Source organism: Phoenix dactylifera, unplaced genomic scaffold (genome assembly GCF_009389715.1).
Source record: "Phoenix dactylifera cultivar Barhee BC4 unplaced genomic scaffold, palm_55x_up_171113_PBpolish2nd_filt_p 000112F, whole genome shotgun sequence".
Taxonomy (NCBI): Eukaryota; Viridiplantae; Streptophyta; class Magnoliopsida; order Arecales; family Arecaceae; genus Phoenix; species Phoenix dactylifera.
The window spans coordinates 1133450-1205117 of NW_024067684.1; the positions used below are offsets into that span (position 1 = coordinate 1133450).

Genomic DNA, 71668 nt, shown 5'->3' on the forward strand with positions numbered 1-71668 from the left:
GCGAGAAATCAAGATCTTCCTAGGGAATGGAGGTATGCACATGGTCATCCAAGGGATCTAATCCTTGGTGACCCTTCACAAGGGGTAAGGACAAGATCCTCTTTAAGAAACACTAGTAATTATCTTGCATTCGTTTCACAGATAGAGCCTAAATCACTAGAAGAAGCCGAAAAAGATGAAAATTGGATAAATGCTATGCAAGAGGAATTAAACCAATTTGAAAGAAATCAAGTTTGGACACTAATGAAAAAACCCCCTAATGTTTCAATTATAGGCACCAAGTGGGTATATAGAAATAAACTAGATGAAGATGGAATAGTAATAAGAAACAAAGCTAGGCTAGTAGCCAAAGGCTACAATCAGGAGGAAGGCATAGATTTTGATGAAACTTTTGCTCCTGTTGCCAGGTTAGAGGCTATTAGACTACTTTTGGCATATGCATGCTTCATGGATTTCAAACTCTATCAAATGGATGTAAAAAGTGCCTTTTTAAATGGTTATATAATGGAGGAAGTTTATGTAGAATAACCTCCAGGTTTTGAAAACCACTTACATCCAGATTATGTTTTTAAATTGCATAAAGCATTGTATGGACTTAAGCAAGCCCCTAGGGCGTGGTATGAAAGATTAAGTAATTTTCTAATTGAAAATAAGTTTAAAAGAGGAAATGTAGACAAAACACTCTTCATTAAAAGAAAAGGGAATGACTTATTGCTTGTGCAAATTTATGTGGATGATATAATTTTTGGTGCTACTAATGATAGTCTTTGTCAAGAGTTTGCTAAGCTTATGCAGGGAGAATTTGAAATGAGCATGATGGGTGAGCTCAACTTCTTCCTTGGGCTACAAATAAAACAATCAGAGGAAGGCATCTTCATCAGTCAGTCCAAATACATCAAGAAAATGTTGGAGAAGTTCAAGATGAAGGATGCAAAGGAAATCAGCACACCCATGGGCTCAAGTTGCAAGCTTGACAAAGATGAAAAAGGTAAAAGTGTAGACTGCAAATTGTACAGAGGTATGATAGGGTCTTTACTTTACCTTACTGCTAGTAGACCAGATATATTATTCAGTGTTTGCATGTGTGCTAGATACCAAGCATGTCCTAAGGAATCACACTTGCAAGCTGTTAAAAGAATATTCAAATACCTAGTAGGGACATCTAATGCAGATTTATGGTATTCTAAACAATCTGATTTAAATTTAATTGCTTATTCCGATGCTGATTTTGCCGGGTGCAAACTCGACAGAAAAAGCACAAGTGGCACCTGTCAATTCTTGGGTGCTAACTTGGTTTCTTGGTTTAGCAAGAAACAGTATTCAGTTGCCTTGTCCACAGCTGAGGCTGAGTACATTGCAGCCGGAAGCTGTTGTGCCCAAGTTCTTTGGATTAAGCAACAACTTGAAGATTTTGGTATCAAAATGGACAACATTCCAATTAGATGTGATAATACAAGTGCAATTAATTTAACAAAAAATCCTGTCCAACACTCTAAATCAAAACACATAGAGATTAGGCATCACTTTATAAGGGATCATGTGCTGAAAAATGATGTATTGATTGAGTATGTATGCACTGAAAATCAATTGGCCGATATCTTTACAAAGCCCCTTTGCAAAGATAGGTTCAACTTTTTAAGGAATGCCTTGTGTTTGTATGATCCTAGCAAGTAGATTGAATTTGTAATGTAAGTATGACTCGATTTCAACACTATAGTTTAAATGATTTAACTCCTCAAACATATGCCATGCTTTGAATGCTCTAGAGATAAACATGAATGCTACTCAAACTAATAATACACTTCAAGGTCACATATAGGAAACCAAGTGCCTAATGAGTAAAAATATGAATTTATCAAATTAGATGACGAATTGTTTGACTTTCCGGAGGATGGTCATCCCCCTTTGGACTCTTCATAGAGATATTTTCAGAGCCTATTCCATAGGCATTCGAAATTTGGTCAAACATTCCTCATTTCAATATTGATAATTCAAAAAATCATTGTCAAGCTTTTATAGGATGTATTATTAAAGGGAAGGATCACAAGCAAGGTCACTTCATATTCGCCAAGAGAAATCAAACTGATCATTAAGGTTGAATAAAACGAATTGGGAAAAGATTGGGAACCTTCTGAAATTTTTCAGTGCCGGAGACGTCTCTGGCAAATCACAGAGACGTCCCCCCGGCGAGACGTCTCGCATTAGTCGCAGAGACGTCTCGGGGACAGAATGAATGTTTTTTTAAATAGGCCAAAACAGCTCGAGCCGTCCCGAGCTGCTTTCCTTCGTCCCCAACGAAACCCTAAACCCTAGCATCCATCTTCTCTCCACCACAAATCGAACCAAAATCACTCCCCATTTTCCTAGATTTCCGATCAATGGCACCTAAGAAAGCTAGGCGTAGTGGTGGGAGGCGTCCTAGGGTGGCAAACGATGAGGAACGGAGGGAAGAGTCCTCCGCGCCGTCTCCTCCGGTTGCTCCGCCAACCGTGACTCCCTCCTGTGCGAATCGCACAGTGACAACAGGTAGGCACATAGATTTTCATTTCTTAGCGAGTGAGGGGTTCTCTATTGGAGAGAGACTCCGTGCCCAAGGTTGGGAACACCTATGTTCCCTAAACATGTCTACCTATCCCGGCCTAATAAGAGAAATCTTTAGTAATTTGGCCTTAGGGAGCTCGGGGTACACCGGATATGTCCGAGGCACATTGGTAGAAATCAATGAGGACATTTTATCTAGTTTGTTACAAATACCCAAGTACGATGAGGCTCCGACCTCACATCCCCAAAGGGAGATTGCTTTAAACCTAATTTTAGGTAGAGAGGACTGCGGTCCTCTTGACATAGTTAAGTCCCAAGACCTCAATGCTGAAATGAGATTGCTCTTGAGCATAATTAATAGGGTCTTGTTCCCAAAAATCGGTCGCTTCGACTTCGTTTCGGAGCGAGATTTAGCCATAATGCACCACATCTTGCTAGGGATTCCCCTAAACCTCCCTAGGCTCATGTTGAACTACATCTCAATATGTCATAGGTATTCCAGATTTAGCATACCGTATGGGATGGTCTTCACCCTACTTTTCAAGCACTTTAAGGTTCCTATCCCTGAGAATGAGCCAGAGAAACCCTTGAGAAACACTGATTTCTACAATGAGAGCACACTACATAGGATGGAGTTTCACAAGAAAGACGGGGCTTGGGTTAAGGTTTGTAAAAGAAAATCCCAAACTGTAGAGCCTCAGATTCATCATCAGGAGCCTGTCCACCTCTCTCCTCCACGTAGCCCTATACCCTTCACTGATCATATGGAGAGCTTTCCTGATGTACCTTCCAGCTCGGCTGGACCATCCACTTCCATGCCTCCTCCTCCAGCTTGTGGATCGACGCTCTTGTTAGATGAGCAGATGCACACTCTAGCATCTATGATGTGCCAGCAGATGAGGGAAGAAATGAGATCAGTGATTTCTGCTGAGTTAGCTCCCATCCGCACCTCACATGAAGCACTCTTGGAAGAATTGAAAGAAATCAAAACTCAAATGGAAGCTATAGGGTCAGAATTGGTTTGTGTAGCATCAAACCAAACAAGAAGATCATGTGAGATACAGGCTGAATTGAAGATCATATCGGATGGTCTTCAAGAGATGACGAGCCCTGAAGGCAATGTGGACAGTGTGGCTGCCCAACTTAGAGGGAGGATTGACAGGGCAACCCATGAATTTGAAGCATTAGTGACAGCCCTCAATCAATCTCAGGGAGATAACTTTAGAAGTCTAATGGATGCAATACATAGGTTTGTGGAGGCTGCTGCTGGGGCTATTGAGCGTGGTCGCCGGTGAGGCACATTTTGTGGACATCTAGGGTTCATCTTTTTGTAAAACCCTAGGCTTATATGAAACTCTTTCTTTTGTATTAGCAACCAATCCTTGTAATGGCTTTTTATCCTTGTAATGGCTTCAAATGATTGTAATGCTATATGAATGTCATAACCCTTCTTTTTGAATCTTGGAGTATGTTTCTAATACTGTGATGTGCCATGAAAATGCCATAACATACCTTGAATGTTCAAACTTGACAATGTGCAACCATTTCACTATTTTCCCAACTTGACAATGCATATGAAACAAGGGGAGCACAACTTGTAATAACTACATTTAAAAGGTCTGAAATGAATTCCAAAACAAAGGGGGAGTAAACTTCACCTTCCCAAGTCATTAAATATTTCATTGTAATATGAATGCTGAATTCTAATAGGCATCGCGTTTTAGGCACCTAAGGAAAATTTGTCCCCTTCATTGTTGATGACAAAAAGGGGGAGTAGAACCAATATGGAATGCTAAATGCAAAAATGCAAAATTTACACTCATACTTGAAAGTTTAATTAGAATCAACAAAATGAAAAGATAAAATTGAAGGATATTGGCTTTAATTGCCCTTCTGGAAAAGAAAGGGGGAGTCAAAAGTATCATCAATATTTCATTAATTTACACTTTAACTTGATTCAAATCTAAAAGTGATAGATGATATGCCAAAATTGCTCAAAGAGCTACTAAAATCAATACTTATGCATAAGGATAGAACTGACAGTTAACTATATTGAATTATGCATACTGTATCTAGCTTTAACCAAAGCACAATACTTGTACATCTGATCAAATACTGTGTATATGTTTAATTTTAAATTTTGCATATACTCAGTGTTTTGTCATCATCAAAAAGGGGGAGATTGTTGACCCCCTAATGGATTTTGATGAATACAAAATACTAGAGTATAATTCCCTTTATATTAACAATTTACTTGAGCATTTCAGGTGTTTAACTAAGAATATTGTTAAGAATTGTCAAGGCATGTTCCCATATTTTTCGGAGGATTTATTGAAGATTTTTGAGATGAAGAAAACAGATCAGGGGCAGCCGAGACGTCTCCGGTTTGTTCCAGAGACGTCTCTGGCACGTAGAGAAGAAACTGGCACGTCTGGAGACGTCCCCGGCACCTGCCGAGGCGTCTCGCAGGGTCGGAGTCGACTCCCGGCTTTCCAGAGTCGACTCTCTCAGAGACGGCAGAAAGGCCGATTTCAAGGGATGTGCGCGAGTCGTCTCCGAAGGACGCGGAGTCGACTCTCTCAGGAATTCCAGAGGACTTGGTTTTTCGTTGAGAAAACGTCGGAGTCGTCCCCGACGTCGCGGAGTCGTCCCCACGCATAAAGCACAAAAATCCCGAGACGTCCCCCGAGGCACGCGAGCCGACTCTCTCAGAAAAACAGAAAAACAAGAAATCGAGCTGTTCTTTTTCGGAGTCGTCCCCAGAAAGCGCCGAGTCGACTCCAACATCGTCAAAAGATTTTTTATACAGCCGAGACGTCTCTCGTTCAAGCGGAGACGTCTCCGGAACGCCTGGGACGCGACTGACACACTTTTGCAGGTTTGTTTGAAATTCAAACGGTTATATTTTTGTGTCTAACGGATCTATTGCTTGTAGGAGTATAAAAAGGAGCTTTTAAGTGCCTTTAAATAACTTCTCACCAACCAAACATAAGATCATTCAAGAGAGAAGAAAGAGAAAGGTTTTCAAGGGAGTTGGTGCTTTCAAGAGGAGAAATCAAGAGCATTCAAGTCTTCTTCATCTGATTTCGTGCTCATCTACTCACTCCCACTCGGCAATCAAAGCTCGCATTCAAGCCAACGTGATCCACATCGGAAGAACCACCATCACCCACGCTTTCAACGGCAAAGAGGGTTCTTCCGATTTTGTTGTTCTTCATTGTTTTATTTGCTTTCATAAGAGCTTTTAAATTCTTGTAAAACACTTGAATATTGTGCTTGTTCTAGTCAGGGGACTTGGAACAAGGGATAGGCGTCCCAAGCCTAGGTTAAATTGGGGGATTGTAGGGTTCGTTGTTAGCCCGGGGTAAAACAACGAGTTGGGTAGTTCACTCGAAAAACTACCAGACTGTAATCGCTGATTATAGTGGAAAATTCCCAAAGGTGTTTGGGGAGTGGATGTAGGAGCAGTGGAAGCTCCGAACCACTATAAACCCTTGCGTTTGCGATTGACTGTGGTTACAACTTTAATTTTACTTTTGCACATACTCTTGTGTGTTTAGTTTAATTAGACAAAAATTTTAAAACACCCAATTCACCCCCCTCTTGGGTGACCATCTCTGGGCAACAGTATCCAATATCTTCTCGGCAATATTGGAAGTATTAGTAACAATAGTATGCGCCACTAAAATGACAATAAGGTGTAAGATCTTTTAATTAAAACATGCTTCAATATTCATCAAATGTCCATTCTTGGAATCACTAGCAGTGAATTTTGTTGAAAAATGACAATGTAAGTAGTAATTTGGATCTTTAAGTCAAAAGCATAAGCATGAAATATTTTGCCTAATTAAGGATAAAAAATGTATTCTTACTTCTTAAAACTTCAAAGTGCAATGGAAATTGCAAATTTCTGAGCCACTAGGTGACAGTACCTGACAGAGAATGATCCAATCTTAAGTTAGAAGCCAACAATAATATTACCAAACTCCATTAAAATTCTAAATACAAATCTATCTGTCTCTCTGTAACAGAGAGAGGAAAAACTTGGTCCACCCGGACCAGAGAGAAGAAAAATTTGGTCCACCCGAACCACAGAGGGAAATCTCTCTCTTTGTAACAGAGATTTCTCTCTCTGTTCTCTCTCGGAGAGAGATTTCCCTCTTCTGTAACAGAGAGGGAGAGAGATTTCCCTCTCTGTTCTCTCTCTCTCTCTCTCCCTCTGTAACAGAGAGGGAGAGAGATTTCCCTCTTGGCTCTCTCTCTCTCTCCCTCTGTAACAGAGAGGGAGAAGATCTCGCCGTCCACCCGAATTCCCTCCCTGCAACAGAGAGAGGATCTCGCGGTCCACCGTGGACCGCGAGATCATTAAGCATATAGAGAGAGGATCTCTCTCTATAACATAGAGAGAGAGAGCCGAGACCGCGAGATCAGTAAGGGAAGGCACCGTGGACCGCGGTGGTGTGGTCCACGGTCTCGCGGCTAGAGCATGGACCGAGGATCTCTCTCAGTAACAGAGAGAGATCCTCTCTCTGTAACAAAGGATCGCGGTCACCCGTGGACCGCGAGAGGGGAGGCATCGTGGACCGCGGTGCTGCGGTCCACGGTGTCGCGGCTACAGCCTGGACCGCGATGCCGCGGTCCAGGGGCTCTTCTTCATTCATCGCGGTCTAGGGGTTCTTCTTCGTGGTCCACGCTCGAGGAGGACCTCAGCGTGGGCTGGAAGGTTGATGATAAAAAAAAAAAATAGATTGATTTTGGAAGGTACGGAAAAGAATTAAAATTTTTTTTCTTCTAAAATGTGGTTCACGAGATGGTATATAAAGGAACAAACTATGTAATTATTATATTTTAATATGAGCATTTTTGTCAAAAATACAGCTTTCCGAAAAAGCTGAAACAGCTTCCTTCCAAAAGCTCCAAATTGGAGCTTCCTTCCAAAAACTATTTTCAGCTTCCCGCAAAAGCTGAAACAGCTTTTTGAAAAATTTACCAAACATAATTTTTTATCTAAAAATATTTTTGGAGGCTAGAAAGTATTTTTTCCCAAAAGCTCCCCAAACAGGGCCTAAGTCGACTTACCTCTGAGTCCTTGCCGTTATCTTGCTTTCGCCACTTCAAACCGCTCGCTCTCTCAATCCCCTCTCTACCACCCGCCGGGAAAGGCCATGGCCGGAGTTCTCACCTCCCGTCCGCCTCTCGTTCCCCGGCCACTAAACTCGAGGTACAAATCCACTCGGTGGGTCAAGGTCTCCGCCGAGCTCCGAGAAACACCCTCCTCGCCTGCCTCTCTTTCCGTGAGCTCCGCCCAAGAAGAGGGGCAGAGCTCGGGGTCTTCGTCTCTGCCCCCGACGTTCTCATCGCCGCCAGGCTTCAAGCCTCCGCAGCCGAAGCGGTTCTCGGTCCGCCCGGACAAGTTTCTCGACATCCTTTCTGCTTCTCTCGCCCTGCCTTTTCGCCTTGGCACTGGAGCTTTTGTTCTAGGGTTTGGGATCTCTCTTTCTTGTTCTCTATCTTGTAATTGGATTAGATTATAGTTGAACTTAATAATTTACGGGGTTCCGCTGGTATCAAACCTGGGAAAGTCTTGTTATGTTTTGGCTTAAATTATATTTTCAAAGCACGAGGATTTAATTGAGTAAGACTGAGCGTGAAAGTCATCCGAATTATTTTTTCGGTAAACAACCATACAAATTATTTGGTCACTAGTAATATGATTGGTTTTGAGCCTTAGCCATAGGTTTAGTGATCTGAACTTTGGAGCAAATTTGGAGCACCATGATTGGTATTAGATAATAATAATTTATTTAGAGGGACTGGTGATTAATTACGGGTCGTTATTTTGGTGATGTTCTTGTGTATTGGGTGGTTAGTAAAGGTAGTTATTGTTGTAATTATATATGTTTTTGTGAGCAGCTACGAAGGAGAGGATATTCCAGACCAAAATATCCTCCTAACTATGGAGAACTAGGAGGATTGACCCCCCCTAAAGGGGGACCTTAGGAGGGTTGGTTTCCCATGAGGTGAACCTTTTCTTTATATTTTTAAAGATATTCTTTTGTTTGGCTTAGGGACATAACAATTGGTGTGATAGTCAATAATGTTATGTCATGGATATACTATTGGAGATCCATGATGATTTGGGTAAAATATCAAAGTACTATTTGAGAAAGCAATTGAAGAAAATTGTCTGATTAGAGAATGATTGAAGAATGTTGGGGGGGGGGGGGGGTGATAACAATTTGATCAAGGCTTAAGAAATGTAGTGAAGATGATTAAGGAGGCCAATTAATTTCAAAGAATGCTCGTATTTATGGCTTTTTTTAATCAATGTCATCAATATTTGTGGAAGCAAGATAATGGCATCAGGGTTTGAGATGATAGCTCATTTTACAGGAAGCATCATCCTTATGTGGTGATGAAGAGTTGTCCTATTGAAATTCCTCGAAGATGAGGAAGTTGGTTGGCTCCTCCACCAAAGCACGAAAGATCAACTTGAGGTCAAGTTGATTTGAGCAGGGTGGAAGATTGTATAAGCTTATTTATAAGATGTTAGATTAAAATATTATTAGATTTAGGATTAGTGGTTAGTTATGGACAGTTATTTTAGTGATGTTCTTGTGTCTCGGTGGTACATGTGGTTATTGAAAGGTAGTTATTGCTGTGATTATGAATGTCGTTATGAATGGCTTTGATGGAGAGGAAATTATATACCAAATTGTGTTCTACTTTGATGAACTAGGAAGATTGGTCCACATTGAAGAGGATCTTGGGAGGGTTGGTTCCTCTCAATGATTTGAATTAGGCATACAACGATCTATGGAAGGTCCAGGGAACGATTGGAAATGAAAATTAAAATGAAAGAAAACTAGAAGATATGCAATTATTTGCATATTTGTAAATAAAAGAATCAGACAGGCAAGGGACAATAAACAAAAGTAAAAATACCCCCAGCAAAAACATCAGATAGCATAATTAATTCATCATCCATGAATGTTTCTTGAATAAAATGTGAAGTACTTTTCACTAAATTGTGAAATTTGTATATCATTGCATGTTTCTTGTTTATTGCACTTTGAGAAAAAAAATTAAAGAATGATCATGTTAAGTAAAAGATCAAGAATAATCCAAGATTTTTTCAATAGTATAAATAATCGTGTTACCATATTTCAAAAAATAGATCCTTTGTTGCTTTACAAATATAATGAAAGTCTGGACTTCCATATGTGTTGCTTACAATTGTTCTATCTCAATGAGATCAAGTCTACGTCTTATGCTAGGCAAAACATGGTGTATGATTCATATGATTGGCAAGAGAAGATGTCCCCAATCTGTGAATTTATTTTCATGATGTGAAGATTTTATCGACAATATAGTTAGGGATACTGGTGGGTTGGTTTGGATTAGGGATTGACACACCTTAAATCTGATCTATAGTTAAATCATGTAATAAAATTGAATACAGGCCTACTCGCTTCCATTTGGGTTGGATGGGGATTGGTTATACGTCATTTTGTTTGATCCATTGAGTTTTCTTGGTCAAATCAGGTCAAAATTAATCCAAAAATGAACCATATGAAACATACATAGATAGGCTACTTTATTATATTATAAGCATGTTTACAAGAAAATTATACTCAAGCAATGTATAAATATTACCAATAACTGGGGCTAGTATTGAGCTAGGCCAGGTTGGGTTTTTTGTGGCCTGGGCAGAGTCTAGAAAATTCTTTTTACACATGGGTCGAGTAGGCTCATAAAACTTTTTCAGGCTTTGGCCTAACCTGACTGAAGCTTGAATTGGAGCCTAGCTTGAAGCAAAATTGAGCTAACTCTGATCTAAGCCTGATAGATTGAGAGCTGGTAGGAAATGATAGAGAGGTGGGAGATTGAGAGAGAAGATATATATAGAGAGAGGAGAGAGAGATTGAGAGAGAAGATAGAGTAGAGAGATCGAGATAGAGAAAAGGCGGCACTAGGAGGAAGAGAGGAGAGGGGAGAGCGGATACAGACGAGAGTGATAGAGAGAGAAAAGAGAGATTGGGAAGGAGAGAGAGAAGAGAGAGGAGCTCGAGAGAGAGAAAAGATAAATCATAAGAGAGGTCAAGATTGAGATCAGGATCAAGATCGAGAGAGAGGGGCATTAGGATGGGAGAGCAGAGAGAAGAGAGAGGGGAGAGATTGAGAGAGAGAAGAGAGATTGGAGGGAGAGAGAAGGGGGCTGCTAGGGAGTGGGGACAAAGAGAGAATAGGGGATTAGGTGGGGGTGTCACTCAAGTCAGACCTTGTGTTAGGCCCAGGTTTCAGTCTTGGTTTGGGCCTGGTCAAGTCTAGACCCAAACCTAGCTTGAAATTTTTTTGGCTCAAATTTTTGGCCCATGCTTGACTTAGTTCTCCTTGGGCCAAACACAAAGCTCAGCTTAAAGTGGCCCTACAGTGACAAGCCTCAGGCCAACCTCTACCCATATCTAGTCATATCAACAACACATCATAGATAATATTTGATTAACGACTGCATATAAGCTACAATCATCAATACAAGTTAATGACTATCTATATACCTGGACCAAGGTCTGCTGAATCAATACTGGGGTTTGTAATGACCGGCAAATCGGTTTGGTATAGTACAAAACTATACCATGCCAATCTGACGCATACTAAACCAGATAAAGGAAGCGTGATGTAGGACATCCTTGATGAGGAAAAACTTAGAGATGCTTCATGGGTTGTTTTGGGCTAAAAAGGTAGGAAAATTGTGTAAAAAACTATGGTTTGTGTTGGTGTATGGATGGGGAGTAGGGATCGCAACTGGTTGGATATGGGTATGGTAGGCCATTTCTCGTACCTGCCCCATACTTGCCTTGGGGTGGGGTAGGAGGGGTAGAGTTTTAGGGCGGGATGGGGTGGTGTTGGATGGATTGAGTCGGATAAAGCCACAAAAATCATTTTTTTTTTGCATGAACATTAATTTTTTTTGCCTTGAGAAGGGTATTCGTGAAGAGTTATGTATATTTGGGTTGTGTTTGTGGCGGATTTTACCGTTACTCGTACTCACCTTGGATTCACTGCGGGTTGGGTAAAATCTGACCCCCGCTAGTTTTTGGTCGAGTTAGGTACCCAGCTGGGTGGAGTAAATTGCAACCCGTAATAGGGAGCGATTTGGGCGTAAAAATAGAGGCAAAAAAGATGAAGTTTCGAGGGTTTATTATGAGCTGGAAGTAGAAAATTAAACAACTATCATTATTCCCTTTCCAAGCACATGGTTGTCTATATATATATATATTTCACTCATAGATGAATCCTATTCACTCTCAACCAGCGTTAAAACTCCTACTGAAAAAACAAAGTAGACTAGCTCTTAAATGACAAATAAGGATAAACCTTGACACTACTATGATAGATAAAATGTTAGAGAATTATGACTAAACTTGATACTACTATCCTAGCTCAATAGCTAGAGAATGAAATAGAATTTGTAATTAGGACTTGATTGGATTGCTGAATTTGTAACCTAATTAGGACTTGCAATTCTGTGTTTTCAATAGCTAGAGAATGAAATACAATTGTCTGATAAAGAGAATTAGAAGTATGAATTTTATTGTATAGGTAGGAATTTGAGATGGAGTTCTAAATTCATCGATCTTCCTAACTGGTTCTTTGCTCCTTCGATCTTGACTTTGTATGGAATGAACATCATCTGATAATGGTCAATCATTTCGAGAAACTTAAGTTGTGATTAGTTGAAATAGAATGGCTTGAAGTTTCTTAAGACAATTTTGGAAAATTTTTGCTTGCTTTTTTAACCAGTATGCTTCTTTTTTGAATCCTTCATACACCCTTTCATCTATCCTAGCCAAGCAATCTTCATTTGGATGAATTGACTCTTATGATGTTAAAGAAGTTCATCATCATTGTTGTCACTTCAAACCATGATTTTAGAAGTGAGATTGCTTCTTGAAAAGAGAATAGGATAAATATGAGAGATCAAACTAGTTATATGATACCAACTGATGCCATAACTATACATGTCTAAGCATTAAGGAAAGAGAAGATTGGATAGAGGAAAAGAAAGTAAGAAAGTGGATATATCAAGTCAAACCACCACTATATTCAGAGAGATAAACTGAAAAACACCATTTTTTCACTCATCAATTCATGATTACTACATGGCTTTATATAGACATATGACTCTACATATACCTTAATTAATACATGACTATTTTCTAAACGATGCATCCAATAGTTACCTTTATAAACTTGAAGAGACGCATGCATGAAGTATGTTTGATAAAGCCTAGAAACTTTTGTGGTCATATTTCATTATTTATGAATACATATTTAAATCTTAATTACAATCTATTAAGTACCTGATAATTATTATTTGACTAGACTTTGACTTCTTTACTAACACTAAAATACTCTCTAGAATGGACTGATATGATATGACTAGTTCATCACTACCACGTCAGACTTAATATTAATAGTAAATGGTATTTATTAGATTAAAGAAGCACTATGAAAATATAGTGTCTCAGTTTCAGGTCGTTTTTGGTTTAGTTCAGGATGCATAGCAATCGAAATACACTCCATTTATGAAACATGCCATATTTTTCAGTCCAAGACTAATCCACGACTTCAATCCTTGTTGGACTAGATTTTTTATGGGTCAATTCTAGATCAAAAGTAGGTGAATCCAATCATCTTGTAGCCCTAGATACAATAGGCTAGAAAGAGCATAGTTAGGAATGAATAATACAAAGAATTTTATGAGGAGCACCAATTGTAGATACAATGAAGGAATGCCATTTATAAAGGTCGGGCCATTTTCAACACATGTTAAAACTAATGAGAAGGTTGTCTTGGGCAGTGTTGCATGGACACCAATACGAGAATCACATTTGGATGCATATCTGACTCAGCAAGAGAAAAAAAAGAGATAATAGGACAAAATATAATTTTAACGAAATTATATAGTTATGCCATTCGATATTCTTTGGTTTAAATATTAAAAAGAAAATATTAAAAATATACTTTTGTTAGGATCTTTCAATATACATGTTCTCATTTGAATATCCTAATTAACCTAAGGATTTAAGAAAAATAATATTTTTGTAAAGTTTTTTCAATATTACAACCTTGATTAGTCTCCAAAAAGAACAAATACTAGACTTGGGCCAAATTAGGCTTGAGTTAGGCTTTGCCCGAAGCTCCACACAATATACTTAGGCCTAAGGCTGGCTTGGCCTGGCCCTTAGGCCTAATTTCGAGGCCCAAGCCTGGTCCTCAATCAGGCTCCAGGCTAGTCCTCGAGCTTCTTGACCTTTTTTTTCCTTAAAAATATCATAATAAACGCTAACTATGAATAATTGAATATTACCAATAACCTACAACATGTCCATTATCTCATTAAGTTCACATATCAACGGCATTGTCAATTAAATATACATAGACATCAAACATAAACAAACAACATAAGAAAGATAAAAAATTTCAAGCTAGGCTTTAATTTCGAAGCTCGAGCCTGTAGGGCCTATTTTCTTGACCCATTTATTAAATGGGCCTATGTTCCCGGCCTGGCCTATTGGGTCTAAAACCTTGACCCAAGCTGCCCAAAAGGCTTCGAACTTGAGCAGGTTAGATGGGCAACTCGGCCCATAAACAGGTCTATTCCTAACATCAAATAGAGTATTAAACTCCTTGTTGGAAGAGTTCAAGTCTCTTTCAATCTTTAAAAGTGGCTACCAAAAAACTTCATAAGTATCCAGAGGTCTGATACATACCTCTTTTGGATACATATCCAATGCGGATTTTTGGAGTTGGACATGAGTGTGCAGGTGGTGTTCATTTGTCCAAAATGAGGTAGTTGATGGGATTCAAAGACGCACGCCATATTGCAGGATGTGGCCTTGCATTAGAATGAAGTGTAAAGGAGAATTTATAAATTTGAGCTTTGAAGAATAAGAGAAGATTTGTTATGTTTGTCTATGTTTATGATGATATAATAGTGCATGTACGGATACTAATCCTCCTTGTTTCCTCCATGTTTTGTATTTTCGTTGTGGCAGATATTCGGCATCCTTTGTTTCTGAGGGTAAAATGTCATCAAACGAGTATGTTATGAGTATTGCAGGTAATACATGAAAATTTGTGCCATCTTTTGGTAACTCTCAATCAAGATCCCAATGGATCATTTAGTTTTGAAAATCAAGCATGCCAAGAAAACCAGGACAATTTTGATCAAGTAGGCAGTGGCTGTTAAAGAATTATTTATATCAACTATCAAGTATGTAAATCATTAACCCACATCATGATCTCTAAATCAGAATAACTTGAGACTTCTATGCTTACCAATTCGTCACATTCAATAACACTATTAGAAACTGATATTCAACTTCTAGTAAGATCTTGCACATCCCACCTAAAAGGTTTTCTAACTACAATTCTAGCTTTGTTGACTTCTGCTGCTCATGAATAGGTTTGAAGTTGAAAGAGTCCTCAAAATTAGGCCCCCGTCCAGAGAAAACTATTGAGATTTATGAATTTGAAAGGTATATTACCTTAGTGCACTATATCAAGTTCGTTAAATTCTAATGGAGTAATAGTTACTTTGTGATCTTTTGGTTAATTTTCCTATAGAATTGTATAATATTTCAAATCTTCGTGGTATTGTAAGACTAATCATCTATGCTTGCTGTTGCTCCATATGTGGACTACCATTGATCGCATGGAAAATTCAGTTGTCCATTTTGTCGGAAGGTAATACCATTTCTCTAATCTTTCAAATAACAAAAGTTTTTCATATGCATTCCCATATTTTATTTGGTTTGTAGCATGGTACGCCATACGATACTGAACCAGACGGTACGGAGCATACTGTACTGTACCTATTTGGTACCAATATATGGTACAGAAGGCTTACTGACACTTGGTACGCCATACCAACCCTATATCGTACTGTACTAGCACAATGATAGCGTGGCATTGGTTCAGAGTCCGGTACCGAGATAGCGTACCTTAGTTTGTGGTTTTGCAACTCTTTGTTTATGGTGGTGATGGATAGATATAGAAATGAATTGCCTTGCAATTCCTTTACTGAGGCACATTTTCTAGTTGTTTGCTGCTGCTGCTATTTTGTATCATTTTTTGTTAATTAATGTCTTGATAATTTTTCAGGTCAGGGAGATTGTAAGCATTTTAGATCTTGATGTTTTGTTTTATCCTTGCCCGAGAAATGGTCCAAACTTCCGTCCAAAAGTTTTACAGATGGGCGGAAAGCAGCAATTCCCTTACATGGTCTGGTAACATTCCTTAAATTTTGTGTTGCTACTTAAGATATTAAATATTGAAATGTTACCTAGCTTTTGTCCCTTTTCATGAAATAAATAATAATATCACCGAAATGGACATTGACCATTTCCTTCCATCCTTTCCTCAAAAAGCAAAAGGTTACAAATAACATAACATGATGTTATGGTTGTATAATTTCCTTCCGCAAAAAATGTCATTTTTTTAAATCTCAATGTCAGTTCTGGCTTGTTTCACTTTCTGTCCTTGTGAAACCAAACTGCTAGGTGGTATTTTTTCAGTATATTAAAACCTCTTAGCAAGAATATAATTGTGTTGAACCACAGTATGAGATGAATGGCATGCATTATGGTATATATGGCTTTATGTAAACTGAAGTTATGATTTTATTTAACGGTATTTTTATTCATTATCTTGTGATGCACTTCCATTGACCCCCTTCATATCCATTCCATTTTGTAAAATTATGGATTGATCACCAAAAACAGCAAATTTATAAAGGACATGGAACACACACACACACACACACATATGTATATTCAATCCTTAGATCTATATCTTTGTAAAACATTATACCTTTATAGTTATCAAGTTTTGTTATTTGTAGATGCTGCTAAGTGATCAAATTTTCATTGCAGGTGGATCCAAATACAGGCATTGCTATGTACGAGTCAGATGACATAATAAAGTATCTGGTTAATAAATATGGTGCACTTGCTTATTACTTTCTTAGGTTTCTTCAAGTTTTTGAGTTTACCATCATCTCTTTACATTTAATCCAATAAAATTTATTTGTCGATACAATTAATAACAATATGCTGATGCCATCCTTATTGATGAAATGCTGTAGTTTGAGAGGATATTGATTTTTCTTCCTTTGTTAGTGGTATCTAAGTATTTTCTTTCTTCCGAGTGGGACAAGGGAAATAGGTATACTTATTCCTATGGTGACCTTAGCTGGTTTTAAAGTTCTTTCATTCTTGGGTCACTTTTTTGGGAGAGGGGGGATGGACGAGGCAGGTGTTTTCTTTGCTCTTTTTTTTTTGTGTGTGTGGGGGGGTGGGGGTTGTGGGGGAGAATAGTAAAGCAACATGATCAATTGTTTTATGTGCCTCTACTCTGGATGCTTTATGCACCTATATTGCTGATTTTCTCTGTTCAGGTGATGGAACCACTCCTCTGATGCTGTCACTTGGCCTTCTTACTGTAAGCTCTGTGTAAAAATGTATCTGAATATTCACTTTACTGACATTTCTAAAAGTTGGTTTGTAATCAGGCTTGTCTTTCTTTCTTTTTGATCGGTACTTTCTACAGACTTTGACTGCTGGTTTTGCAATGATTGGTCGAATGGGGAAAGTAAGAAATATTTGACCTTCCATTCAGTATATATGTTTGTGGACTTTCCATGTCACTCATTGAAGAAAAACCTACGTAAAAAGGCATGATTCCATTATAATGGTTGTTATAACATTATAATGGATGCTATGTTAAACCATGATGTTATGTTAACATTCAGCTTGCTGGAAGTCTTCTAACCACCTATAGTTTTCTGCATATCTCTTCATACAGGGTTCTATGTATACTCCTTCAAAACTCCCACCTGTACCCCTTGAATTGTGGGCATATGAGGTCAGATATCAGATACAACATACCAACATCTCTAGATATTCAGTTGATTCATTGATTTAGATTATTAATTAAAATTGCATGTTTTTTTAGATATCTAATCAATATATTCTTGAAATTAATTGATATATGTTTTACTTTTGCAGGCTTCCCCCTTTTGCAAAATTGTGCGTGAAGTTCTAGTTGAGTTAGAATTGCCCCATATACTTCACAGGTGCATCATTTTTATACATTTGCCAATTTTTCTGTTTTCATACAGAACTTAATTGTTAATATGTTAGTCTTCATCCGGCGATGGAAGTAATGAAAAATTTTAAGAAATTCTCCACCTTTTGTCTAGTTTTAATCAAGAGATCTATTTTCCCTGATTTTATTTTGGCTCCATGCAGAACATGTTGTCCTTTTTTCCCCTTTATTTGGGCTGGGGGGAGGGGAGGGTGTTAAAATTGTGATTAATCCATTCAGTTTTCAAAAGCATTTCTAAGTTTTGGAAAAATCTGCCTTCCTACCAAGGAAGAAAACCATTATTCTATAGTATCCAATATTTTCCTGATTTTCTCCCTTTTTTGTTGAATTATGAGTTTTTACTCTTACTGAAGGAATTCTGTTTTCTGAATTCGTGGCTCTTGTTTATGTTTTGGTGCTGCTTTTGCCATGGTTATCATGTTATGCCTTATGTATTATGGTAATTAGATATATAACAAGACTTTGCTGGAATTCTAACTCTCATAATGGTCTTCCATATACAATGGTATTCCATACTGGCCATCCGACTTTCAGAAGTTAAATGGGGTTCTTCCATTAACAATTGGATGGTAATATCCTTTAAAGCGTACAGTATATACCTACATTGATGCAGAAAACATTATGGTAAATATAGCTAGGGTATAATTTAAGACATGTTTCATCTTATGGAAAAGTATTTAATCTTCATTCCATTTTTAAAATTTCTAGAAAAAATAATAAATCAAATGATGTATTCATATGTGAAGACTGTGAGATATGCTCATATATCCCTATCTACCAAGACGCAAAGTGGAACAGAAAATGTCAAATTAAAGCCATCAAATGCATTACTCCTAGTTTTCTTGATTGTGGAGCATGATAATCAGAGGCGTGTATGTAATATCAGGTTTATGATTGGTCAATATGATGTGAACACAGTAAACGTTGCAAGAATTGCACACATGGTAAAAACTAAGCTATAAAGGTCTAATCATAATTCATTTAGTGAACTTGCATGTTGCTACATATCTATGAAAACAGTATATGGTATTAGAGTCAACTGATAGAAAATTGGAATTGCAGCACTGCTCGTGGCAGCCCAAAGCGGCAAAAGTTATATGAAGAAGTTGGACATTTTCAGGTTTTCCAACTCTTAGATATGTTGATAGAAGTTTCTTTCATTTTTTGCATGGTGTAACTTAAGGCTGCTGTCTCAATAAATCAATATTTTACTGATTTCTTTCCTGGATGCCCCTTTCTTTTTGTAAATTATGCACAGGTGCCTTACCTAGACGATCCTAACACTGGAGTGAAAATGTTTGAAAGTGCAGAAATCATAGATTATCTGAGAGCAACTTATGCTCTTTAAGAAGCTCAAGGCCATGCCTATTATATCTGAGTGTATATTATTTCCTTTCTTCTTGATAAATTCAAATTATGGTTTAAACAAATTTACTCTTTCGTTCTCAACTATGATAGAAGACTAGGACCTTTTTTTTTCCTCTTACAACTAGCTCGACATATCTGTTATGTATATTCCTTATGCTTTACCACATTATAAATATTTGATGATACAAATTCTATAAACTGCATATTTGATCCTTCTGTTTTCTGCTTTGTTATTTACATATTTCAATGGTTTCATTTTTTGCTTAGGAACGAATCGGGTACTTATAAGACATCACTAGTTTTAAACTAGCTGATGGATATGTACATATCTATAAATCTAATATTCATCATAGAATGTGCTGCCACGTTGGTGGATGGCAGCACCATGCAGCCTGCTAATTTTATCATATTGTGTTTAGAGTTGAATGGGACCTTTCCTTGCTGAATTATAATTATCTTATTTCCTTTGTATTTTTTTAAAAAATTGTAGTATGTTTTGGACCATTAGAGGGCCATAGAGTCTGGGGTTCCTGTATTTGTTCTCTCCGAGGGAGACGATCGCTTCAAGGTGATGGAGGAGGAGGAGGAGGAGCTGGTAGTAAATCTGAGGCGATTGCTCTTTAGATCATGTATTATTTTTAATACAATTTTTCTTAGGAAATTAGATGATTCATGATTTTTTTCAATTTGGGTTGCAATTAAAAAATAGAGTGGAACATAGATCAATACGATATTAAAAGGCAGCATTTAAAAAAAAAAAAATCTATCGATATTTTTAATGTTATACTATGTGGACTCGTGGCTGAATGTTCAAGTCCAGAAAGTGTTCGGAGAGGCCATTGGTGACTGGGGGTCAAAGGACACTGAACGCAGACACATTCATGGTACATCATGTCATTGACACATGTACCATGATGGAACATTTGAGGGAACCATAAACACAAAAAAAAAAAAAAAAAAAAAAAAAAATTGAGAATGACTAATGATGCAAATGGGGCAGGTTAATCCATGACCTGGTCGAATCAGACTGATTCGTATTTGAAGTGGTTGGGTCGAAAATAGGATCTGATTTGAAAGCTTGATTTGGTCTAGGTTTTGTATTTTCTAACTTATTCAGCCGGTAGTATGTTATTTAGAGCTAGTTTGGATTAATAAAAAATCGGCCAACCCAATCGGGACCAATCTGACTCATCCAAGAAACCCAAATCATATAAAACCCTTTCTTTGTCACCCTAAATGTCTTTCCAATTTCATTGATTGAACCTCCATTTAAATTAATTCCTCTCTGTTTATCTCAACAACCTCATCTTCTCTCACCTACTTTCGCTTAATTATATCTAAACTTTTGTTGTTTAAATGTTGGGTTGTTATCTACCGTATTCTCAAATATATTAGTATAACTATAACCTTGTACATTATGAATGATGAGTTTTTTTATGAAATTAAAATGTTTTTTATAAAAAAAGGTTTAAGTTGACTTTTCAAATTTATTTCAAAATTTAGTGATTTTATATGTAATTATCAATTATTATATTTTTAGTAATTAAAAAAAACTAAATACTTGACATAAATTATAGACTCAGTGTGAATCCGTCTCGAACCAAATCTGAATATTGCGAGCTAGAAGTCCGGTCATACTTGACCTCGACTTGGCTTGAATGCCCTATTGGGTCTAAACAATTTTCTATGGAATTGACCCAACCCAAAATGATTAGCTAAGGAGTTGGATCTTGGTTTAAAATCAGGAATCAAACAAGAAAAGAATGGGTCATCCATACCGACTTTGACCAAACTATTCGCAGCCCTTAGGGTGATTTTGATCTATAGATGATCTATCCATCATGATATCATGGAGTAATAGAATGGCTTAATGGAACACAATGAAAGTATTTTCCCAAAACAATGGCCCGTTATTACAGTATACTATATCTGTTTCCTTCGATGTAATTATCAGTTACTGTCTTGTTATGGCTTTCTGATGGCTAATTATTAGAACAATGCATAAAAATGGTTTATATTGTTTTTATTATAAATCTATAGGACAGGTTTGGATGGACAACCAATCTATTTAGACTCTTTTGTGCGTATAGATTCCCAAAGTTCTCGCAAGTCCATGAATTTTCGGACAGAAAGTTACCACTATAATTGAATATGGTAATCCAAGCACTTGAGAATTTTGCTAATTCGTCCCACTTCTCTTCTTTATTCCTCTTCTTAGTAACTCTTGTTTTTTTTATTAAAAAAAAAATTCATAAGAAGATCTATATATAAGAAATGAGCTACAATCCTCTCCCAAGTACACATGAAAATAAGATTCAATTTCAACTTACTTGATCCAAGTATCATGAATTTTATCAACTTAATAAATTGATTCCTTTTTAGCAGCTCTTGATTACGCAATTAGACTTAACATCCGCTTCATCTCAGACGAGAGAAACACCGCATCTAAAACACGCAAACTAGTTTTAAAAATATTTTATTTAATTTGCTATGCTGCCTATAATTTTGATAATATCATAAGTACGAAGGATACATGTTGTTTGGTTCGCAAGAATTTTTTTATTAAAATATTCTTTTGTGAAAATAATTTTTTGAGTATATGATATCTGAAAGGTGGTTTGGTTGGTTATAGAAAAATATCATGGTTTACGTTTAGTTGAATATTTACTTTATATATATATATATATATATATATATATATATATATATATATATATATATAAAATATCTATTATACTTTTAATTAAAAAATCTTAGTCTGTTCTATCTAAAATCTTAAGAATATAAAAAATTCTCTCCATTCTTAGTAGGTGAAAATTAATTTTTTTTTCCAAATTTCATATGATTTTTTTCTCCATAAAATGTAAAAAAAATCATATTTTTATAAAAAAATTCTATTTTTTAATAAAACAACTAAATACAAAAAAATTACCTATTTTATCGGGAGGTTTTTTTTTGCTTTGGCGGGTTCATCATACAATGCGTGTACGAATACAACCAAAAAATCAAAATATACAAGCTCACAGAGTGCCCGAGGCAGCTTTCCCTCTCCCGACCACAAGGTATATCCTAAGTGGTGAGACACATAAGCAGCCACCCAATTAGCCTCCCCGTTGGCCTCTCTCAAAACATGTTGTTGAATTAAATTAAATATTTTAAACCTTTCCTTCAAACTCAAAATTGGAATTCAATTTTCACGTCAAATGAGCACAAGAAGATATGTCATCAATCCGCAGGAGGAGAGTCCGTTTCTTTTGACGTGTTTGTTACCTTTTTTGGGGGGCCCATAGGCTTATATAAAGGGCTCTAGAGATCATTTCAAAGGAATGAAAAATTCTTCTTCTCCCTCTTGTTCTTATTCTCTTCTTCACATAATTTCAATTATTTTTTTGAGTTTCTTTTGAGCTATTTGCAAACGTGAACATGCTCTTTTTTCTTCCCTAGAGGTGCACTGACGGGAAAGATGTATTTCTGTATTGGGTCGTCGTATTTCTAGGAATTTGTGTCAGCAGACCCGTGCGTAGGGGATATAAACTTTTCTGCAACAATGCGTCAGCGTGCTTCGATCCACAGATTATCTTCTTTTATTTCTTCATTTTATTATTCTATTTTCAAGTAAATAATTTGTTAGTTTATTTCTCTTATTTACTATTTATGAATATTAAAAACATCTAATTATTGATTTATTAATTTTATTTGTGCATCTAGGCTAATACATGCTTGGCTTGAAAGGCCACCCTATCCCTCGTCATCATCCCAATGTCCTGGAGCAAAGGATGGTCCGTGCTCATGCCCCTCGAATCCCCCTGAATCCAACTGATCACTGTGGCTGAATCGCTCTCCAAGATAACTGAACTGGCCTGCAGCACCTGCTTCGCATGTTGAAGATCTGTCAAGTAGCCTGCAACTCCACCCCGAAAACCGACATGTCGAACAACTAACAACTGCCCGCTGCCACCACTCTGGAGTACGAGTCCCTTATAACAGAACCCACACCTCCCCTCGTACCTCCCTCCAGAACAAACCCGTCAAAGTTGACTTTGAGGAAACTCGAGGTGGGGGCTCTCGGGTGAAGAACACCATCTGAGAGGCTGCATGAGTAGAGGGGGAACCCCAGATGTCCCGAGCTATCAAAGGTCCATCTGAAGAAGAGGTGGGACTGATCTCCGCTGCCTGCACTAGGGCGTACTCTGCCACAAACCTCGATGACATCCTGCGCTCATCAAAAGTATGGGCATTTCTTGCCAGCCAAATCTGATGCGCTGTGCAGATAGCTCTAACGGCTTCCTGATGTGCCAGCGGACTGCCCAACCACTGGCGAATCACCCGTAGGAACTGCACCCTCTGACTCCAGGCCTCCTGCTGAATTCTTGCCCACTGCCACGTCAACCTCGCCCATGTGCACTGAAATAATATGTGGTCCATCGTTTCATCAGCACCACACGTCCCGCAATCGGAGGGAATCTTCAAGCCATGTCCACTCAGCATTACTCTCGTCAGAAGGCGGTCTCTTATCACCTTCCATAAGAAGAGTGCTGTCCTCGGGTGAAGCCCGGACCTCCAGATCCAAATGCAGTTCGGCTCTGGCTCGTGCTCCTGCTGAATAACTTGGGAGAGGTCCCCCAATCTAATATTGGTCCTGTATGAGATACCCCAAATCCGAATATTTGGCCCAGCACATTTCGGTACCGAAAAGGATCAGACTCTCTCAACAAGATGCATCTAGGAGCTGTCGTAACTTAATCTTATCCCACTCTGCCCCGAACAGCTGTCGTTGCCTACATTTTTTTTTTTTTTTTCTCCTCCAATTCCGTGGAATAAAACCGGATCGTTTTTAATGAACGTTATACCCACCGGTCGCATTAACAGCGACGCCAAAACCTGGTCCAAATGGGTTGTCGGACAGCGTAAACTATTTTGCAAGAGGTATTAATGACAACGGCGATAGGGCTGACAAATTTGTATCCTCGCTAGTTGGTAGTTGAATTGGAGAAGTTTGGTTCTCCAAACACGTACGACCATCTCATCGTAGGCATCATGTATGGTGTAAAAGCTTGTGCCAACCACAAACTACCGAGATTGGACATTGGAGAACTGGCACGCTAATCATTCTTCAAAAGTTTTGAAGTATAGCTCAAACCATGTGTTTTCTATTCATTCTTATATATCTTAAATATCTTATGGACACATAAATTGTAGTATTTCTATTGCAAAACCTGAAAGAAATTTCAACATGTTTACAAGGTAAACCCGATAGTATGTGCGTGAAACAAAACAGCTTATAAATTTACAGTAAAAAGAGAAAATCTCATTCCATATATACAAGAATAAAGTTAAAGTAAACATAAGCAGTGTAAATTGTTTACTACAAAATTAAAATTTTTTGATTAGTCATCATATTTTAAAACGGGTGCAAAAGATCAACTGTATGAAGTTTACACTACTGTTTTGTATGTATGAACATTCTGGAGATCAATCAAAAATCGGTGGATGGTTAGGAACACCAAGGTACACAAAAAATTAGTATTCGAGATATGTAAGATATCAAAAAAAAGATATTTCTACATAAAACGAATCATAATTAAGAGCTTTAAGTTGGTATTCTTTTCCTCCCAGGAACACTTATTTTTTCATTCACCAGTTCACTTTGTATACTGCTCTTCCTCTATCTCATCCCTCTAAGATCAAACAAATTCATGCCCCCAACACTGCAAATGCTGCTTTCTCCTAAACCTACCATCATGCACATAATTTTTTTTTTAATTTGTTTTAACATAAAAAGCCCTCTTCTCATACAAATCTCTGAAAAAAGTACACCATGAGCATTTGATTACCATAAATATATAAAAAAAATTCATATAACTAATGATGTACCATGAATCTTGTCCCCGATTTTGTGCACCCTCCCACGTACCAAAAGCGATGGGAAGCATACAAGAACCAGGAAAATATTAACGAACTCAAAGCTTAGGAGCTGCTCAAACTCCATAGAAAATTCCCACCAAACCAAGGCGCGAGCTTCCTACTCCCGCCCTCGCTCCCCATGCTCCACCGAAACCACCGACCGCCGGCCCCACACCCCCACCCGATCGGTCTTTGCCCCCGGTCCCACCTCCGCCTCCGCTCCCCACGACGCCGACCTCCGCCCCGACACGAACCGCCTCATCTCTCCCAGAACCGGTGCATCCGCCTCCGCCGACGATTCTGGTACACTCCCGGCCAGCGCCGGAATATTCCTCGACAGCACGGAGATCTTTTTCTCCACCACCACCACCACCTCCTCCTCCTCCTCCGCCGTCTGACGTCCCCCGCCGCACCGGAAAATCGCCGCAAAGCCCGCCCAGCATGATCCCCTCCCCTCCCAATTCCGTTCCGCCGCAGTTTGCCCCTCCCGACGGCGCCGCTCCCGCTCCCTATTCGGCAACACCTTCCCGAAGCACGACACCTTGGGCGACCCCGGCTCCAACTCCGGCACCGCCGATTTCCGACCGCCGCCTCCTTCGGCCCTCCTGGCCTTCTTCGGGAAGATCCGGACGTGCGGCGGCCGGCGGGCGCCCCGGCCGTCGTAGCCAGAGTGCTGGAGCTTGCCGGGGAGGCCGATGATGGGGGGCTTCGCCTTGAGATTCGCGGAAAAGAGCTGGGAATTCGAGGCCGCCGCTCCCCTCCGGCTGGCGTTGCTGGACTTGGGATTAGTGCTGCCTGTGGTGGAGTCCTCCCGATCGTAGACCGCGCTCCGGCCCGCCCTCCCAATCTCGCGCCGGATCGGAACCTCGGAGGACTCCGCCGGGATACCCGGTTCCTCCACCGCCGCCGGAGGCCGATCCGGCCGGAGCTCTCCACCGCCGGTGGCGTCGACCAGGGTCTCGCAGGAGACCTTCCGGTCTCCAACGCAGACGAGTTTCTCGAGCTCCACCTGAGGCATCTAACGAGAGAGTGGGAAGAGGGAAGGGGCTGAGACGTCGAGCCGAGTGGTGGAGGTTCATTAAAAATGGAAGGTTGGCTAAAATTTTCTACGTTGTTCTACGCGATTTTTCTCTCTTTTTTTTTTTGTAGGAGGGTCAGTCCCAGGGGTCACGCCGAAGCGTCGGTAGTCTCGTCCGTTGACCAGCTGACTGACCCAGGGGGATGGACTTTGCCCCCACCTCGTGTTAAAGACGTCAGGAGATCAGGGCCGTCCACACATTAAATCCAGTCAGTCAGTTGCCTGTAGTTGGGCAGTTGCCCGGCGAATGAAAAACTCGTGAAAGATGTTTTTCTTTTTTTTTTTTTTGTCAAAAAATAAATTAAATAATCTTGAGAGGTAAAGAACCATTGGAGTTGCTACAAGATGACACCTAAAATGGTGGATTTTACAAAGATACAAAAGTGGATACAAGAACCGAGTTCAGTAGTCGATGTTGAAGTCGTGCAAGTACTGATCTCTGAACCAGAAGCAGCATACTTATCGACTGCTGTGACCAACACGCACCAGCAAAACTCGCTTTGATCCTTGCTCTATGTTTTTTTAAACCGGCCTCATTGGAAAGCGGAGATTTTGGAAAAATTATTATGTCGACCGGGTCTACCATAAATCTAGAATGAAACTATTTTAGATGAATTCATTTCATCTTAAAATAAAGGTATTAGATGGATTCATCACACCTTAGGTTTATGGTAGACCTGTTGGATATATAATTTTCCAAAATTCTATCACAGATTAGGATATGGTTGATGGTCATCTTCTTTTTTTTTTTTTTTTTTTTCTTTCTGTTGGATGGTCTGAAGGTACTATTTGCCTCCAAAATCATCATTGCTCTTTTAGTCAATTGTACCTTTGCTGGTGGAAGTGTTTGTTATGGTCTTGTGAAAAATAGTGCCTTTGATTGGTTTTTGCATGGAATCTATGCCTCAAGGGATGCTACAGCTTGACTATCAAGCTCGCAATCTCCCGGGTTCCCTTGCTTTGCTATCCTTTATTTATTATCGAAGATTTTAATGCCATACCCTTTGCTGAGGATAAGAAAGGTAGTGTGGATTTTTTTTTTCTTTCTTTCTCTTTTTTTTGGTTTTTGAATAGAAAGGGAGGGCAAAGTTCACCCACTTTATTGAAGAAAATGAATATTCACGAGAGATAAGAGAAAGAAGGATCAAAAACTAGGGAAGAGAGAGCAAATACCATTCCAAACAGCTTGTTTGGTCTAGGAGGATCATTAGATTTCATGTTGACTAATCTAGCCACTATATGTTGGTTTGTATAGGTTTGAGAGTGAGATCCATTATATTGAAAAGTTGAATGAGGTATCAAATTTTCAAAGGCGTTGACCGGCACCATGCTAGGTCCAACTGAGATGCTCTCTCTTTTGAAATCTAATAACCTTTTAAGCTCTATATATGATATGATGTTTTTAAAATAGAGGAACAAGACGATGAAGCCCTTCCTCCCTAGGATCTTGCCTGCTCCGGCCATCCCCCTTCATCTCTCTCTCCTCTCCTCTTTGCTTTCTCTCCCTCCTTCCCTCTCTCTCTCCTCTCCTCTTTGCTTTCTCTCCCGCCCGACTCGGCTGTGTCGGTATGGGCCCAATGCAGCATAGCATGGTACTGTATCGAATCATACTGTTAGGCAACCGGCATAGTAATCCTTGCTTATGGGGGCTTCAATAGTAATTACTTATGTCTTTTTTTTCTCAGCTACTATAACTTTTGATGTCCAACGACTTACAAGCCATCTCAAATATAGCCTGCTCACCTTCTATCCCTTGGAAACAATTGCATACTCTTCAAGCATTTATAATTCCAAGCATGCAGTCCTTTTTTTTGTGAATAAAGTACTCCTGTAAATCTTTTAGTTTTATGCAAAGTCTCATTTATAGAAGTTCCTAAGCATAAAGTACAACTATAATACCATTTTCCTCTTAGATAGACTACAATCTAGATATTAATCCTCTATTTAGTACCAAAGATGGATTGGAGGAAGGATGGCTAGAGGAGGAAGTATGGATGAGCGAGAGGATGGATGGATCCTCTTGTATGTTTGATGACATATGAAATGATGGATATGAATGATTCCTTTCTCTATTTGGTATAGAAGAAATGAAAGGACATATGTATGATATTTATATGATATTTTTACTAAACAATAATTTGATAAAAAATATTATTGCTATCAATTTATAATACTTATTTATACTAAAGAGTAGGTTATAGTATTTATAATTTATAATTATACAAAAATATATAAATATTTAATTTTTATTTAATTTAATTAAATAAATAATTTTATAAATCAATTATATATGAATTAACTTATTTATATATTAATTTTATGAATAATTAATTAATTTATAATTTAGTGAGGATAATTTATTTGGGTAAAAGAGTGAAGAAGTATTAGAGTTTTGTCAAAAATTTCTAAGAAGCATTTTTGTTAATATAGAAATCTACTCTTCACATGCTCCATCCATCCGGCCAACTCAATCCATCTTTCCTTGACCTCAACCAAACACAAAGTCAAAGTTACTTAGATGACTGTTCACTAACATATTACGCACCAATTAAAGTTCTAAATAGTTTGATCCATCTGCCTAAAAATTTAATGGTAAGAGATTTTGAGAGGCTCTCGTATTTCAGATCGTTTTAGCATTAATCTTAAAAATATTGTCTAGAAGAAAATACTTCTACCATATTATTCCTCACAATCTAATATTCAAGAACATATTATAAGAATTACAAATGTAATGTGGGCAGTGACTCAGGTGTCACACCCTTCCCTCATTTAAGGAAGGAAAAGAATTGAGTCCCGGTTGGTGCATATTGCTGCAAATGGGTCAGATTGACCTGTGACCCAAACCAATCCACTTAGGCCCGATCCGACTCATTTTAAAAGATCCGTAGGGTCGGGTCGGGTTCTAAAATTAGACCTATTCTATTTTTCGGATCGGATTTGAATTTATTGAATTTCAACCCGACCAGATCCAACGTGACCCATTGTTTTTTGGGTCAGTTTTAGATTGTTTACTCTACGACCCGACCCGACCCGAACCGGATATATCATTAGTATATATTTTTATGAGAAAACTACACAAAATACTTGCTAAATAAAGTTGACAAGAACAGTTCTCCTCTAAATTGATGTTCAATAAGCCTCACTATCGTATGCGAAATAACAAGTGCTAATAGCTTATATTTAAGAAAGTATGAATCACACCATAATATAATAATAGCATGAAGAATTGTTTTTAAAATGCTAGGCAAGGAAATTAAGGCTAAGAGCCCAACAAAGTCAATGGGTTGGGTCATGGTAGTGAGTGAGCTAGAATTTAAATATGGCCCAACAGGTGAATTTGTCCAAGACAACACAAAGTAAATCCTATAGTTAGTTCAGTTTATTGAGGCCAAGGCCTATTGTAGTAGAACTTGGATTGGATTAAATTCTCACAGTTCCTCATATAAGGGTCGACTCGGACATGACCCGGACCCAAATCAGATCCGAATGTTTTGGGTTAAGACTGAATTATACATAGACCCGACCCGAATGACCCATCGGGTCAGAAATTTTAGTCGTAGACCTGATCCAACCTGACTCAATCTTTTATTGGATTGGGTTTAGATCCAACATTAGGAACCAGGTCGGATCGGGATCATTCATGACCCGGTCCAATCTAACCGATTTGCACCCTTATTGGTGCATTTCTAAATTTATGAGGGACATATTGTGTCAAGAAATCATTACTCAGGGTTAAGCTTGGGATAATCCAATTACAGGCGTGCTAGATTCATTGGATAATTATTCGTATAATCACATGGTTGTGAAGATATTAGTCCACTGATGCAATTTATAACATCACAGGAAAAGTGCTTAAATGTTTCTAAGTCCTCTTACGATGTTCCTGGTTTCTAGAGTTGTCAGTAGGCATTGAGGCTTATGGCATGAAAAGATGCCTTAAAAATAAAACCCTAAGAAATGGGTATCCATTAGAGAAAATTTGACCAGAGAATCATAGCTCAGTTACTTGACCAGCACTTTTAACTTTGACACATTGGGAATGTATCAGGTTAAATACTAGCATAACAAAGTATCTTATGTCTCTTGGTTCTACCAATAATACTTCAACACAGATGGCATTAAGGATTCATTTGGTTTGCAGAAAGAATTTTTCTTTATCGGAATATTTTTCTTGGAAATCTGATTCCAAAGCATATGATGCCTAAGAAAATAATTTTGACATATTTGGTTGATCATAGAAAAGTAGCCATTTCAGAGTGGATTATGTTTGGTTGAGCATCGAAAGACCTTACCTATAAATTTTGATAGCTTAAGGGTAGTTTTGAAGAAAAAAAAGCATTCCGATTTCCATCGGATGGGAAAGTAGCTTTTCCATGTTCCTTATAGGGTTTTTCTTTTCAATGAAATTTGAGAATCTTATTCCCATAGAAATGCTACTTTTTCATCTCTCTCCTTTGAAAACTCCAACCAAACAAGAGATTTTTCTTCATTTTTTCGTTGACCATACTTTCTTCCCTTCTTTTTCTGCAAACCAAACAAGTCCAAAGGGGTGTCTGTTATCTATAGAAACAACAGGAGCAATGAGAACCTAAGTTGCAAAAAGCAAAGGACCATCCCATTGATATCTCTATTGTCTCTGCTTTTCTTAAACTAAACTTTTTCATCCACCTTGTGAATGATCCACATGGTAACTATGACTATAAATCATGTCTTCATATATTCAAATAAGTATTCTAAAATTGTAATGCAGATTTTGTACAAAACTGGAAAATTCTCACAATACAGAAAACTGAAATTAATTGCGAAAAAGTGCTTGGGCAAATCCTCTGGAAACTCTGATCCTTAGACTGCCGGTCATCCATCTTGGTAGTAATAGAAGTAACTACCTAGGATAGATAATTTATTACAAAATTCCCCAATGAGCAATATCATGCGATCTACAAACCCAGTATGAACATGTGAAAGATAAATTTTATAAGTTCAAAAGGGAAAACTTAAACAAAATCTTTATAGTGGAATTACCCAGCCCAATAACTTGGAAAGACACCTCCCAAGTTTTAACTTGGAACTTCCTCCAAATGCAAGTGTGCAACCAATAAGTTATTGCTCAATTCACCTCTTTTTTTGAAAGATGTAAACCAGAAATTTCCAATTTGCAATACATCAACAAGCAATGCACTTCTATGATTTGCCAATCAAAATAGAATATATAGATGTTCCACTTGCATTATCAACATATTTACAAACATATAATTTTTTGGCATAGCAATATAACAGATGTGTTGGCTTCAATCTGAATATACAAAGCAAAATATCATATATACTATAATCGGAACCAACTAACCACTCCTATCAAACTAAAGCATACATTGAGATTACAAAAGAAAATGAATGGTACCTATCAGATAAGCATGATAGTTGGAAGATAAACACTCCATACTTGTTAGTATAGCCGCACCTTCCAACTCTGTCTTGCAACATGAGGTTCTAATATTGTAGAGCCATAGTTTCGAAGCTTTTTCATAAGTCTGTTTACCGCTTGAACATCCATGTGAAGATTGAGCATTGAGCAGCCTTATTTTATTTCCCAACTTGAAGGTCAGCTTATTGACAAGAGAATCCTCAACTACATCCACTTTAGCATTGGGCAGCCTTATTTTAATTCTCAACTTCAAGGTCGGCTTATTGACAAGAGAATTCTCAACTACAAACACCTTGAAGAGCAATACTTCTATTCCTATTGTCTTCAGGGGTCTCTAGAACTTAAAATAAGAGGCACCCTAATAGTATAGGCATTCTACAATATGAGTGTTCACCTTACTTTGTCCAAATTTCATCTGTTTGCGTCTCAAGCAAGAGGAAATCATTCGTTTGAGCACATAGTATCCTATTTAGCATCAAGTATCAATGGAGTAACTAGAACACATGCATACATGTCATTAAACAAATTATCCTCAACGAAAATTAATCAAACTCAAAAAATTGGTTTACATAATGGAAGATGCAGTGAGTTTAACATCTAGTTCGCCATTACAACACACTGACTGACTTCTTAACTTAAAGCCTCATTGTCACTGGAACCATAATGGAAATACAAACTTTCGAACCCATCCTATGTATAACCAAAGAACCTATATTTACTTCACTTGCTTGACTGCATATTTCATTGAACCCAAAATATCATACACTTACCAGTTTACAGATGCAATTAGTAATTAATAAAAAAAACCTTATAAACCGAGAAGCAACAGTGCACATTTATGACAATTTTTGATTGATTGATTCAAGAAAAGTATGTGTTCACATCCTTACAGGATTACAATTTCGTCAAATACCTCAACATTTTGTTACTTGCATGGTGATAACACAAAAAGAATGCGGTCAGATAAACCAGATGATCCCAAGAGCTAAAACCCTGGACATTTCAAAAACCTCAAATAGACATCACAGTTCAAAATACGGAGAGGATTCGGTGGGGACCTGAATTTCTCCATCGGGAAGTATTGTTCATCATCGGTGGCCACTCGGCGGCTTCGGCGGCGGCCGCGGCGGCGTTGGAGTGGATGAGGAAGCGCCGCCGCTCGGTCCGGCGGGTCCGGCGGCGGAGTCCTCGGCGTCTACGAGCTTGCGAAGGCGCTCCTGCAGGGCGCGAACCCGGTCCTCCGTCCGCCGGAGCTTCCGCCACCGCCAGGTGAGGTACGCTCCGATGCCGCCGTACACCAAGATGTACGACGCCCACACGTACGGGTACGTTTCCGCGTGCTCCTTGATCCTCAACCATTGATCCTCCAATCTCCCCCTCCATCCGACCGTCGGTTCTCTCGGCTTCCCTTCCTCTTCCTCGCCCGCCATCGGCCCTGCTTTTTTTCGTCGACGGGTCGAGGGGGAGTGGTTTTAGGGCAGCGAGGAAATCAGAATTCCAGTTCTACTCTTAGGATTTATCTTAAATACTCGTATGCCCCCCGATCTTGATGGTAATTACAGGGAAAAGACAAGGGTAGGAAAAGACAAGGGTACTTCAGTAAAATAGACGGGGAAGCGGGAAGGCTTCGAGACCGCAAGATCAGAGCCCTTCTTTCGGTACAGTAGGTGGGGTTTTTGTTAGGGGAGAGAGAGAGAGAGGGAGAGAGCGAGAGATGGCGAAGAAGGGAGGAGGAGGGAGTGAGGGAGAGGTGGCGCCGGCGCCGGCGCTGGCGGAGGCGGTGGAGGAGCTTCCGAGGGCTATCGTGCGGAGGGTGGTGAGGGACAAGCTGGCCGAGTTGTCCTCCGGAGGCGGAGGACGAGGAGGGGAAGAGGAGGTTAACGTGCACAAAGACGCGCTCCTGGCTTTTGCGGTGAGCACCCGCATCTTTATCCACCACCTCTCTGCCACGTTAGCCTGTTCTTCGCCCCTCTCGATGCCCTCGATTCAGTTTTTCTTTGTGTCTATTGCCGTGTGAGATCTTCTAGGGTTTCTGAGACTCCAGTTAGATATATCGTTGAAGTGATATTTTTAATCGAAATATTTGATGAAAGCGAAAAACCACACTGCAAATTCATGTAGAGTAAGAGATAAGGAAAATTTTTTGATGTCAATTTAATTATTAATTGCTCTATTATCGTTTCTTTGTGTCTGTTTTCAATTTTGTTTTGAAAATATACCAATTTTGGGATCCAAAGTTTTCATTCATGTAGTTGGATTTCGTTGATTCAATAATTTCAATTGCGGTTTTATGAAAAAGTGTAGTGATGTATAGATTATTAGGTGTTGCAAGCTGACTTTAGATCATAATTTTGTGCAGGGCAAATGACATTTGTAAGGAATCAAAGAGGCAAACAATCAATATAGAGGATGTGCTCAAGGCACTGGAAGAAATTGAATTCCCTGAGTTTATTGAGCCTCTTAGAATTTATTTAGACGGTCAGTATGCTTTGCTTGCTCTTTTCTTTACATTGAAAGTGAAGAATATAAGATTCAAGCATCTTTATTATCGGCATTGTGACTCAACTTTTTCCATGGAACGAAATGGTTAGCAAACACTTGTCTTCAGACTATATGGCCTATCGATGGGGCACCTGTTTTCATTAAGGGCCCATTCTTTGGTGGATAAATATCATGAGAATGTTGGTCAAATGTCCCATTGATCAACTTAGCATATTCTTGTGCTTCTCTACATTACTAAGTTATTTACCCATGAGTATCATTTTCCCATGAAATGGGTGGAAAGACTTACCCACCTGTGAGGTGGGTAATTATTTTCCCATCAGCTGAAAAAATAACCATTTTATTTTGTTCCCAAAATACCCCTAACTCTAATCCTCTCATTTCCACCACCTCATTGCCCAATTCATCCTATTCTCAAGCCATCCCCTCCATGGTATGCCATACCGACTTGAACCTGACGGTACGGGGCACACCGTATCGCTCGATTTGGCATCGATACCCGGTATGAGTAGCATATCGAGTGTCGGTATGCCAAAAAAAAATTTCGTATCGTACCGTACCGATACTGTGCTAGTGTGGCATCGGTCCGAGGTCCGGTATCGAGACGGCGAACCTTGATCCCCACCCTAATCCCCTCTCACTTTACTCTGTTCGTCCAGCAGGAGGTTCTAGGACAGCTAGGATGTCTCCCGGAGCTCCTCCTTTGGATCCTCCTATGGCAGCAAGTCATCGTCATCATCAGCGGCGACGTCCAGCCAGAACCCGATCAAGATTGCTGCTCGGGTTATTGGTCGTGCTTCGGCTCGCCAGCTATGTGGTCAAAGAAGGGGGACTCCTTGGAGGCCTTTACGCCTTCTTCTTGTAAGCTTCTTTGCTCGTTTGAAGAAAATTTTGGATTGGGTTTGGACCGGGGTGAAAGTTGTTAAAGAAATTGGTGCTGTTGTTTTGCTTGCGTTCTTGTTTGTATTTGGAAATACGTGAGGATGTTGAGGAAAAGTTGTTGGCTTTATGTGGATAATTTTGGAAAATTGATTTTTTTTAAAAATAAATGGTTTTGGTTGTTGGTGTAGGCAAATAAGTGCTTGTTTAGCTGAAATTTTGTTGCCGTATAATTGAAATTTTTTATTTTATAGTTTGACGTTTTGATCATGCTATAATGGTAGCAGGTGCTCAAAAGAGTATTCTCATAGGTCTATTATAGGAAATAGCATTATTGGTTGGCTATTGTTCTCTATACTTGTTAATTTACCATCATTTTTATCATAAGGCTTTCTTCCTCTCATGCAATCATCAATTTGGACCATGCCTATAAGTATAATCAATTTGTATGTGCAGAGATGGCCATTTATCATTTAGGTAGGAATAGGAAGAGGAGAGTTGCTGTGGCTATCATAGGGATATATTATGACATGATGATGAAGTTTAATGGCATATTACATGGTCTCACTAGTCATAGTCATTAGGAGAAGGAGGAGATCAGTACCTAGGCTGATTTCTGAAGAAGATAAGGAAATTAGGGAGACTAATAAACAAAGATATGCAACCCAACTTGCAAACCATAGGTGTATGATAAAGGAGAGTGATCAGTTTTGTATAGATCCCCTAAGAATGGATAGGAGATGCTTCATGAAGTTGTGTCATGTAATTTTGCCCACCTGTTCCACTTCCATGCCGGAGGAAATGAGTGACATGTTGAAGACAATTGGAAAGTTGACGGCCGCTAGAGATGTAGGGGGTGGAAGAAATGGTGGCCATGTTCTTGAACACAATAGGTTACCATTCAAAGAATAAGTCTGTGCAATTATTATTTCGTCGATATGGCTCCATAGTTAGCAGGCATTTCAATGTTGTTCTTCATGCAATACTGCGCCTACAGATGACTGGTGGAGGTGGTTCAAAGGTTGGTCTCATGTTCATTAATTAGTTTAATTATATTTTTTTGCAATGCATATGTTCACTATTACCAAATACACAATTGTTGAAGGTAGGAAAGTTATCCACAGTTTCTAGGTAGGAAAGTTATCCTGGATAATCTTCTTTCATACTTTAGAAGCTGTCTGCAAAATCATATCTTAAATATTATATTATACTATTAATATAATATTATATTACAATTTATCATAATACATTAATATATTATATTATATAATATCAAATTATATTATATTATTATTCTATAATATACAATATAATATTAATTATATTAAAATAATAGTATATTATATTACAGTAATATTATACTATATTATATATTTATGTTTTAATATATATTATATTTTATTATGCTCTATTATATAATTTTATGCAATATTTTTATAGCCATTTTTTTCACGTACCAAAAATATTTTCTCACTGCAACAGCTCTACCAAATAGGCCCTACTCATTATTGCGTATTGATGCTGAAAGAAATAAAGATTGTTTTGTTAAATTGACGTTTGATTGTTTTGAGCTTTTTCTTTCTTTGATTATGCCAGGTTTTTGAGGCTTATACCTGCACTGAAAGCCATCTCAAACATGCAATCGAAGCTTCAGGATGACAATGCGCAGTGTGATCGAAGTGCTGCCATTTCAGGATGACAGTGCAATTGAAGCCACTTGAAACACTCATACGGAGAAGTGCTGCCAGAGAGATTCTTGAGAAAAGATGAGAATAGAAATGGCCACAGGCCTTCAAACCCCCTTCCCCTTCCCTTATGATCCTCCTCTGCACATTCCTCTCTCTCACCCTGTTTTCCATACTGCCAGCACAAACTACCACCCTGCTGTACTCTAATCCAGCAGATTTACTGTTGTTGTCAGACCTGAAATTTAGATCTGAAACAATTTTTACGTCTGTCAACCTCCAAGCAACAGATCAGCAATTAGCTTTGAAGCTGATTTGCAGGAAACGATGTTGTAAATTCATGCAGCCTTTAAATCTGAAAAGGAAAATGTTTGACTACCAAAGGCATCATAGTCAGAGTAGCTTAGAACAAAATTTAACTCAATAAAGAAGAATCTTTTTGCTCTTAACACAAGCATCACGAAATTAAATCACTCTGCACCAGGAAAAAGAAACCAGAGACCCACCCAAGGAAACCAGAAAGTACTCATCCTAGGTAACTAATCTAGGATAGAACCCTATTAGGTATTGGTTGCCCTTGTGTAGATCTGCTGACTGGCATGTGCTGATACCATCCTGATGGAACCCCTGGCCATTAAATCCTTGATAGCCCTTCTGGCTAGTGATCCATTGATCTGGAAAAGAATAAAAAGAATCTTAGAATAAATGCACAAACAGCATTACTGAATAAGAGTTTTCCAACAGGGAATCCCATTAGTAAAAGAATCAGTATAAAATTTCCTACTAGTAAAAATAGAAATTAATGATACAATAAGGTGAACTTTTTATTTCTGCAATGAATGCTATATGGTGTTGGTCATACAATAAACAACAGTGTTTATGAATACAAGCTGGGTGAATAATACCAGTAAAAGGTGCAACTCAATGACATCTAAGCATAAAATAGATTCACTTACCATGTTTGAGTTATTACTACAAGGAGAATTAGTAGGAACAACGATGATGGGATATGAAAAAAGGTTATAAATTGAAACCAACAGCAGCATACGACATGTAAAAGATGGCAATAAATTAATCTCCATAGTCGCAGCACAAGATTTATACAAAAATTGAATGAAAATTTAGCACAAACAACAGAAGCATGCCAGTTTCATGAGAAGCGTATGAAATCAGGCATTCAATCACCATACCAGCATGCTACATGATACATAAAAAATAACTGACCATATCACATATGAGAGGTTAGAAAGGAGATATGAAATACATATCCCATAATTGAGAACAGAAGAGAGAGAAAAGGAACACTAAGTACACAATTAGATAATGGAAGAGAAAGAGCTCATGTGAGATCAAGTTCTTCTGAAAAAAATGATGAAGGCAGAAATCCAATTATTCATAACAAGACCTCAGAAGAGAGAGGCCACATAATTAGAGAATGGAACATAGAAACCAAATATAGAGTACATAATAAAATAAAAAGAATGGACGAGAAAAGGTTCGGAGTAGGAGGGAGGAGAAGAGACAGTAAGAGGGAGGATTATAAGCCTAGTAGCCAAAATTGGGAGCAAGTGTGAGAATGGGAATAGCTGCAAGTACAGGGAAATGGGTATTCTTAAAACACTTCTTTATAACACTTCTGATAAAGAAGCACAAAGGAAGCAGGTGCATATTTGAGTTTTCAAGGAGTTTTGAAGTGGGGTACCTTACCCTATATGAAGGCTTCATGCTGCTAAGTGTTTTAAAAAAACTGAAGGTGACAGCCAAGAAAATCATAACAGCGCTCTTAATATGATCACAGGAACAGAAACAATAAAACCTACAATCCTCAACCAGACTGCAAAAAGGAGTATGCTACTTGCTTTCAAGTTTTTCTATCATTTGTTCCATTTCTATTTTAAAAATAAAATCAGAATCTAAGCTATGCAAGCATAGATTTACATGTAAAAATTCTCTGTTTTTCAAAACTTTCTATCAACTGCAGAAGTAAAATTATAACCCCAGAACTGACATTTCTTATATAGATTTATAGTGAGTCACTTTGTCTCATTTTTCTAAAACATTATTGCAATAATTTATCAAAAAACAATTTACTTGCACATCAACAAAACACTTGAGCCAGCAACTAACCATAACAACCATCATTAGACACCACTAGAAAACTACTTCTGCACTCTCATTTATTTATTACCCTCCCAAGAGCCCAACCACAATTCTTTGTCACTCTTGACCCTATCCATCTCATGCCAAACAAGAAATCCTCCAATTGACCAACTCCAATTACAAATCAGATAGAAAACAACGATGGTGGTGAAGCAAAGTAGGCACAAAGTAAATTCAAAGGTGGAGAACGAAGACAACTCCTTACAAGAAACAGATAGAAGATGCTCAGGACAGGAAGGAAGAAGAAATTCCTTGCAAATTTTTATATACCATGGGAAGTTTACCTAAATGTAATGTATACAACATTATATGTATACAACATTATATCAAGAATCACTGGTGGGTTTAATGGAACTTATAGACACCAATGAAAAATTTCAAGTAATTCAACCGCTTGTTCATATTAGTAAGGATCAAACAAATCTGATAAACTCATTCAGCGCTATCTAGAGAATCCATAAAGTGCAGCAATACATGATAGCATAGACCCAGTGACTGGGATCATTGGTACACTAGTTGGCAGGGTCAACATGATGAGTGCACATCAAACACTGCCACGCTCGGATGGGTCACACAAGCCTAAAATCAGAGGCCATGTCCACAAACAAAGATAATGTCTCATATACCGTTGGTCCTATCTTACCTGCACTAGTTTCTATATCAAACATATCTTCACCCTAGTAACAACTACTGTACAAATACTAATCTCCCCAAGACTTCAAAGTAATGAACACCAAATGGCACGCTGTATGAGCAATAAGGAGCTTCCTTTTACATGTAATAACAAAAGACAAGAAAAATGATACCTCCATGACTTGTCTCAAGCAAACCAGTAAAAAAGCCAAGCGACAGCCCTTGATGGTAATGCCCATCTTCAATATGAAAAATAGGCATTCCCAAATAATGCAGAAAATCCATGAATCATAAGCCATAAAATTAGAGAAAAGAATATCCAGCATATGTTTTAAGTAGTTATCCCTTGACTACAAGACAAAATGGGTAACAAAAATAAGCTTATAAAACAACAAAAACCTAACAAAATATAATAAACAAATTAGTCATTATAGTTTTTCCCCTATAAGCTAATAACTGAACGGAGTGACCGTTCCAATAATGCACAACAAGCAAATACGTATAGGCGATTCAACCTCACAAGAAATAAATTAATTAGTGAATACATAAAGAATCTAACAGAAATGGGAAGATGGACAAGGCAGTCGAATGGGATAGATACCCTTAATCTCTCGGACAACACCGAGGGAGTGATCTGCTTGTACTTGGGAACCTCGGAGAGCATCTTATCATAGCTTGCCTGATCGAAGAGAACCGCGTTGTTCACCTTCTCCTTCTGCTTTCCCTTGCTCCATTTCTGCGACAAAAACCCTAACAATTCTTCAGACCCAGATACAAAACTCGATCTTTAATAAAAGAAAGCATGAATCCAAAAAAAGTCATTATTTTCACGAACAAGATCCCAAAAACTGATCGACGAGAACAATAAATCATCAAAAATCGAAGGCCTAACTAGATGGAGATTACCTTCTTCTTCTGCTTTCCTCCACCGGACTTGGCGGGCTTTGAGGACGGCGGCGGGGCCTTGTCCTTCTTCGGCGCCTGCGAGCGACAGAACAGAAAAGAGATCAAACGAAAGGGAAATCAAAAGGAGAAGATCAAAAGAGACGCCGTTGGAGTAGTGATCGGCAGATTACCATATCTCGCAGTGAGTAGTTCTACTAGGGTTTCTGGATTGGAGGCCCCGCGAGGAAGAGAAGCCGCCGCGCCCGAGAGAGAAAATTTGAGCCAAGAGCTCTTTGGAAGGTCGATATAACTTCGGGGGCTAGCGTTAGGGTTTCGCCGGTGTGCCGTTGGATTGGGTTACAAGATGAATAAAAAATATCCGGGCCGTTAAATCGATGGACTTCAATAACCTGATCTGATATTCCTGACCTTAACATCCGGGTCTGACATTCCAAAAATCTACTTTAAATAAAAAAAAATAACATAACAACAATGTGTGTGCATTTGTTTTTAAAAAATTTTGTATTAGATTTGCTTAACACCCCCATAAAAAACAAAATAATCCGCCAAATGATTCGTATCTTAAATGTACATCAATTTGTAATTTTCATATACATTTTACGAGTATGAATATTATGCATGCAAACATCCAGCACAAGATATCTATTATTAGTATGCCACTCTCTCCATCTCTTAGTAGTAGCGAGTAGTATCCAAAACCTCCAACCTTTTAAACACATGACCTTCGTTTATCATGAATTAAATTCTGCAATAAAATATTTTATCAGATGACCATCTAGAGCCAAGTATCCTCAATTAGGTTATAGATGCTTTAGAAACTATGCTGAAATAAACCATTACTAAAATCATTACACCTATGTGTAGTTGCACAAATCTAGTATATATGATATATAATAAAATGAGTGAGAAATATATCAAATGGATTTCATTTATCAAATATTGTGACTTAAAAATGCCTTACTTATCTAGGATAATAGTGTCTTAAAATGTATGGTTAATCAGTATTTTGATAATTATGAAAAAAAATATCCCATTCTTTCTCTATCTATTTTCCAACTACTTAAATTATAAGCTTTTCAATCCTATTCACTGCCTAAATAATTTTAAATTTAAATGTTCAAGGATACTATCCATTCAATCATCCATGCTCATGTTATTTTTAACTTTCTTCTAAATTTTTTCTTCTTCTATTATTCATCCAATCCTAACAATGTTCCTACCAATTTTAGAGTGTTTGAAAATATTGTCTCTCTAATCTATCAAACCTACTTCACTCAATCATATTTTCACATTATTTATAATTGTCTTAACCATGCATCTTATACATCTCCATTCTTTTTTTCCCCCTAAGAAAAAAAAAATCTAGAAGTATCTAGAAAAAAAAATATCTATAGCACTTGGATGATATAGACATATCTAGAAAGAGGTATGGGCAATTTCGGTATATAATATCAATGAGCTCACCGCAGGTTTCTCCCAGTATCCTTCGAGTGACCCAGAGAGACAGGAGGGAGATCTCTCGTTAGGGTTTTGAGTGCTCTTATCTTGCTTTGACCCGAGGAACGCGAGGATCGAAGAAATCCTAGGCTCGGATCGCCATGGTTTCCAGGATCGCCGCAAGGTACATGACCCGGAGGCTCTCCTCCGGCGGGAAGGTCCTTAGCGAGGAGGAGAAGGCGGCGGAGAACGTTTACATCAAGGTCCTTTTCTTTCTTCTAACACCGTTTCTTCTCGATCCTCTTCGTTTCCTTCTTGCTTATAATTTGCCGATGGCTTTGTGTTCTTGAGCTCGGGATTGAATTGGGTTTTATTTGATGCTAGGGGTATGGATTTTTGGTGTTCGATCATCTTTCTTTTATGACTTGTATTTCTTTGAGCTCTTCTGGTGTCGATATATTCTATGTGAATGGGACTTCTCTCCGTATTTCTGAGAAATCAGCGTTAATTTGTTTTGGTGGATAGATCAGGATTTGTTATAGTTAGAATGAAAGATTCATGGAGAAAAAAAGGTGTTATCGACTTCCATCTGTCTTCTTGGCTTCAGATATGATCCTATAAAACACTCACCTAAGAAAAGGAAAAAAAGAAGGGAAACTTGGGGAAGAGACTTCGATAATACAAAATAACGTGAGGAACAAGAGCAACAAAGACCATAGCATTTCCTGTTCGGTAGGAAGAAGAAAGAGGAGGGGAATAGAGTATCAGAAACTTGCAGGCTACTAGTTAGAAGTATCTGATGGGTTTTATTTGATCGAGGAAGCAACACTTGGTAGGGTAAATGGCAACAGAATGTTGTCCTCAATGGTGGAGATAAGTTATAAATCCCGCACCCGACCAATGAGAATAAGGGTTTTTGGCTTCTCATTTGCAATTGATTCAATTCATGATGCACTATATAATGAATTAGTAAATACATGAGGGACATTTTTTAAAAAAAGATTAAAAAATGACAAGCTTTTCATTTTGAAGTTGGCGGTATGAAACCCTCTTTGTCATTCATTTCTACTAAGATTTACATCTTCTATCTATGCTAGCATTTCAAATCCCGTTGTAAAACTTATATAAAATGTATTCTGGGTCTTTCCTTCCTCTTTGACTTTGTAGCATAGGTTTGAGCCTCTCTTAAGATGCATTATTAAATCACTGTTGCACAAGTGCAGATACTTAAAGTGGCCTCACTCGCCTAATCTCTACGACACTTTGAACTTCTAGACAATCTGTAATATACATCATGTTGATATTTTCCTTTCCAGGTTTATAAGCTTGTTTGCCTAATCACCTCAAAATAATTTTTCTTGTTGATGTTTATCTTATGTGCCTGAACCATCTCTTTCTCCCAACATTTTACTCCATTAACTTTTTTGTTGCATTAATCATCTAATGCATATGAAGGTCAGAACATCATAGGAGCACACCCTAATCTTATTGTCAAATGAACAGGGTAGAATATAAAGTCTGATGGTCAGTTAGTCGATTAAATCATAACCATAATCAGCATTCCTGGATGATGCAGCCTGTTGCAGACTTGGGGTTTGCTATAAAGTTTTTGTGGCTATTTCAGATCTGATCTGAATTAATTTATTGATGAAATTGTGGGCATAACTCCAAGATTGTGAGAAAATCAAAGTGGAGAGGAGGAAGAAGAATAATGAGAGCATAAGGTCAAGAAGGAAACAGAAGCAAAATTGAGAACATCAGGCTCCAGAGAGAAAAAGAAAAATGGAACGGCACTTTATTCTTAAACTTTTTTTTCTTTAAACTCCATGCAAAGTTTTAGGCGTTATGTAAGAAATCCTATTGCCTACCAAAATAAATTGAAAAGTCCTTGAGGTAGGCCCCTTATGAGCCACCTATGAAAGAGTGGATAGAGAAAAACTGCAGCAATATTTGTTAATGGATGGTGAAAAATGTTACAGAACATACCCCATATAGAATAATAGTTGTTCGTCACTATTATTGTGAACCTTACGTTAATTCACATTTTTTACTTGAGTTTGGTTTGAATATGAATAAGTTGGTGAATAACACATGATACAATGTGTTAGTAGGATAAATGTGTACTAGAAGATGGAAGGAATAGGTCATGACATAAGACAACCTGAAAAGTTGTTTCATCTGCGAACTAGATAAGGTGTTCTATATCAACATTTAAACAAAATGAAGAATAAAATGAATAAAAACCAGCATTTATCCTGATTATGTGGGGCACCTATACATATATATATAATCACTTTTTCACTTTTTATTTTTTTTCAATTTTTTGGTTGTTAAGGTTATTTTAAGATTTATGAATCTTTGAAATATGATTTTAAATTTGTTTTATTGTTATTTTACTTTATATTGGCCCCTAGATTGTATGATTGCTTGATGGATGCAGTTGTAATTAATAAGAATAGACAATGCTTGAAACACATATCTAATGGATTTTCACAAAATATATATCGAGATCTAGTCCTTCATGGATTGGCTGTGCTACTCATGGATGTCAGGAGCTTGTTCATATTTGGGCAAGATTTTGTACCCATCCTTGCATAGAATAATTTGGGCCTTCTGGATATCCACGTCGATATTAAGGCTGCAAATGGGTCGGGTTGGCCCGTGACCTGCCTAGCCTAGACCCGACCCGACCCATTTTGGAGGATCTGTGGGGCTGGGTCAGATTGTAAAATTAGACCTATTCCATTTTTTTGGTCGTGTCTGGGTTTACTGAATTTAGACCCTATCCGACCCATTTGAATTTTAGGCAATTTTGAGTTTCCAACCTTGGGGGTTAGCACTAAGTTGATTGACCGTATGCATTCAAATTTGAACTACCCAAGTTAAAGTGTGAATTAGTTAAATGGGTTGGTTAAGACTGTTGGATGATGTATACTCTTTTGTGGTGAGCTTTTAGGTCTATTTCATCAACAGGGAACTGGTACTTGAAATGCCTTAGTGGTACCAATGCACTACAAGTACTGGTATCACTGGTGTCGTACAATCACTCGAAACCCTTGAAATGAGGTGTCTGGTTATCAGATAGATAAAGACCTAGAATGAAAATTAACAAGAGGATAAGACACAAGAAAGGTCTACAATACTCTAATTCTATTATATTAGAAAACTTTTGGATCTGACTGCAAAACCAAATATATAAATTTGTGAAATCATCATTTGTTGTTTCAAAATTAAAAGCACATTGCAACCCACCTATCTTGTTCACCTATACAAGATGCTAACTAGCATAAGTTTTATTAATTAACTTGCTAGCTTTGAACATTATCAGCAAATCAGCAACCGAAGTATAAAAGTTTCTTGAAAGCTTCTATTTGTATCTCTAAGATAGAAAAAAGAGCTTTCTAATGCTAACAAGCATGAAATTCCATATCTACTTGGATTTTTATATAGTAGTTGTTGTTCTTGTTGTTGCTTGCTCTCACAGAAGTATGAGTTGAAACATTTCGTTATATTCCTGCTGTCACTTTTTTAGTAGTCTGCAGCCCTATAAAGGAGGCGAACAGGAGCTTGGTATGTTAACATAAATCTCAGCATTGAAGTTTTGGGATATGATATTCTAACCATTGTACCTTTGGTTCTAGGAGGAGATTGAAGACACCTCTTAGGAGGAAAAGTAACTAGAGAAAACAAAGAGATGAAATAGGAGATGAAGAGAGAATGACCGAAATTGGACCCGACCCGTACTCGAATTTTTTGGGTTGGGACCGGATTATACATGGATCCGACCCGACCTGAATGACCCGTTGGATCAGAAATTTTAGCAATGGATCTGACTCGACTCGACCCGATCTTCTATTGGATTGGGTCTGGGTTCAACATTAGGATCCGAACAAGGAACCGGGTTGGGTCGGGGTCACTCATGACCCGGTCCGACCCGACCCATTTGCACCCCTATATTAATTTTTTATCTAATACTAGGCTGGCTATCTCACCTGAGGGAAGATCATAGCAGCGAAATCTGACTTGTAATTTAGCTGCAGTTGAGGAGAAGGTAGTAGCTACTCAAATACGACACTTCAAACAAAGAATTACAGATCATCGCTGGCTATGCATGATGGGATCCGATGTATGATGAGGATCCATCTCAAGTTGCAATGGGGCTTAAAATCACAAAAATTCCCTTCTCTTATGATTTTCGCCACCTTCCCACCCATCCCTTTACATTCTCAATAGAAAAGAGAGATGAAAAGCATCGAGATGCCTTCTTTCTTTTTACTGATTGAAGGGCCCAGAACCGACTTGAACTGAGTAATGCTGAGCGGAACCGTGTAGTTTTGCTCGGTTTGGACTGCTTCAGCTGTAGTCTCGAACCAAACTAGAAAACCGATCCGATTCTACACTAGTTTGGTTTGGTATGCCTCGGTTTTGCAAACCTTATTTGAAATTACAAATTTTATTAACTTATCATAATTTGGATAACATAGATAATAAATTTAATTTTCCTTTGAAGTTGATGTGAAATGTATGCATGGAGCTTATTTCTCTGTAAAAAAAAATTAAAAGTAATATTGGAAGCTGAATAATTAGAATTAATAATATTGGAATGGTGCTTGCCTCTGTCACTCTTTTCTTGAGAGAGAGAGAGAGAGAGGGAGGGAGAGAATAACCTGCTACCTTTCCATGTTTTTTAGGCATGTTTGAGCAACATTACTGATCTTTAATCTACTTCTAGAATAATGTTCTCTTGGGACTTCAATCATTACCTTGCTTGCAAACCATCCTACATTACTTTCAAGATCTTTTTTGCTTTGCTCGACATTTTTATTTGTATGGCTTTCCACCATAGCCTTGCTGGCATGGAAAAATATTTGTACAAACATCAAATATCATTAATATACGACATGTTCTATGCAAGTTAGAATTGTGGACTACCAAGATTAGCAGAAGGAACAACTTATCAGAAAATATTCAGTCTCTTCTTCTTGCCATTGCATTAAGTTGTTCTATTATTGTTGCAGAAAACGGAGCAGGAGAAGTTGGAGAAGCTTGCGCGTAAGGTATGGATACGGCTTGGGTCCTTGATTCTTTATTTTTGGTCTATTTCTGCTATTATTTTGAAAGGAAAGATATTTCATTTTTTTCAATATATGTGATAATGTAGGAATTTACTGGACATACTTTTATTTTTTCAAGACACTCGTAAGATATCAGTTGTCTTCTATAAACTATTCTTAGCAAGAAACATGCTACTTGTACGGGGTTTTTGTTTAGAAAAAAGTAATTTCCATGGTTGTTCAAGGCTATCAAAAATCAATAGTTAATGTGACACACTTCTTAAAAAATTAATGGTAAAGGTATTCTTAACCTGCTAGTTTATTGTGAAATTATCACTGATCTTCTTTCCTAACAACATTGTAGCTAGCATTTTGTTTCCTGGTTTTATGTGCTGCAAGGCTTAATGAAATTTCTATTCAGGGTCCTAAACCAGGAGAGCAACCCCCAGCAAATCCAGATGCTCCAGCAACTGATTCAAAGCCAACCACAACAGCAGGCTCATCAACCTCTGGTGTTTCAACTGACCAGAACCGGAACTATGCTGTACTTGCTGGCACAGTTGCTGCTGTTTGTGGCCTGGGCTGGTATCTCTTATCCAAACCCAAGAAATCTGAAGAACCTGTGGACTGAGGCTCCATGGAAGTAGCCGAGATTGGAAGCACCTGCTATTTTCTTCTGTTGTTTCCCTAGCTTTGTACAAGCTTGTTGCCTGTGAAACTCAGTTTTCTCCTCCATATCCAACTGAGCTTATGCTGCCCATTTTGATTAAACCCAGCTATATGACTTCAATAATCAAAATTACTCTGCTTTTCCTGTTATGGAGATGGGTTATTCGCTACTTAGTATCTGGTAAGTTCTTGTAATACTTGCATTGATTTCGACTCCAGGAACTCCATTGTAGCTGGAGGCTTGGTCATGTTGATGGCAGCATTAGACGTAAAATTTGATGAGGGGGCTCCACTTGTTAGGTGGCCTCTTTTGGTACGAGGCGCACAATAGAATAACTTTCTTTCAATACATTGATTCTCAGGCAAACTACTCTGTAAGACTGGAACCATGCATGACTTAAATAATGTTGTGCTTGTGATGGTGGACTCAAACACAGCTTCTAGTGCTGTCTGATGTAACTTTTACCTGTGTGGTATTGACTCTTAATCTTTGGGTGAACAAAATAGATATTAATATGCATCGAAATCATGGTATATTTGAATTGGCATTGATGGTGGATGAAGCAACATGGTTAAAAATTTCATTTTTAAGGAAATTTGTGATAAACAGGATGAGGCAAATGATACTTTAAGGAACTAGTTGTATGTACATGTGCAAGTATATGCAACTGCTAGAGATTCAGGACTAATTGACAATTGATTTTTATAAAAAATAATTATTTGCTGATGAAAAACATTCCCACTTGTTAAGCATGGGTAATGCCAGTGTCATAAATAAAAGGAAGAAAAAAACAATGAAATAGATGTTTGCGGAATACGATTACCAATTGATCATTGCTTTTGCAACATTGACCAAAGAAACAACTATAATGTATATTGTCTTTGTTATAGTTGAATATGCATTACAGAAGAGCAGACCTGAGAAATTTTGAATTTTCAAAATAAAGAACAAGATCTGCAGCCGATCTTCTCCGTCGGACCCAACTCCTCTCCCTCACCTTCTCTCCTGTTCTGTCTCCTTCTACGTCCCCGATGACAATGATATCATCTACCTACTTTGCAGCCATCCAAGTGGCCTTGGCTGTTACTGCCTCCAACCTCACCAAACCTGCTGTATTCTCAAGAGTTTTAGAGGGCCCCCCGATCATAAGACCATTAATGGCGCCTGAGCTCCCTGCCGGCTTCTCTCATATGTATGTATCTCTCGATCTTGATATCGTCGTCCAACTCGTCCAGTTAAAAAAAAATAATCTAAATATATTTTTAATCAAAAATTTAAAAAATATTTTTTAATTTTCTTTTAAATGATTACGGTGCCAAACGTAATTCTCAGTACCTTGTCTGAACCAATCCAATAAGACCGACCTGACACTTCCAGACAGGAGCGGCCCAATGCATTTGGGGGCTTAAGGCGAACTCACTGGAAAAAATATTTTTTTCTTTTTGTTTTGTCTTTAAGATCTTTCCTGCAGTGAACCAGCCTAAGGCAAACTCACTAAGAGCCCAAAAAACAAATGAGGTAAGGTTGCAAGTTGGTGATCCTGTGAAAACCAACTGGGTTCGTTGTGATTTTAGAAAAACAATGAGTTGGGTTGTGAACTCGAAAAACAACCACACTATAATCAAGGAGGTTATAGTAAAATTCTCAAGAGTCTTGGAGAGTGGATGTAGGTGCAGGATTAGCACCGAACCACTATAAAATTTCTCTGTATTTGTGATTGCTTGCATTACATCGTTGCAATTATTTTTACTAATTACATTGCTTATGAATTGATTTGCAACTGGCCATAATTCAAGCATTAAGTTTTTCGTTGCGTACTTCTTTAATTTGCTTAGTTCATTTGCTTATTCTTTTGACTTAGCTTAACTATCTTAAAAGTTTTAATTAGATTAGAAAGCACAATTAAGATCTTGAAAAACTCAATTCACCTCTCTCTTGAATTGTCTTCTGGGCAACATTTATTAGGATTTCTTATGCTCGAGGCAATAATTATAAGGTAGGTAAATAATTTTTCGTAGAGATATGAAAAGACCGTGTTTTCCTACCTTATATAAAAATAAAGTATCTATTATTTTTGCATTGTTCCTTCTGGAATTGTAGCCAAGTGGCACTATTTGCATTAAATTTTGGTAGGCCTTTCTCGCTAAATGAAGCAAAAGGTGTGATGACATCAGTTTCATATGGTCATGGGCAAACACCACGGGTACAAGAATTCAACAATCAAGTGGTTTATTATTTAAGTTTGTAAGTGGTCCAATAAACTCAGCTATTAAATTGGACTCTGTAACAACTTTGCAACAGAGCTAGCAGTATGACCAGCTTTTCTTCTACTGGTTGACTTAGCTTCTTGTCCTCAACATGTTACGTATCTAGTGTCATGTTATGGATAAAAGAACTTGGTTTTAGTGGTTATTCCTCTGGAGAAGGCCCCTACTATTGTCTCCCTTCCTCTCTCTATCTCTTTCTTTTTCTGCTTTTCCCCTATCATATTATTTGACTTTGTTATTTGCAAAAGCTATCTTATTGAACTTTATGGATGCCAGTAAACTAACGGTAGCAAGAAATATCTCCTTGGATTCCTCTTTGTTCCACCAAAAATGATCCTTTTTAGTTAGTTGATGTCTCCTCAACCAAGTACCAACATATGGAAGAAGAAAGTGGCCAAGATGAGAAAGTGACTAAAGGAATGCTTGGTTCACTAAAAATAAAAAACACTAGGGGCCAATAAAAAGATATTGGCCCGATGATAAATCCTTTAGAACTATGTGTAGTATTTTCTCATATCATTGGCGCAGCAATGTTGGCAGAAATTGTAAACCATCTTTCAGATAGAACTACAAATTGTGATTTACTTAGCAACTAGCGGAAGTGTGCGTACTTATATGGAACTAGAAATCTAAGGGTAATAGTAATTAATATCACTAGTAGAAACTAGTAGAAAAATACATGGCAACAAGTTAGAGTGCATATAATTTGGCGAAATGATTCTGTTACATGGCTGTATGTTGAATCTAATTGAATTGCAAAAGTTATTAGGGTTTCTTATGCTTGAGGCAATATTTATAAGGTAGGTAAATAATTTTTTGTAGAAATATGAAAAGACTGTGTTTTCCTACCTTATATAAAAACAAAGTATCTATTATTTTTGCATTGGTCCATCTTGAATTGTAACCTAGTGGCACTATTTGCACCAAATTTTGGTAGGCTTTTCACCCTAAATCAACCAAAAAGTTTCATGACATCAGATTTATATGGTCTTGGGCAAACACCACCTCTAGAAGAATTCAACAATCATTTGGTTTGTTATTCAAGTTTGTAAGTGGCCGACATCTAAAAGGATGTACACCAGTGGGAAGATGCGACAGATTTATAGTCAAAATAGATGCTGGGCATATCTACTGACCCAACGAAGCTGACGTAATTCTATCTATCCATAGCTGTCTGTACCGCTACCTCTATCCAGCAGAATCAGCGCCAACCGAGTGAAGAAGAGTTTCAAGTTCTATATCCATTTACGAATAATCCCTAGCCAAGGGGCATTTATCAATAACCTCTAGTTGAAGAGTTCGGTCTGTAAAATAAACAATCAACCATGAATCATGGAGTAAATATTTATGCCAGCGACCCTATTAATCAATCTTCTAACCAAAGGACAAAAGTCCTCCGACCAAAGTTGTTATATGCACAACCAACCTATATTACTAGCAGACACTCTCAAGCTCCAACTAGAACTTGTATCCATGTTGGAAACTTCAATGTCGTCCGATAAACCCTCTATTAAATTGGACTTGATGTAAGACTCTGTAACAACTTTGCAACGTAGCAATCAATATGACAAACTTGGCATCAATCTCAATAACTGACTTTGACATCAATAACTTAATATTGTTCGTCGTTGACTAAATTGTTATCTCTTTCCATTCATATTGATTTCCATAGTTGACCTTTCCACTCCCAACTTCTCCCTTCAACCTTATAAATTCCAATGCCATCAACCCTTCTCATCACTACCGTCAAACAAAACTCTTCCCATCACCGGAGAGTGTACGGAAACCGAGGAGTGCTTGAGAGACATGGCGCGAGTGGAGATGCAATGGAGGATGGTAGGACTTGCAGTGATTTGGCTTTTGCTGCTCAACAACTATTATTTCGTGGAAGCAGCGCAGGAGGAGATCGTGAAAGGCGGGTCCAATGAGGCTTTTGTCGAACCACGGCGCATGCTTGGTGTATTCCAATCCAAGAGAACTCTATCGACACTATCAAACTCTTATCACCGTGGCTGCAATCCGATTACCCGTTGTCGTGTTGACCCACCGGTAGCAAAAAATTGAAGAGAATAAAGTTGAAAAAGTCAATCTAAATTCTATCTCTATTGGGACTTTTTCAATTATTTTCTTTCATGCTTTTCTTCAAAAGGCTGGTTTAGCTTCTTGTTCTGAACATGCTGGTTATCGAGTGTCGTGTTATGAATAAAAGAACTTGGTTTTAGTGGTTATTCCTTTGGAAAAGGCCCCTACTATTTTCCCCCTCTCTCAATCCCTCTCTCTCTTTTTCTACTTTTCCCTTTATCATATTTTTTGATGTTGTTATTTGCAAAAGCTATTTTATTTATCTTTGTGGATGTCCGTATGACTTAAGGTAGTAAGAAATATATCTCCTTGGATTCCTCTTTGTTCCAACAAAAAGGATCCTTTTAAGTTAGCTGAAATCTCCTCAACCATGTACCAACACATGGAAGAAAAAAGTGGCCAAGATGAGTAGTGATTAAGGGAATGCTTGGTTCACCAAAAATAAAAAACACTAAACGTATGTTAGCTGTCTATATAGATTGTTATTGTATATTCCTTTATGTATTAGCTAAAAGATGTTGGCCTGATGATAAATCCTATTGTATATATATTATAATTATTTTTTAATATTTAGAAATTAATATTTATAAGTAGTTAATAAGTAATTAATAAGTGCAAGGAATGTGGAACTAAATAAAATAAGCGTACCTATTCATCTTTCTACACGAATATGTATATTCTGAATCAGAGGGAGAAATACACTGGAGTACCGATGTCCACCATGCATCTGAATATATACATGGTAATGTTCATTTATTACCAAAAACAAGTCATTTATGGATATTAGCAGGAGGTCCGCGCAGATCCAGTATAGAGATTTTTTTTTTATTTTCCCTAATTCTAATTCTTCGGAGGGAAAAATTCACTTTTTTATCCTGACAGCTCCGGTCTTGAAAACCAGTATAGCTCTGGACAACGAACTATCGAGGGTTTGAATCCCTCTCTCTCCTTTTGTTTGTTGAATAAATTTGTTTCTTTATTCGTTTGGCCTGGCCCCTTTAGAAATATGTGTAGTATTTTCTCAAATTATTGGTGCAGTGATGTTGGCAGAAATTGTAAACCATCATTCAGATAGAACTAGTAAATGTGATTTATCTAGCGACTAGTGATAGAGTGCATACTTATATCAAACTAGTAATCTAAAGGTAACAGTAATTAATATCACTAGAAGAAACTAGTAGAAAAATATATGGCAACGAGCTACAATGCATGTAGTTTCGGAAAATGGTTCTGTTACATGGCTGTATGTTGAATCTAATTGAATTGCAAATGTTATTAGGGTTTCTTATGCTTGAGGCAATATTTATAAGGTAGGTAAATAATTTTTTGTGTAAATATGAAAAGACAGTATTTTCCTACCTTACAAGAAAACAAAGTATCTATTATTTTTGCATTGGTCCATCTTGAATTGTAACCAAGTGACACTATTTGTACCAAATTTTGGTAGGCTTTTCTCCCTAAATTAACCAAAACGTGTCATGAAATCTGATTTATGTGGTCTTGGGCAAACACCACCTCTAGTAGAATTCAACAATCATTTGGTTTATTGTTCAAGTTCGTAAGTGTCTGGCATCTAGTGGGATGTAAACCAGTGGAAAGATGCGACAGTGAACAAGAGTTTTAGTTTCTATATCCATTTACAAATAATCCCTAGCCAAGGGGCATTTATCCATAACCTCTAGCTGAAGGGTTCGGTCTGTAAAATAAACAGCCATGAATCATGGGGTAAATATTTATGCCAATGACCCTATTAATCAATCTTCTAACCATAGGACAAAATTCCTTCGACCAATGTTGTTAAGCACACTAGCAACCAACATTACTAGCAGACCCTTGCAAGCTCCAACTAGGACTTGTATCTATTGGGGGGAAAATGGACCACCCCACAAATATAATAAGAGCATATGAATCCGATGACAGGCATGACCCCGGCAAGCATGATCTCGACATGCGCGATCTCAGTATCAATGAGCTTAGAAGGCTGCCGAGCTTAGAAGGCCGAGCACAGAAGGTTGCCGAGCTCAGAAGGCTCCCGAGCTCAGAAGGTCGAGCACAGAAGGCTGTCGAGCTCAGAAGGCCAACCTTGTCGTCCACATGCTGCGGCTATACCCTGCAGCAACCTCACCGCACCATACTTTGCTTGCCGGCCACGCCACGATATATTAACCAGGGACCATACCCCACTACGACTGTCAACGCCTCACTGTTCCCAAGAATAGACTGCATTGCGCGCCACAAGCAAGCTCTAGCTGTGCGCCATCTCCTTTCATGATGGAAACGGGCCATACCTCCGCCACCTGGACTCAATCTCACTCAATCAAGTCTAATCATCCACGGCAACTCATTAATTCATACGATCACGCCCAATCATGACGGTAACCCATTAATTCGTCCAGTCACATCATAGGTAACCCTGGCACCCCTCCTATAAAAAGAAGATCTTCTTCCTCTCAAGGGGGATTTTCTAGATTTCTGACTTTGACTTCTACATACAAACTCTCTCTCTTTCTCCACGAAAGCCCCCTCTGATTTAAGCATCGGAGAGTCGGGGCTGAAAACCCTGTCCACCGGCTTCTTGCAGGTCCTCCGGAGGACGCAACTCGCCAACGCACCACCTCCCGGAGTCCTCCTTCTCAGCCAGTGGTCGCCCCCGGGTTCAGTTTCCAGCAACAGTATCTATGTTGGAAACATCAATGTGGTCCAATAAACTCTGCTATTAAATTGGACTTGATGTAAGAATCTGCAACAACTTTGCAATGGAGCTTGCAATATGACAAACTTGACATCAATCTCAGTAACCGACTTTGATTTGGTAGTCAACATAGACTTGGAGTTGGCCCCACCTACAAGGAAATCAATAACTTATTATTGTTTGCTAATGATTAAGTTGCTGTCTCTTTCCATTCATATTGATTTCCATAGTTGAAATCCAGCATTTCATTCCATTCCCAACAGCTCCCTTCAACCTTATTCCAATTCCATCAACCCTTCTCATCCCTACTGTCAAACAAAATTCTTCCCATCACCGGAGAGTGTACGAAGATTGAGGAGTGCTTGAGAGACATGGCACGGGTGGAGATGCAGTGGAGTTTGGTAGGGCTTGCAGTGATATGGCTTTTGCTGCTCAGCAACTATTATTTCGTGAAAGCAGCGCATGAGGAGATCGTAAAAGGGGTGTCCAATGAGGGTTTTGTCGAATCGTGGCGCATGCCTGGTGTATTCCAGTCCAAGAGAACTCTACCGACACCATCAAACCCTTATCACCGTGGCTGCAATCCGATTACCCGATGTCGTGTTGACCTGCCGGTAGAAAAAAATTGAAGAGAATAAAGTTGAAAGAGTCTACCTAAATTCTATCTCTATTGGGACCTTTTCAATTATTTTCTTTCATGTTTTTCTTCTACTGTGTTGACTCTAGTGTGATTTTGATGTTTATAAAGCCATTGAGGTCATATTGTTATACTAATGCTTTTAAATTAAGTATTTCAAATGATCCAGTACATAAGTGTTTGAGGAAGAAAGAATTGAAATATTCTTAATACCTTTGCTGATACAATTAAAAGAACTTTCAAGAATTCATTTAAAAATTAAATTTATTGGAAAAACTTGAGGGAAGACCTAAATTTTAGTTTGATAGATTTGAGAGTCAAGTTTCCTTGGTTGAAGTGCAATTATGTCTTTTCCAAGTTTAAAGAGATGAAACTTTCATGTGCCAAGCATCCTAAGTGAAAAGAAACGACTTACAATGTTTTTATTTCAAGAAGTTTAGTTTTATGTGCAAATCTAACTTAAAAATGCAGAGAATCAATGTTAGAGTCGACCCCAGAAAGTTTGGAGCCGACCCTGGCATGCTTTGGCACATTGGCACAGGTTTCAGGCCGACCTCGGCACGCCCTGAACATTTGGCACAGAGTTCAGGTTGACCCCACCAGACTTTACAAAAACTTGCTCTTCTGCACCCAGAACTCGAGTCGACCCCACCAGACCTGACATAAACTTGCTCTTTTAGAACCTCTGCTCGAGCCAACTCCACCAGAATTTGAGTCTACCCCAACTGAGTTCGAGCTGACCCCAGATCTACTCGAGTCGACCCCAACTCGACTGACAACCTAACGACTAGTCTGCAGAAGTCCTTTTGAAAGCTCCAATGGCTATAAACGGCTAATTTCTTCAATCCAACGGCTAGTAACTACTATTTGGAGGTTGGAGAAGTATTTAAGAGCACTGTTCATCAGGAAAAGTATCTCCGTGAGAAATTTGTTAGGGATTCTATGATGTAGGGGCGCAGCGGAAGCAAGAATTTCATAAATATTTTATAATGAAATCTCGTAACATCAGACCCTAAAACCAAGACCACCTTAATGGTAACAATCAAACTTATAAAATAAATGTAGAAATAGAAGAATATGTGTAATGCTAATTCCAATATTCACAATTTTTACTAGGCGCCCAAGTATTCACCCTCCAATATTGATCCACACGAAAACTTACTTCAAGATTTTAACTCTGAAAGAACTTGATTCTTGATGCTGAATTCTTCTAAAGAATTCAATTGGCTTCTAGGCAAAATAACACTTCTCAAGTGCTTTGCCTTTCTCCCTTTTTTTCTTGGCTTTCTTCTCCCTTTTTAATTCTCCTTGTCTTTCTTAATTCCCCTCCTAAGCCTTTTGTCTTAAAGAAGACATTTTGTCTTAGCCTTGGAGAGAGATGTAAGAAAGAAGAGATTGGATTGTGTGTTTAGAACCCCGGAAATGCCAACTATTTATAGTTGGCGATGGGGTGCTTTTTCTTTTGGCGTGAGGAAGCATCACCGAAGGATGCATCCTCATCCACACGCCTTATGGAGAGGGAAGAGGTGTGTGATCAAGGGGTGGCGCAAACCAGAAATTCCTCATGCCCCTGATCCCTAAAAATAGGGAAGAGGTGCCTCATCAAGAGGTGCCATCCTTATCCAAAACCCCTTCACGTTCCTCATCCCTAAAAAATAGGGAAGAGGCGTGTGATCAATTCCTATGGGGCACCAACCTCATCCAATGGCTGATGGTGATCCAACAGCCATAAAAGATGGCACCTCATTCATCTTGGGCATGAGGATAAGAGGGAGAAGATAAATGGATGAGAGTCCTTAACCAAACAGACTCTTCATCCTAATCCAATCATGGCGCCATCAAATCCAATTCAATTGGGTTCAAACCAAGCCAATTAGGTGTCAAATCTTGGCTAACCCAAACTAGGATATGATTTAACCAGAAAGCCAATTTAATTAGATCAATCCAAATCAAGAATCAAATTCGAATTCAATTCGAATTAAGAGCTAGAGTTTGCAACATGTGCTAGCATGTTCATCCTGCAAACATGATCTAATCTAGTTAGATCCTTGATCAGTTTTTTATGTGTGACCCATTGGGTTCCACATCTAGCCAGCAGTAGGTCCAAGTGCAAGTTGAACTAATTCGATGAGAACTCTTCTAATCGATTTAGGTTCAAACTATGCAAACCCAAGCTTAATAATTAGAACCCTTTCTAATTAGAGATTGAATTAAATTCTTTAATTCAATGAAACCTACAAGACAAGATTAACGTCTAGCAACGTATCATATCTATCCGAAAGATATGAAATTTGATGGAAATACCAATATACCCTTTACTGGTAAGTTTCCATGCAATTCAATCCTTCAATCAAGCTGCATCCAAAATATGTATATGAATATAGATTTTTGTTAAACTCAATTACATATTCATGTCTCTCTGAATCTTCTAATGATAATTCGAATAATGAAATATTAGAAACTCCTTCTAATTTTTTTTCTGCTTTGATCAAAGACTTCCTGAATTATCATACAATTAGAGTAAGTAGGACGTGATCTTCTCTTACTAGAAGTGATTAATTTCTTGTTGACGTACTCACAACCTTCGTACACAATCCACTATATCCAGAAGACCCCGTACACGACTTTAATCATGAATAAGTATGAACCAAAATATGGATTCATATGCATAAGATACCATGGTGGTCTCAGGTCAAAGGATCAATATCCCACTAAGAGAATCATCTTTTAACATGTAAGTAAGACTCCATAAGATATTCTCTTGGTAGGTCAATTCAATGAACTCATTCTCTAATGAGCACCCACATCCTTGTATTAGTATCTCCATACAAGTGATTGTGAGATCAATCACCCTCTCCATCGAGCATACAAAAGATGTATCAGTCTTTTCGGTAACATTGATCCCCGACTCAATGTACCAACAACTGAAAATATTTTGTTAAGATTTCTATGATGTAGGGGTGCAGTGGAAGCGCGGGATTTCAAAAATTTTTCATAATAAAATCCCGAAACATCAAATCCTAAACCCAAGACCACCTTAATGGTAACAATCAAACTTAAAATGAATATAGGAATAGAGGAATACCTAAAACGCTAATTCCAATATTCAAAATTTCCACCAGGCACCCAAGTGTTCACCCTCCAATATTGATCCACACAAAAACTTATTTTAAGATTCTAACTCCGAAAGTACTTGATTCTTGATGCTGAATTCTTTCAAGGTAAAATAACACTTCTCAGGTGCTTTGCCTTTCTTCCTTTTTTCTTAGCTTCCTTCTTCCTCTTTATAATTTTCTTTTTCTTTCTAATTCTCCTTCTAAGGCCCCATGTGGGAGAGCTTTTAGAGGACCAAAAAGTACTTTCTGGCTCTCTAAAAGTACTTTTGGATGAAAAAGAGTGTTTGGTAAAAATTTTGAAAAGCTGTTTTAGTTTTTTCAGAAAGCTGAAAACAATTTTTTGGGAGAAGCTGCCCCCTCTCCTCCATCGCCGCCCCCTCTCCCTCGCCACCGCCCCCGACGCCCTCCACCTTTTTCTCCCTCCTCCTCTGCCATTCCCTCTTCCTACTGCTGCCCTCGACGCCCTCCTCCTCTGCCGCTCCCTCTCCCCCACCGCCGCCTTCGACGTCCTCTCCCTCTTCTCCATCCTCCTCTACTGCTCCCACTTCCCCGCTGCCGCCCCTGACGCCCTTCGCCTCTTCTCCCTGCCCCGACCACCTCTCCCTCTCCCCCGACCGCCTCTCCCTCTCTCTCGAAGCTTCTCCCTCCAGTTTCGCTGCCCATCCTCCCATCGTCGCACCATTGGGAGCTTGATCGCCCCTTCCATGACCGCGTGGAGAAGTGAGGCAAGGGAGGAAGAAGGGAGAGGGGAGAAGCTTCGGGAAGGAGGAAGAAGAAAGAAGAGAAGGAAAAGAAAAGAAAGGAGAAAAGAAAAATAAAAGAAAAGAAAAGAAGAAAAGGAAATGAAAAAATAGGGAGATAAAATAAATAAATAATTAAAAATAAATATTAGATGTTGTTTAACCAATTTTATTACCTAGCTAGAAAATTTGTTAGAGAGATAAATGATCAACAGAAGAGTAAAAATTAATTTACGCTAATAATTAAAATATTTTATATCTTTATTATTATATTATACTATAAATATAATATAATACTATATTATTGTTGGGAATTATGTCCTAAATTCAATCAATTGTTGATTGTAAATGTATTTGAATCAATTATAAATAACATGGTATTTATTCATCACCAGAACATCTTCACAAACTCCGATGTGATGAAGTCCTTAGGACTGCTTTGTGTAATGAAATATGATTTTGTCACACAGGTCCTTAAAAGTTCATGATCGTATGATATACTATTAATAGGACGATAGTATTATCGGGCGTAGGTCATTGTGTATCATATTTGTTGGTTGTCTTCCAAACCAAAGAGTATAGAGATACTAGTATGGTATACAGGTGAATGGTAGTGTACGTTCACTGAACGTGACCAATTGACGGACTCTCTCTTGTCAAGAGTTGTTCCGAGTGGATATGGGTATTTGTATCCTTTAGACCTAAGATTGCAACCGGTGGCTTGCAAGCAACTCACTGTACTTTGGTGCCGGACTACCTGAATTTCTAATCCAGCGACGGAAGGTTTCTGGATCCAGTCAAGTACTTGTGGTAGTCAGTTGCAAATCAAGATGGGATTGACCTTCCTTAGGAATAAGGGTGAATGCCTTGTGTTTTCAATTAAGTAGTACCCTGGCCAGAAAAAGTCAAATCTCTATCACTTGACTTATTGAATTGAAACATATTTCCGGATGGATCGTTTCAGGGTAGACAGACTCTGAACCCACCCTGGGCATTTTCTGGTCAAGAGGATGAATTATGCGGTAACCATGGTCCATAGGTTCTAGAATGTTGCTTTGCATCTATTCGGCCTATCTGGTCGTCGGGTCCCATTGCTAGATGGTTACTTCGATTAGTGCAGGAAGTGTTCTTGTACTACCGGCTTAGGCTCGAACCTGTGAGGTCACACGCTTAGAAGTTTCTGGATTGATCAAATAGTTGATTGACGATTGAGAATCGTCTAGAGGTAAAATAGTCAATGTGATTGATTGATTGTCCTAAGCAATTGTTGCTTGAAAAAGTTAATTGGTGATTGGATCACTGATTAGACTCAATTTGCCCCCAACCAAATTAGATTTAGCTTGAGTCAAATTGGACTTGAACTTCTTGCCCATGTGGGACCCACATACTGTATGTGGGACCCACGTCCTGCCTATGTGGGACCCACGTCCTGTATGTGGGACCCACGTCCTGCCTATGTGGGACCCACATACTGTATGTGGGACCCACGTCCTGCCTATGTGGGACCCACATCCCGATCGCCCTCCAGGCCACGTCATCCTTTTGCATGAGTGACACGTGGCGGAGCAAGACACCTCTTTTGCTTGCATGCGTGACATGTGGCGGACCAGGACACCTCTTTTGCTTGCATGTGTGACATGTGGCGGGCCTGGACACCTCACACTCCTCCAGATGTCATCCATGACCTCATCTGCCTCATGAGGTCATGCATGACATCGCTGTTGACCTCCTAATGGATTTTGATGAATACAAAACACTAGAGTATAATTCCCCTTATATTAACAATTTACTTGAGCATTTCAGGTGTTTATCTAAGAATATTGTTAAGAATTGTCAAGGCATGTTTCCATATTTTTCGGAGGATTTATTGAAGATTTTTGAGATGAAGAAAACAGATCAGGGGCAGCCGAGACGTCTCCGACTTGTTCCAGAGACGTCTCTGAAACGTAGAGGAGAAACTGGCACGTCTGGAGACGTCCCCAGCACCTGCCGAGGCGTCTCGCAGGGTCGGAGTCGACTCCCGGCTTTCCAGAGTCGACTCTCTCAGAGACGGCAGAAAGGCCGATTCCAGAGGACTTGCTTTTTCATTGTGAAGACGTCGCGGAGTCGTCCCCGACGTCGCGGAGTCGTCCCCATGCATAAAGCACAAACATCCCGAGACGTCCCCGTAAAGTGCCGAGCCGACTCTCTCAGAAAAACAGAAAAACAAGAAGTCGAGCTGTTCTTCTTCGGAGTCGTCCCCAGAAAGCGTCGAGTCGACTCCAACATCGTCAAATCAAGCGGAGACGTCTCCGGAGCACCTGGGACGCGACTGACACACTTTTGCAGGTTTGTTTGAATTTCAAACGGTCATATTTTTGTGTCTAACGGATCTATTGCTTTTTGGGCTATAAAAGGGAGCTTTCAAGTGCCTTCAAATATCTCCTCACAAGCCAAACATAAGATCATTCAAGAGAGAAGAAAGAAAAAGAGGTTCAAGGGAGTTGGTGCTTTAAAGAGGAGAAATCAAGTGCATTCAAGCCTTCTTCATCTGATTTCGTGCTCATCTACTCACTCCCACTTGGCAATCAAAGCTCGCATTCAAGCCAACGTGATCCACATCGGAAGAACCACCATCATCCACACTTCCAACGGCTAAAAGGGTTCTTCCGGGTTTTGTTATTTCTCACTGTTTTATCTGCTTATTTAGAGCTTTCAAATCTTTTGTAAAACCTTTGGTTATTGTGCTTGTTCCAGTCAAGGGACTTGGAACAAGGGAAAGGCGTCCCAAGCCTAGGTGAAATTGGGGGTTGTAGGGTTCGTTGTTAGCCCGGTGTAAAACAACGAGTTGGGTAGTGCACTCGCAAAACTACCGGACTGTAATCTTGGATTATAGTGGAAATTCCCAAAGGTGCTTTGGGGAGTGGATGTAGGAGCAGTGGAAGCTGCGAACCACTATAAAACCTTGTGTTTGCGATTGTCTGTTTTCATACCTCTATTTTTACCTTAGCTCATACATTTGTGTGTTTTATTTTTAATTGGACAAAAAGTTTTAAAACACCCAATTCACCCCCCTCTTGGGTTGTATCTACTGGGCAACAAGTGGTATCAGAGCAGGTGCTCTTCTATTAATTATAGTCTTAACCGACTAGAGCTAAAGATTATGACAACCCCACATAACATATTATTTGCCGAGGGACTTTCCATAAACAGACCTCCACTGTTTGATGGAACATATTATATTCAATGGAAAGCTAGAATGAAAATTTTTGTTCAATCACAAAACTATAGAATATGGAATATCATTATAGATGGACCTCACACACTCTCTCAAAATGTCAATGAAAAAGAGTTAGCACAATTGAATGCTAACGCCATGGACTTTCTATATTGTGCTATCCATGAATCTATATTTCATAAGATTTCTGCATGCTTATCTGCTAAAAAAATCTGGGATACTTTAACAATTATTTATGATAAATCTCAGATTAGCTCACATGTACTTCAATTGCGTACTAACAATGAGATTGCAGAATCTTCCACATTAGCCGAGTCGACTCCCAATTTGTACGAGTCGACTCCTAGAGAAGAACAGTCTGAAAGGCAGATCAGTTCAAAAAATAAAGAGTTCGGTAATAGAAACAAAGATCCATTCCCGAACACCGAAAGATTCAAAAGCCTACTAAAGACAAAGAAGAAGAGGAAGCAAGAAGAAAGAAAGAAAGAGATAAAAAGGAAGAAAGTTTTGACCAAGGAAGAGTCAAGCAAGAAAATAAAAGCTAGGAGCAACAACGATGATTTTAGCTCCAAAGAACTACAAGAGGTGACTAACTTTTGCTTTATGGCACAAGAAGATAAGGTAAAATCTGAATCTACTTTTACATCAAATGATTTTCAAGAAGAATTTTCTTATGATGAACTTTTAAATGCTTTTCATGATTTGTATGGTGAATGTAAAGAATTAGCTATGAAAAATAAAAATCTTAAAAAGCTTAATTTGAAAATTTCAAAAGAAAAAAATTCTATTGCTGAAATACATGACAAACTAAATTCTGAATATAAAAGCTTAGGGTTAATTTCAGAAGAATTGATTCAGAAAAATCATAGCTCAATCAAAACAAATCAAAACTTAAGTAAAGAAATTAATCAATTAAAATCTTTTATTAACAAATTTACTGTAAGTTCAGAACGATTAAAAATGATGTTTGAAAGCCAATATGTTGCTTATGATAAACCAAAACTTGGCTTGACTCCTTTACTTAACAATAAATCTCTAGAGAAAAAGGTTATCAATGCATCAAGCAAACCATTAAATAAGATAACTTATTTCAAACATGAAAAGAATGGATATAACAACTTTACCTATCGTTCTAACATAATTAAATCAAGTGGTAAAGTTATTACAATTAAACAAATTTGGGTTCCAAAACGAACCATATGTCCTAACTCTCAAGGACCCAAGCAAGCTTGGGTACCCAAAATGAAAATATGAGGATATAGATGTAGGTGTGCCAAGATACCCATGGAATAAATAGAACTTTCATACAAATGGGTGTTCTAGACACACGTCAAAAAATTGAAACTTATGAAAAGTGATTAAAAATAATAATAATGAAATCAGTAACCCTTGCATCTCATCATTATTTTTGCTCTAGTATTTGATTAAAATATGAATTGCAAGTATTGATCAATTTTGTGATATGGAAAATACTTTTGGAAATATAATCAAATCACTTCATTTTATAGTATGATTTACTCACTATTGGATAAGTTGCTAAGAATAACTCTATGAATTCTCTATATGCTTGATTGAGAGTTTTTATCCATGGCATTATTGTTTATCGATCATAGATATGAAAATGTGCACTTGGTATGCCTTTGAATATATGCACTATGAATACCAAGATTAAAGAAACCATCCTTGGGATATAAAATCAACTCATGCTAGTATGTACTTAATCTCAAAAGATCTTGTCATTGGTTTACTTAGATTATCTTCTGCAAGGTCAAAGTTTGCTATGCATATTAACTAAGGAAACAAACAAAAACCAATCTCTAAATCTAAAGATGTTGTTTCCAACACTAAGTTTTCAAAAGCTTACATTGGCTTTGTTCTTGGCACTCAAATTGAAATATTTTCTACATTGGCACAAACTCACAAAAAGGGTTCAAATGAAAAAGGTTTGCAAACTATGAAAATAACGAAGTATCATAGCATAGTTTTGAAAACCAATTTTGTATTAAGTTGTGCATAGAAAATAATATTGAATACAATTGTTTCTGCACCAAGAACACCATAAGTAAAATAGGATTAATAGAATCCTTGAAGAAATGAAAAAGGCAATGCTGTATGATAGTCATCTACTTAATTTTTTTTTTTGTTAAAAGCTATTATCACTGCTTGTCATAAATATGGTTTCTATTAGGTCTACTTTTGATGAAAACTCCATCTGATCTTCTGAAAAATAGAAAATGAACTATTGCATATCTTTCATATTTTTCAGTCGTACATGTTATGCTTGATATGTTCTTATGAAAATAATGCCAAATCTGATAAAGATACTTATATTTGGGCATCATTCATCAAACAATGCATATAGAATATTCAATAAAAAGATCCTAGTTGTAGAAATATCAATTCATTTTATGAGACTAATGATCTTTCATCAAGTCACTAAAATTAGATTATATATGTATATGTTAATTTTTTTTTTCATATAACAATCTAAAACTAAAACACCTTAAGAAGAATGAACAAGATTAGAATTGGTCAAATTAAACTAAATCATTTTTAAAAGAAAGAGAATTCGAAATCTTGTCGATAAAATCTGAAAACTTGTTAATAATTAGAACCAAATTGAGTTTTCAGAAATGCACTTAATGAAGAAAAATTGGTGACTACTAAAAGATTCAATCAAGAAAAGATGAATTAGATCTTGATGAAATTCTTGCATGATTAGAAGTAAAGATCACCATTATCATTTGCTTGCTTCATGAACTTTATATTCTGTCAAATGAATGTGTAGAAAACACTCATTACAAATATGATAGAGCAATATGTGATTTGGAACAGGCACCAATATACATAATATAAAAGCTTGAGTAACTTTTTGATAGAAAGTAATAGTGATAAATCTATGCATCAAAAAAGAAGAATTTGTGATATCTTATTTGCTCAAAGTATACATTGATGATATCACTCTTGGTTCTACAAACGAGGATTTATATGAAGATTTTACTAAGCTCATGCAAGGTGAGTTTGAAAAATGTATGATGAATGAATTAATATCTTCTCTCAAACTCCAAATTAAGAGAAACAAGAAGGAGGATCTTCATTGACCAAAGTTAGTCCACAAGAAAACTCTTATAGAAGATTGGCATGAAGAAGGTATTCTATGACCTCATCTTGTAGAATTTGAAAAGGATGAGCAAGGTAGATCTATTGTTTTTAAAGCTGTATTGAAGCATGATAGAATACTTATTTTATCATACAGCCAGTAGACCAGATTGTATGCTCATTATGTGCAAGATTTCAATCTAACTCTAATGAATCATAATTTATTGATAACAAATAAATCATGATCTAAGCTTTGATAGAAACAACTGATTAAGATAAGTTGATTAAAACTTAGCTAGCGTGTCTTATTGATAATTATCTTAAGCAAATAAAATCTAAACTAAATTGATTTTGAAAATAAGAAATTGATTTGACCTTGATAAATCTTCCTATTGCCTCACATGCTTGTCCTTGAACCATCTTGGTTAATGAAACTATCTCTTTAGTTCAAGTGATATGTGCTTGCTTATACTTAGGCAATCTCTTGAGTAAAATGACTCAACATTCAACTAGTGTCATATCGTGTATTGAGTCATCTAGTTAAAGATAGGGTAGATGAATGTTTTGTATCTTGAAGAAACTAATGACTTTCTTTCAAGAAAGAAAAGGAGTTTGCAGGATCCTTAAGCAAGAAAATGAGATATTTCAACTTGAAGGACACCTCCATAAAAGGTACAATAAACATTCACATGCAAACAAGAGAGAGAACTTTCTTCAGCCAAAAGGTTACATATAAGAAATCTAGTAGGTATTTGACTTGAAGAATGCAGAATGATTCGATAATTTTAGATACCTCTCTCATAAATTAGCTGAGCAAAGTCATTAACTTAAATCTTACTATGGCATGATTAAAGTCTTTAATTATTAATTTCTTGATATCATGTCTATATATGTATTGATTGACTTGTGCTTTTAGAAATTGTTTCATGGTTTGCCCAAACTAAAATATATCTTTACCTATGTCATAACCATGGACTACACAAGTTTATGCTTAAAATTTTGATTTAAAATGACTTGTGAGAAGCTATGAATTCTTGAGCATAATGAAAATGTGTTTGCATGATATACCTGTTGGGAACCCGCCCATGCCGCTGATATTTCAAAAATTTTTCAGATGGCAGCGGAATCGGCATGCGCGAGTTCGACGTTCATCGCATGAACGTTGTTTCGAGATCTTTCGTAATTAGGTAAGAATTAAAACTTTTAAAACTACTAGGAAGATCAAATCTTCACCTTGCGCGGGTAGATGATCACCGCGAATCTGAATTCGTGGTTTTAGGAAGAGGGTTCGCTTGAAGCCGTTCAAACGTCCGGCCTCTATGGGTATCCACACGAAGTAGAGAACCGATCAAAGCTTTCTTGTCTTCCCGGGGTGCTAGCTCCCTTGCAAAGACTCCTTTGATGGCTGATCTCTTCTCTTTCTTTCAACTCTTGAAAGTGCTTGAGAGGAGGAAGAAGAAGGATGAAGAAGAGGAAGTAGATGAACCCCTGCACAGCCTTCTTTCTGTTGCTTGCGCTGGATGAAGAAAAGGAAGAGGAGGAGGCCGCCAACACTTGGAGGTTCCTTCTTTCTTGCTTGCGGCTGCAACTAAGAGGGAGGAAGAGGGTGGCCACGGCACAAGGGAAGAGGGCTCCAATGCTTAGGGCGCCGGCCTCATGGTGCTTCTTATAGCTATCAAGGGCTCCTCCAAAGTTGGAGCCCTAGATAACTTTCCAAAGAAAGAAGGGGGCGCCGGCCCTAGCTCCTCTCTTCTTCAATCCGCACCATCCAAGATGAGAGGGGCTGATGCCCCTCTTACTTGGTTAACCTAATCCTCTTCCAAAGAGGATTAGGTGCCTCTCTCATGGTTTAATCCTAATCTAATTAGGATTGGCCAAATTGGGTTCAATCTATGCTAGTCCTGATCCAATTAGGACTTGAATGAACCATGACTCAATTGAACTCTTCAATCCTAATCCAATTAGGAGTCATGTTGATTCATTAGATTAATAATTAATTTAGACTTAAGGAATCCTAATCCAATTAGGATTTGTTTTAATTTTAGTCCTAATCCAATTAGGACTCTATTTGAATCCGAAGTCCTAATCCAATTAGGATTTCTAGGAATCCTACTCCAAGTAGGAATCCAATTTTAATTCAAAACTCCTAATCTCATTAGGATTGAGGAATCCTATTCCAAGTAGGAATGCCAGTCCTAATCCAATTAGAACTCTAGGTATCCTACCCGAAGTAGGATTCTTGTTTCAAGTCCAATTAATTAATTCCTTTTCCTTCTTCAACTTCTTATCAATCAAATTGATTTCTTGTGATTCCTAATCACGATTTCAACCATCGGATCGGTCAATACTTCTAGTGTGTGTGACCCCATAGGTTCTATTCTGACTGGTAGTGAGATATATTGTGATCTCTATCACTATATCATTGAAAACTCCTTTCAATGGGTTGGAACGATTCCAACTCAACTCATTAGGGTTTATCGATCATCAAGATAATCCCTATGAGTCCCACCATCCACCAGTGACACCTAGCAGCATGTAGTGGCTACCCAGCAGAATGGAATGATGAACCTCTAGGTGCAGTTAACATGTGATACAGTCCTACTATCGTGGATCCCTACAGGACGGAGGTCATGGACAACTCGTCAAACCCCATCGTCTGTCATATGTCAAGATTTATTCGACTTGAGTTCGATAATGAAAAACTCTTTTTCCACTTTATATTACTGCCCTGGCCAAGGTCTTAGAACTCAGTCTAACAAATCACATAGGATCACTCCTCTTCTATCAAGGTCGATAGATTCCTTATAGGTGCATACCCTACTCCTACAGTGAACCTACTGCAGCCAATCTACACTGCATGGACCCATATGGCTAGAGACCATGTATGTGTGCAGTCAAACTACAATAACCTCACTGTGAGTAGCCGAAGCACCGCAGGTCAAAGGACCAGTCACACTACTGCAACATCAAGTAAGTCACTGACGAGTGGATAGACATCCAAGTGACTTCTTGTCTTGGTCACGCTCAGTACCCTTGTTCTCTAACAAGCACCTGCACTATCACTTCAGTGTCCCTACACTGTGGACTCAAGTCTCGTCCATCCAGAAGGAAAGTGATCTGTGCACTGATCGGATCGATCACCGTCCTCGTGATGATCCATTGATCAGGAGCATTTAGAAATTAATCACCAATGATACATGGCTCAAATTCTCAACTCTTGAGAATATGTATCATCATCTTATTAATTTCTTGGACGATTCATAGACACATAAACAATATGAATGAAAAAGATGCCTTTTATTTATTCAATAATAAATAGTCAAGTACAAAATTATGTCCCTAGAATCAACAATGTGTCAGCCAAATTGGCTTCTAGGGCATACATCTAACAATCTCCCACTTGCACTAAAGCCAATTGGTCATATATCTTAGGCCCATCTTCTCAAGGTGGGCTTCAGTCTTTTGCTGACTCAGCTGCTTAGTGAAAGGGTCTGCCACGTTATCCGCGGAGTCTACTCTCTGCACCTCTACATATTTCTTCTCCACATAGTCGCGTATGAGGTGAAAGCGCCGCTCTATATGCTTAGACTTCTGATGAGACCTTGGCTCCTTAGCAAGGGCTATGGCGCTATTATTATCGCAGTAGAGTGTTATGGCATCTGATGTCATCACATCCAGCTCTGCAATGAATTTCTTGAACCAGAAGCCTTCCTTAGCAGCTTCAGAGGCGGCGATGTATTCGGCTTCCATAGTAGAATCAGCAATGATCGGTTGTTTAGAACTCTTCCAATTCACCGTACCACCATTGCACAAGAACACGTATCCAGATGTTGACTTCCTGTCATCGACATCAGTCATGAAGTCTGAATCTGTGTACCCTTCTACCTTTAACTCTGATGATCCTCCAAAAACCAAGAATAAATCTTTAGTTCTTCTCAAGTACTTAAGAATATTCTTCACAGTTGTCCAGTGTTCTTCACCTGGATTCGACTGATATCTGCTTGTGACACTCACAGCAAGAGCTATATCAGGTCGTGTACATAGCATGGCATACATGAGGCTTCCTATTGCCGATGCATAAGGAATCTTGCTCATGCGTTGAATCTCCTCAGATGTGTTGGGGCACATCTTCTTGGAGAGATGAATTCCATGCCTTAGGGGTAAGAGACCCCTCTTGGAGTTTTCCATGCTGAACCTCTTCAGCACCTCCTCTATGTACATTTTCTGTGACAGGCCAAGCATCCTTTTAGATCTATCTCTATAGACCTTTATTTCCAAAATATAGGATGCTTCCCCAAGGTCTTTCATGGAGAATTCTTTTGACAACCAGACCTTGACCGAGGTTAGCATGGGAATATCATTCCCAATCAGGAGAATGTCATCTACGTACAGTACGAGAAAAACGACAGCACTCCTACTAACCTTTTTATAAACACATGGTTCCTCCTCGTTTTTGATGAAATCAAACGTTTTGATTGCATCATCGAAACGAGTGTTCCAACTCCGAGAGGCTTGCTTTAGTCCATAGATGGACCTTTGCAGCTTGCAGACCTTGTGATCTCCATCACTGGAAGTGAAACCCAAAGGCTGTTCCATATAGATATCTTCATCAAGATATCCATTCAGGAAAGCAGTTTTCACATCCATCTGCCAGATTTCATAATCATGAAATGCTGCAATGGCAAGCAATGTTCGGATGGATTTTAGCATGGCTACAGGTGAAAAGGTCTCCTGATAGTCAATGCCTTCGCGCTGACTATACCCTTTCGCCACAAGCCTTGCCTTATAGGTCTCTACCTCTCCATCCGAACCTATTTTCCTTTTGTAGATCCATTTGCATCCAATAGGTACAATACCTTCTGGTGGATCTACTAAGGTCCAGACTTGGTTGGAATGCATGGAGTCTATCTCTGACTTCATAGCTTCCAGCCATTTCTCGGAATCGATATCAGATATCGCCTCGCTGTAGGTTTTGGGATCCTGTATGTGATCCCTATCTCCCACTAGGAACATTTCCTCGGTATCCTCTTCTAGTATACCTAAGTATCTATCGGGAGGATGGGAGACCCTACTAGATCTACGAGGTGGTCGAGGGACATCGTGTACTGGCTCTGTATGAACGGGTTCAATAGGATCCATGACTCGTTGCTTTTCAGAGACTTTCTCTTCAAGCTCAATTTTCCTCCCACTGCCTCTATCAAGGATAAACTGATTTTCCAAGAAGATGGCATGACGGCTCACAAACACATTGTGATCCTCTGAGACGTAAAAATTATATCCTAATGACTCTTTAGGATATCCTATAAAATGAGCACTTATGGTCCTAGCCTCTAACTTGTCCGCCTGTAGTCGCTTGACGTGGGCCGGACATCCCCAAATCTTGAGATGACCCAGACTTGGTTTCTTACCATGCCATATCTCATACGGTGTGGTAGGAACGGATTTAGAGGGAACTCTATTCAATAAATAAATCGCTGTGAGTAAGGCATCTCTCCAAAGGAACATAGGTAAATCAGTGAAGCTCATCATGGACCTGACCATATCCAATAGGGTCCGATTCCTCCTCTCTGACACCCCGTTGAGTTGAGGTGTACCCGGAGGTGTCCATTGTGAGACTATACCGTTTTCTTTGAGATAGTCCCGGAATTCCCCACTAAGGTATTCTCCTCCTCGATCTGATCGAAGAGCCTTAAGAGGTTTTCCAGTTTGTTTTTCTACTTCATTCTTGAACTCTTTGAACTTTTCAAAGGATTCAGACTTGTGTCTCATAAGATACACATACCCATATCGTGAATAATCATCGGTAAAGGTAATGAAGTATGAATAACGTCCCCTGGCTAGCACATCGAATGGGCCACATACATCTGTATGTATCAGGGTAAGTATTTCAGTGGTCCTCTCCCCATGTCCTACAAAGGGTAGTCTAGCCATTTTTCCTTGAAGACAGGACTCGCAAACTGGATATGACTCGGAAGTCAATGAGCCTAAAAGCCCATCTTTATCCATTTTGTTCATTCTGTCTTCTCCAATATGGCCAAGCCTGAGGTGCCACAAATATCTTTGGTTTATCTCATCTCTGGATCTTTTGGATCATTTGGCACTCACATCTTGCTCGGTAACATTCACAGATACATCCATATGTAAATGATAGAGACTGTCAATCATGAAACCACGTGCGACTATTTTATTTCTTAAATAAATAGAACAGCAGTCTTTGTCAAATGTAAAAACATGACCTTCCTGTGCTAGACATGAAACAGAAATCAAATTTCTGCTAGCAACAGGTACATAATAACAGTCTCTAAGTATTAAACTAAATCCAGACGGTAGTCGCAGATGGTAGGTGCCCACAGCCACAGCAGCAACTTTTGCCCCGTTGCCAACGCGAAGGGTTACCGCACCTTC

At 38.3% G+C, this 71668-nt stretch overlaps 5 protein-coding genes across 10 annotated transcripts; 3 read left to right on the top strand and 2 right to left on the bottom strand.

Annotated features, from left to right (window-relative positions):
* The first annotated feature begins 7616 nt into the window (after positions 1–7616).
* On the top strand, positions 7617–19299 carry LOC103696853. The gene is made up of 12 exons (XM_039116590.1): positions 7617–8023; positions 14604–14668; positions 15014–15086; positions 15276–15294; positions 15712–15831; positions 16482–16551; positions 17006–17049; positions 17158–17199; positions 17413–17472; positions 17616–17683; positions 18778–18835; positions 18974–19299. Exons 1-12 carry the CDS (start codon positions 7707–7709, stop codon positions 19061–19063), a joined length of 1026 nt encoding a protein of 341 aa, XP_038972518.1. The 5' UTR covers positions 7617–7706; the 3' UTR covers positions 19064–19299.
* Positions 19300–25105: 5806 nt separating this feature from the next.
* Positions 25106–26106, bottom strand: LOC103696671. The gene has a single exon (XM_008778356.3). It carries the CDS (start codon positions 26003–26005, stop codon positions 25106–25108), a length of 900 nt encoding a protein of 299 aa, XP_008776578.2. The 5' UTR covers positions 26006–26106.
* Positions 26107–30587: 4481 nt separating this feature from the next.
* LOC103696670 (protein Dr1 homolog) lies at positions 30588–36981 on the top strand. Of its 6 annotated transcripts, none has more exons than XM_039116591.1 (4): positions 30589–33437; positions 33847–33965; positions 34649–34850; positions 36465–36981. In XM_039116591.1, the coding sequence occupies exons 1-4, from the start codon at positions 33202–33204 to the stop codon at positions 36565–36567; spliced, it is 660 nt and encodes a 219-aa protein (XP_038972519.1). In that variant the 5' UTR covers positions 30589–33201; the 3' UTR covers positions 36568–36981. The 6 variants fall into 6 exon arrangements, 1 of the variants encoding a protein (XP_038972519.1); XR_005507156.1 differs by having other exon boundaries at positions 30593–33399; XR_005507155.1 differs by having other exon boundaries at positions 30588–33399; positions 33847–34850.
* LOC103696668 (40S ribosomal protein S25-like) lies at positions 36884–40580 on the bottom strand. Its single transcript, XM_008778352.2, has 4 exons — positions 40423–40580; positions 40253–40327; positions 39948–40082; positions 36884–37227 (listed from the first exon to the last, which is right to left on the bottom strand). The coding sequence occupies exons 1-4, from the start codon at positions 40423–40425 to the stop codon at positions 37114–37116; spliced, it is 327 nt and encodes a 108-aa protein (XP_008776574.1). The 5' UTR covers positions 40426–40580; the 3' UTR covers positions 36884–37113.
* Positions 40581–41693: 1113 nt separating this feature from the next.
* Positions 41694–47562, top strand: LOC103696666 (uncharacterized protein At2g27730, mitochondrial). The gene is made up of 3 exons (XM_008778351.3): positions 41694–41952; positions 46708–46746; positions 47165–47562. The coding sequence occupies exons 1-3, from the start codon at positions 41851–41853 to the stop codon at positions 47372–47374; spliced, it is 351 nt and encodes a 116-aa protein (XP_008776573.1). The 5' UTR covers positions 41694–41850; the 3' UTR covers positions 47375–47562.
* The last annotated feature ends 24106 nt before the right edge of the window (positions 47563–71668 follow it).

What these genes read in the sequence shown, in the direction of transcription:
- LOC103696666 (XM_008778351.3), top strand. Translation starts at nt 41,851, where the DNA reads ATGGTTTCCAGGATCGCCGCAAGGTACATGACCCGGAGGCTCTCCTCC. An exon ending in CGGAGAACGTTTACATCAAG is followed by an intron (nt 41,953 to 46,707) that starts GTCCTTTTCTTT and finishes TTATTGTTGCAG; the next exon opens with AAAACGGAGCAGGAGAAGTT. An exon ending in TGGAGAAGCTTGCGCGTAAG is followed by an intron (nt 46,747 to 47,164) that starts GTATGGATACGG and finishes ATTTCTATTCAG; the next exon opens with GGTCCTAAACCAGGAGAGCA.
- LOC103696671 (XM_008778356.3), bottom strand. Translation starts at nt 26,005, where the DNA reads ATGCCTCAGGTGGAGCTCGAGAAACTCGTCTGCGTTGGAGACCGGAAG.
- LOC103696670 (XM_039116591.1), top strand. Translation starts at nt 33,202, where the DNA reads ATGGCGAAGAAGGGAGGAGGAGGGAGTGAGGGAGAGGTGGCGCCGGCG. An exon ending in ATCCACCACCTCTCTGCCAC is followed by an intron (nt 33,438 to 33,846) that starts GTTAGCCTGTTC and finishes AATTTTGTGCAG; the next exon opens with GGCAAATGACATTTGTAAGG. An exon ending in TCTTAGAATTTATTTAGACG is followed by an intron (nt 33,966 to 34,648) that starts GTCAGTATGCTT and finishes CTGTTCGTCCAG; the next exon opens with CAGGAGGTTCTAGGACAGCT.
- LOC103696853 (XM_039116590.1), top strand. Translation starts at nt 7,707, where the DNA reads ATGGCCGGAGTTCTCACCTCCCGTCCGCCTCTCGTTCCCCGGCCACTA. An exon ending in TGTCACTTGGCCTTCTTACT is followed by an intron (nt 17,050 to 17,157) that starts GTAAGCTCTGTG and finishes TACTTTCTACAG; the next exon opens with ACTTTGACTGCTGGTTTTGC. An exon ending in TTGCCCCATATACTTCACAG is followed by an intron (nt 17,684 to 18,777) that starts GTGCATCATTTT and finishes TTGGAATTGCAG; the next exon opens with CACTGCTCGTGGCAGCCCAA.
- LOC103696668 (XM_008778352.2), bottom strand. An exon ending in GAGGAAAGCAGAAGAAGAAG is followed by an intron (nt 40,083 to 40,252) that starts GTAATCTCCATC and finishes TTTTTGTCGCAG; the next exon opens with AAATGGAGCAAGGGAAAGCA. An exon ending in TGTTGTCCGAGAGATTAAGG is followed by an intron (nt 37,228 to 39,947) that starts GTATCTATCCCA and finishes ATTCTTTTCCAG; the next exon opens with ATCAATGGATCACTAGCCAG.